General features: G+C 44.0%; 3 protein-coding genes across 5 annotated transcripts; 1 reads left to right on the top strand and 2 right to left on the bottom strand.

Moving 5' to 3' along the window:
* Window positions 1-2685: 2685 nt before the first annotated feature.
* Window positions 2686-38193, top strand: bmp6 (bone morphogenetic protein 6). 2 transcript variants are annotated; one of them, XM_068747711.1, is made up of 9 exons: window positions 2686-3094; window positions 26466-26658; window positions 29262-29410; window positions 29511-29676; window positions 35171-35194; window positions 36272-36307; window positions 36796-36859; window positions 37684-37794; window positions 38044-38193. In XM_068747711.1, exons 1-9 carry the CDS (start codon window positions 2686-2688, stop codon window positions 38191-38193), a joined length of 1302 nt encoding a protein of 433 aa, XP_068603812.1. The 2 variants fall into 2 exon arrangements, with proteins under 2 accessions (XP_068603812.1, XP_068603813.1); XM_068747712.1 differs by lacking the exons at window positions 35171-35194; window positions 36272-36307 and having other exon boundaries at window positions 29511-29708; window positions 36783-36859.
* Window positions 38194-40675: 2482 nt separating this feature from the next.
* On the bottom strand, window positions 40676-44553 carry txndc5 (thioredoxin domain containing 5). Its single transcript, XM_068748220.1, has 7 exons — window positions 44375-44553; window positions 42766-42918; window positions 42494-42599; window positions 42293-42389; window positions 41457-41572; window positions 41091-41177; window positions 40676-40804 (listed from the first exon to the last, which is right to left on the bottom strand). The coding sequence occupies exons 1-7, from the start codon at window positions 44551-44553 to the stop codon at window positions 40676-40678; spliced, it is 867 nt and encodes a 288-aa protein (XP_068604321.1).
* A 12842-nt stretch (window positions 44554-57395) lies between these two features.
* On the bottom strand, window positions 57396-60533 carry bloc1s5 (biogenesis of lysosomal organelles complex-1, subunit 5, muted). Of its 2 annotated transcripts, XM_068747985.1 has the most exons (6): window positions 60481-60527; window positions 60275-60319; window positions 59958-60040; window positions 59748-59877; window positions 59217-59275; window positions 57396-58858 (listed from the first exon to the last, which is right to left on the bottom strand). In XM_068747985.1, exons 2-6 carry the CDS (start codon window positions 60291-60293, stop codon window positions 58685-58687), a joined length of 465 nt encoding a protein of 154 aa, XP_068604086.1. In that variant the 5' UTR covers window positions 60294-60319; window positions 60481-60527; the 3' UTR covers window positions 57396-58684. The 2 variants fall into 2 exon arrangements, with proteins under 2 accessions (XP_068604086.1, XP_068604085.1); XM_068747984.1 differs by having other exon boundaries at window positions 60275-60533.
* Window positions 60534-71306: the final 10773 nt, after the last annotated feature.

Here is a 71306-nt window from a genome sequence, read left to right on the forward strand (position 1 = left end):
AGAGCTTTAAGGAAGGGATGCCACCACAAAACCTGCCGCGGCTCGCTATTGTTCCTTTGACTCGATGACGAGGCCAGGACCGGCGCTTGTGCGACCTAGTCACCATGGAACTGTAATTATTCCAGAAGATTCAGAGCTCCTCGTCCGGTCCGTGCCAGGTGGAAGCCGCCCTCTGGTTTAGGAGCACGCTTTCCCTTCATTTTTGCTTTGGAGCATCTGCGTGAACTCTCTCCTGACCTTTTAATGCTCTTTAATAAAAAAAAAAAAAGTCTCATAGGAAAACTAAAGAGAACTAAAACCGAGATGTATTGTGCCGTTTGAGTGACTAGAAGAGGTAGGTAGAGACGCACAAAGACCTCATTAGGCCGAGGAGGTGTCCTGTCTAGACAGTGTGATGACAGGACACAGAACCTCTGTTTAATGTTTCCTCCCTCCTCTGCTTCCAGTTCACCCGGCAGACACACACATCACCTGCTCTGCCTCTGGACACACACACACTACACACACACAGGATTGCTTAATGTCAAGTGAAATTGTTATGGACATATAAAATAATTTAAGTGTGTTACAGCCCGGAGTGTGCAGGTTTTTTATTTAATTTTATTTTTTTTAATCACTGAATAGTTTTATGATGAGAAAGCACCATAAAGGAGCTGCAAAGGTTTTTTTTTTTTCCCGCAGGCTTGCGTTTCTTTAAAATGACACGTCTAAGATTAATCACCTATGCAAGGTATAAACATGGATCCCATGAGCTGGCTCGCAGGATTATCGATAAAAGGACCCGTCTTCCGTCCTCGACACCAGAGCCAACGGAGAAGCCAGAGGAAACTCGCCATCCACTGAATTATTGCAGCAAAAGGAGTCTTTTTTTTATTTGATGTCGACACAGACTATGCTGAATCTGTATTATAAATCAGGACTAAATGGGACTTTTTGTCCAAGAACAACTCAAAACAGCTGAAGAATGACATCCTTGAGACGCCTGGCTGTCTGTCAGCCCTCGTTCTGTACCTGCAGAGTTTGTTCCCATTGGTTTCCCCTCAAATACACACATAGAAATAGAAATAATATCTCCAAAATGTTATGTCTTCCCATCATTTTTCATATTGGACTGACAGGACTTCTGGTTAGTAGACTGTGGTATGTCCTAATAAATGGAGGCCAGTAATCTTAATCATAAATCTACAAAAGCTGAAGCGAATGTGGAATAACCGGCACCAGCAAGATCCCTAAAATCACCGCAAAAGGGATTCCAAAAAGTCATAAAAAAATTTGACGAGACGTTTTTGTGGTATTTGAAAGAGATTTTAGTACTTAGTCTTCAAACTACTCGACAGGGAAGTGTGTGTCGGTGGTATGTGTAGCTTTGATGCTGCTGCTCACTCCTCACATCCCAGATAAGACCGGCTCTGGCAGCAGTAGCGGAGACACAGAGATACGGACACCTTTATGTCTTATCGGCAGGACCATCAGTCTGAAGGGGGGCCGTGAAGACATAACACAGGTTAGGGAGACAGAAGGGGGGGGGGGGGGGGCAGGAAATGAGTTGAGAGGCATGCATCCATGCCCGGTTAGTGATATATAAATACATCAGACAGGTTTCTACTCACTTTAAGTTACAGCCACATGAAAGGTGAACATTACAGTCAAATGTATTGATGAGAGGTTTGTGTGTGTGTGTGTGTGTGTGTGTGTGTGTGCGACGGCGCGTCATCACATGCTGTTTCCCTCTCCATCGTCAGGGGTCGTGCTTCAACTGGGCATCGTTTATTGAAGAGGAGAAGACGCGTCTAACGATGGACGCGTGAGGATGGATCACAGGTGAACAGAAGAATTCAGAGCGCAATGATCCAAACCTCATGAAACAACCAGAACTAATGATAGAAACAACAACTGCATGAACTCTGCTGCGGGAAACCCGCGCGCGCGCGCGCGCGCAGGTGAGGCCGTGACGCATTTCTAGTAATAATAATTGGAAACACGAAGAATTCAGAGCGCGGTTTATTTTGCGGAAAGACGAGCTCTGTTGTGCACTGAGCAAAAAAAATAATCTGGAAATCTGAAGAGCTCCACCTCTGGTTCAGTGCGCATCCGTGGAGTGGGCGGTTTCTGAGCACGCGCGCACACACGGAGACGCACACGCCAATACGCGCCCGCGCACGCATATTATGGACTGCAACCTGTGGATCGCCGTTGGACTCTCGCACGCAGCCTGCAGCGGTGCGTACTTGTCACCGGGGCTGCTTGAGCTGTTGAAGGGACGCGCGTCGTTGCGCAACGCCGGGAAAGCGCTTTCTTTTCCTTTTCTCGTGAAATGGCTTCTCTCACAGGACTTCTCTCTCTCCTTTCGCGGTGACGCTCGTATCAAACGGTGGCGCCGCTTGACTGTCTTTCAGAATATGGTTCCACATGGTGCGCTTTATCCCGAGGCAGCACAGCGCGCTACGCGGGATCCGGGAATGGACGCAGGTCCGACGCTGTTTTCCTGATTTCTCTTGGGGAAGTATTCCAAATGGCTTGACGCACGAGGAAACTCTCGTTGTTTGATCTGCGGCTGTGACAGATAACAGCGCGCTCGGGACGGGACTTGTTAACTTTACGCACGATTAGAGTTTGGAATAGGCGACTGGAAGCTCCAAGCCACACGCACGCTTGGGACTCCGGAGGGCACAGCGGGGCAACACCATGACCAGCCGCTGGCTCGCCTTGGTCGGGTTGTGGTGGAGCGCGTATTACTCCGTGCTCCTGGTCGCCGGGAGTAACTATTCACTGGATGGGAACGACGACGTCCACCCGAGCTTCATCCACCGGCGGCTGCGGACGCACGAGAGGAGGGAGATGCAAAAGGAGATCCTCTCCATCCTCGGGCTGCCGCACAGACCGAGGCCGCATCTGTCCCGCGGAAAGTACAACTCCGCTCCGCTCTTCATGCTGGACTTGTACAACACCATGTCGGGCGAGGAGAAGAGCCCGGCGGGGGGCGCGCAGGACGGACTCCAGACCCCGCGGACGACGCAGAGTCCTCATCTGGCAACGCACCAAGAAGCCGCCTTCCTGAATGACGCAGACATGGTGATGAGCTTCTTAAATCTCGGTAAGTTACCAGAATAACTGCGCTTTCGTGACGTGATCAGGAGAAACCCGCAGGTGAGCCTGATTCTAAAGGGTGAACAGGTGCGAGAACCGGCGAGGTGGCGGATGGCGACGAGGGAACTCATTTAAACTTCAACGAGGCATTTTGCGCAGGTTTAAAATACTCTCTCTGGTCTGCGCGTTACAAACACTGACCGAGTACAAATCTGGAGTACTTTCTTGCTGCTCGTCCTCCCCGGTTAAATCGACCCTCCTTCCTTCCCTCCACTCGCAGGACCGGAATTCTGCGGCCGCTCAGGCTCGCTGTTCAATCTGCGCCATGATTTATGTTCCCGCAGGAAAAATAGAGCCAGTATTCTCAGCAAACCATCCATCCACCACCACCACCACCGCCGGTGTTTATAAATACAGGGGTTATTCCCGTCGTTGACCTCCAGCGCAGCACGTTGCGCGTTCTGTGCGTAAATTGCGCCGGATTGTTAGAACTAGTCACTCGAGCAAATTAGTTAGTGACGACAAAAAAAAGGAGACTCTTGAACCCGGCGTTTGCTGGAAGACTCCAGAGTCTGAAGATGAACGGAGGAGCTGCCGGAGTCAGACGTTAGGCTTTAAAGGATTGCCATCTTCTTTTGGATCTGAACTTCATTGTAGTGATGCCGCCATGGCAACAGTGGAATTCTCCTCAAACACAAAGTCCATCAAATGCTTGTTGTATTTTTAGTCCTCACCTGTTAATCCACGTAAAGTGGAAACGTAGGATTGGTCTGTGAGGAAGCAAATGTTTCTCCACTTATTGGCCCTGTGTGTGTGTGTGTGTGTGGGGGGGGGGGGGGGGGTACTGGTGTTGCAACACGGAGGCCGTCTCGTTGGTATCAAATATCGTTGGCTGGTGTCGGGGTGCGATGGAGGTGATGTGGAGTTCGTGCGTCTGCGGCTTCGCTATTCTTGCGTCGTTTGACTTTGGCTTTGTGCTGCTGTTGCACATCTGGCTCTCCGCTTGATTAATCGCGTCCCGTGCATCTTTTGACGATTCCCTCGGATTTCTGCGGCGACCGGGGGGATTCGGTTGCCGTCTCCTCCAGCCGTATACACGGAGGCCTAACTGCTCCGGAGGAGGGGACGGCTTCCTCCCCGAATGCGATTGTAATTAATGCCGGACGGGCCAAGGATTTCCATCTGCTTTGCGAATAAGGCCTCGCACGACTACTGTGTGTCGTCGCCCTCCGATTGGTTTTTAATGCGTCGCTCGTTCATTTGGAGCAGCGCATGTGGAGCAGCTTTGAAAGAGAAAGAGAGGCTGAAACTCTTCTGGGTGGTCCTCCCTTGTTTTTTCGAAATCGGCCTAAAAAGGTGGCTTTCACATGTGGCCAAAGCGAGATTACAAATTGGAATCAAGATTAATGGGGGGGGGGGGGGGGGGGGGAGAATAAGGGATGCGGCGCCAGACAATTATGTTTGAAAGTGTTTGAAAAATGTGGCGCAGGATGAACGGACCGAGCCCGAGTCAGACGTGCAGCGAGAGGAGCCTGTTTGTGAAACCGAATCAGATCAGGATAATGACAGAGGCTCTGTTCCTGCTCACAATCTGGTTTCAAACCAGATTCACCTTCGCACATTAGTGAATCCTATCTTCGTCATAGCAAATGAAACGGAGGCGGTGATTTAAGATGGGGCCTGAACTGATGTCTTTCACAGCCAGCTGCAGTCGCACAGATAGAGAGCTCTCGTTCGGAGGCTCCTCTCTCGGGGTGCGGGTAGATTTAAGAGCTCCTTCATTACTTCCAGGCTCAAGTGCAATCTCCGTGAACTACATGCCCCCCCTTCCTTCCCACTTCTGCATGATTCATATAGACGTTTCATTCAGTCATCCATTCTCCTCGTTCGGAATGACCCATTCAAAAAATAAATAAAAAGAATAACCCACACATCTGAGCAAGAGGTGGAAAACTTCAAATTGGGGTACCAGAAGTATATTTTCCAGCTTCCTTTTCATCTTCATTCCTAGAATAGCACGTTCTTCACTGTTTGCCTTGTGGACATCCTGCTTTCCACTGAGGTCGAGTGGAGTGGAGTGAGTGGAGTGAGTGGAGTGAGTGGAGTGAGTGGAGTGAGTGGAGTGAGTGGAGTGAGTGGAGTGAGTGGAGTGAGTGGAGTGAGTGGAGTGAGTGGAGTGAGTGGAGTGAGTGGAGTGAGTGGCGCTGCATGCTGAATGACTCATGCTGCAGCTCTGGACATGTCCCAGTAGCCAGCGGCGCCCTGGGGGAATGGTCACTGTTAAAGGTCCTCTGAGTTCCAGGCCTGTGATGGCTTCAGGTGGTCGGGGTCCAGACTTTGTCTGTCCTTCTGCTCACACGCGGGGGGGGGGGGGGGAATGACGGCTTTAATTATTTATGCATTAAGCCAACAAAACTACTGAATGTGAAATTCGTTCGCCTTCATCTTCAGCCGCTTATCCGAAATACGCGTCGGGGGGGGGGGGTGTTACGCTGGAAACTATTGCAGCTGAGACTACGGGCGAGAGGCGGGGTGCACCCTGGACAAGTCGCCAGTTTACAGCCAGCTGTGCTCAAATTTACACCTAAGGACAATTGTTTTGTTTTTGGCGCAGACGCGGGAAGAACATACAAACTCGGCACAGAAAGGAATCGAACCTAAGACATTCTTGACGCAAGGCAACAGCGCTACCCACTGCGCCTCCGCGTTTCCCCCGAATATGAAATTGTTTAAACTTTTTTAATAAAGGAGGAATCTCATAATCTCGTATTAAGTAGACAAAGAAATGCACTTTGTAGAATTTGATTTCGCAGAAAATCCTGACGTGAGCAGAGCACGCGTGTCCGTGGCGGGATCTGTAAACCCGAGGTGAAAACGAAGCGGCCTGAAGGCTTCCTGAAGGATGAAGTGATTGCTTCTTCGTTGATTCTCGCTCGATCAATCCTTTGATGGTTCTGATCGCACTTTCTCGCTTCCCTCCTTATCAGCTCTGAGACAATAGAACTATCGTTCTATCCCAGACAGTCCTGCAGGTGAAATACCGGGAGAATGAGAATCTTGTTTTGAGCAGCTGATCGTAAAACTATATGAAAACAAATATACGGCATCATGGATCAATAAGCAACAAGCGATTAATGACAACCATTTTAATTGAGCAGACTTATTGTTTACTGGATTTTAAGGCATTTTCGGGAAGTAAGAGGGAGCAGCCTGGAAAAACCCGGGCTCTTTATGAGCCGTAGAATACAGTTGCATCTTTTTCACGTTTATGTTTTCTGAGAACTCCTGCTGGGACACGTTTAGTGGAAAAAGGACAGCCTTCTCTTTTGAGATGCTGGCCGTCGGCCACTAACCTCCTGTAACATGTGGTGGAATGAGTGGGGGGGGGGGGGGGCGGGGGCGGGACTGACCACGGTTGGTAAGGTGCATCCCGTTGGAAAGCAAATTCAAGGTCGACGCGTAATTAATGAGTGCTGACGCGTTGTTAAACAAATATCTGCGGCCGCCGTGAGAGCTATTCTCGCCGGCAGGGGAGGCGTCGCTATTCCTATCGGGTCTGGTTTCGGTGGTCGAGCTGGATCCTCGTGGTTACGGCGAGTCGAGGATGCACAGAAATGGCTTTTGGTTTGACGGGTCACCGAGCAGGAGCTCCAAATGTTGTTCTGTGTCATCTGCATTTAACTGTGATGAGTTTACTTCGTTTTTATGCCCCCTCCGTTCCAGCCAGACGGGCAGGTGTGTGTGTGGGGGGGGGGGGGGCATTTCTAAGCTTGGCTTGGCTTGGCTCGGAACACAAATCAAAGCTCCCCTTGTTTTCTCTCCCATCCGTTGCTGTCCCAGAAGAGAAGGTCGTATTATGATTCAGGGAAAATCCACCCACGCATAGTCGTCTGTCACTTTCAAAAGCGGTGATCAATAAGTTCTCTCCATGGGAAATGTATCCTGAAGCAGATTAGATGTATTTGATTGATTTTGTTCCGCACTTGGCCACACAGGCCGTACGCAACGGTGCGGGGTTTGTGCGACGACACGCTAACACTGCAAGTCATCAGAAATATCTTTTAGATAAGATCTCAATTGATGAATTTTTCAGGGAATGTTGGGAATCTCACCAGCAACAGTTCAATTTTGGTGATGATCGACAAGAGATCCTGGATTCTGGATTGTTTTGAAATTTTCGGCGACATTTTCGGAGCTTCAAAATGTGTTCAATAGCTTGGTCGATTATTGACTGGTGTTTATGGCATTTGAGACAGTCATTGGGGGGGGGGGCTCTGTCTCACCACCGGAGGTCTGCGCTCTCCGAGTGCTTTTCCAGTTGTCCTATGATTTTCTGCTTTCCTGCCTGCATTGTCGCCTCCCTTGTCTTGTTCTCTCCATCTCAACTCACCCTGGCTCCAGCCGAGCCGTCACTCGACCTCGTACCCAAGTCAACAGCTGAGATTTCTGCCGGCCTCCCCAAAACCTCCCGCACATGAAAGGCAAACAAGCCTTAAGAAGTGGGTTTTCAAGAGATTAGCCGGTTCCTAACAGACCTGGGCTTATTCTAAACCCAAGTCCCCGTATTAAACTGATGTTTTCCTTGTCTTGCGATGCCTGGCAGCGTTTCTCGGTGCCTAAGCCCGGGTAAGCCATTTCCTTTGCAGTGAAACATGTCCCAAAAGCCCCAGCACGATCAAATAATTAGTTGGCTTCAATCAAAGAGTCAATTGTGCGATGCATAAGGGAGCTTTGGACATTTTTTTTCTCTCTAAACCGTCTTGAAGCACTTCCTGCAGAGTCTCTGAGTCCTGACCGGAACGGCCACCCGTCACTTCCCCTCAGCGTTGACCGTATTGTAAACGGTATTCGATGCACGTCAGGAGAGGAATTCAAGATATGCTGCGGCAGAATAAAGGTTATTTTCTGAGATATAAACTTGGCGGATGAAACCTTCCTGCGGCGGCGAGAAAAATCCAATTAACAAACTCTGGACCTCCATTTGTTTACAGTATCCAAAAACACAAATAATCCTGTTTATTGAGGTTTCGGTGCTTCCTTTCATGGGCTTCGTCCTCATGAAACCAACCGGGTTGATGGGGGGGGGGGGGGGGTTAACCACGTTATGTCTTTTCCAGAGCAGCTTTATGCCTGTCATAAAGGCCGAGGTGTCACAGGACGGCTCTATAGTCCGCTGAGGGTTCGCTTCGGCCCGTGCGTGTCTTACGAGTCTTCTCCTGACGCCATCGGCCTCAGCCGGTGGAAGACGTGACGCGGTTGTCCGTTAGCCGCTGGTGCTAGCGTGGAGGCGTGCGCACATCCAGCTCAGCAGCAGATGACCGTTTGTAAGAGAGCATTCCATTTACACTTGAAGTCATCTCTGTCACACACCCTGCACTTAACACCCCCCCCCCCCCCCCACACGCCCACCCACCCTGATGATATCACTCCCTCTCACGCCATAACTCTCCGACTTGACGAGACGGCTGCAGAGCTCGAGACGAGGCCCAGAGATTAGAGCGCGTTTCTTCCTTGTCCCCCCCCCCCCCCTTCTGTCTCATTTTCATCTCCTGTCTTCGTTGGACATTCCAGTTTGGAGAGATAGCGGTGCGAGACGGAGGAGTGTGACGAGATAAGGAGGTGAAGTGAGGCACGCTTGCGGCTGGTAACGATCTATGGAACACAGCTGATAACCCTGGTGGAACATCTGATTCCAGCCCATTTATCACCTCCGGGTGCCGGCATGGAGGAATTTTCTCTGTTTGCTCTGCTGTGCTTCCCCGTCCTCTCGCACATCTGTTGTTTTCCTCATAGCTCTTCTTCTTCTTGTTTTGTTTCTCAGATAATTTTGGAACAAACATCATAATGTTGACGGCAGCAGCTAATCAGAAACGGCTTGATGTGATGGATTCTTGCAGGAGCTCATGTCACTCACAAGATGTGAAACATCAGGCTCGACCCCATAAAACATGGATCAACGTATTGGTTTTAATCTGCAGTCTGGGTTTCCAAAATGATCTTTTTCCCAAGCTCGGAAGGAAAAGATTCTTGCTTTGAAATACAAAATGTAAATATATTTTGGGAAAACTATGTAGAACGTGCATAAATATTCATGCACAGTAACTTGTCCCAGAGTTACTTTCATTTGTATTCAGAAAACTTCATGCAAACCTGCGGTTGCTTCGTGCACGTTGTCTGCTTGTTGCAATCCTTCGGTTGTTCTGAGTGTGTGTGTGTGTGTGTGTGTGTGTGTTTGTCTTTAACACAAGGAGGGAGTGTGTAGTTTTACTTGTGTTCTGCTAAAAGCACCGTAAAGCTGTCAGCCTTTGTCTTGTGTGTTTGACTGTCTGAGGAGGCCATGCAAAGGAGATCATTAACCTGGATTTAGTGTGTGTGTGTGTGTGTGTGTGTGTGTGTGCGCGCGCGCAACATTCGTATATGTGAAAGAATGATGGGAATGTCTTTGTTTTGATCCAAGCAATTTTCCCTGATTTCTCACTGCAGCTAAAACCAAGGAAACCAATTCTGTTGAATGTTGAAAACATCCGCTGCCTGCACGAGGTTACGTTTGGGGTTTGGAGTGACTGCAAGAATAAAACGGGGGGTGGGGGGGGGGGGAGCTTATGAGAGGATGCTACAGGATGGGAATGCTGCAGGTTATGATTTCTGCATCAGAGTCAATTAAATAGTCTGTAGATGTTTCTTAAAATATTAGATCTAGAAACAAGAATGTTTTCTTTTGACAGTTATGTACTTTTTTATTGTAGTCATCTTAGATCCTGAGCGAGCTTATTTGAACATTTCTTCCAAAGTAAAATCATCTTGCTAGAAATATTTTACGTTGCATTAAAACTATCGTCTCCTCAGACTTGGCAATTGTTTCTTGCAGTTGAGCTTACCCTTCTTTGCAGACGTCTGAACGGACTCGTTCCTTCACTTTGGCGTTTGTCTGGTGACGCAATCAACGTCGCATTACACAGTACAGGCCTCAAGCTTTTTCTGTAAACACTGGTTGGTATGTCTGTGGAATTTGCAGTCCACCCTAGCTGTTAAAAAAGGTTATGAACCCGTGAGCTGTTGAACTCTGCATCAGCAGCCCCCCCCCCCCCCCCCTCCATTATCATAACGATCAGGTCATTTGCTCTGTCAGAGTTTCACTCCCTTGTAACGGTGACGATTGCGGTTGGCAGGAACGGAGTAAATGCCACAGCAGCCGTTCCTGCTGTCGCATTCTTCTGCGGCGCCACCAGGAGACCTGCAGGGATGTACTGCTGTTAAATAATATAAAAAAAAAAAAGGCAGAGGGGAAAGGGAGAAAGGAGGGGGACAAGAGAAAAGGGAGGCACACCCAGAGGATGCTGGAGGGCCGAGAGACGGCGACCCTGAAGGAGCAGAGGAAGGATGGTGTGTGTGTGTGTGTTCTGAATACACACATTAATCTGTACACGAATGTCATTGTGTTTCTATGAATGCGACTTGAAGTTCTTTTATAGATGGGACAAGCAGGGCCATCACGGAAATCCCTTTTTAGATACTCGTCTGTTGTTCTGTTGAACGGTTGTGGGTCAGACCAAAAAAAGTTTCAACTATTGACATTATTGATTCCCAATGGATAAATGTCTCTGGATTTATGTCAGCATTGTAATTGTGAGGACATTAGCATTTAGCTTGTCTCATAGTGTTGATGCCGTGAAGTTGGTTGTGTGTCATTTGCTGCTAGCTTTGTGACGTTGACGGTGATTCTCAAATAGATGAAATGCCGGTAGGGTGCTTGTGTCTCTGGGGAACATGCACAGTGAAATTACCATTTGCTTTTTCATTGTCTTTCCATAATAAAGTGCAATTACACATCCACTACAGTAGGTGGCAGTGGCGGTTTCACATCGACAAGTAGCGTGCCATTAACTCTACTGAGCATGCGCAGGACATGTACTGTAGCTCCTCTGCTCTGTTCAGCAATCAGAACAATTTGTTTTATTTTGTAGGTTAACATATTATACATGTGTGCTCCTGAGGTAATTGTTCTGATCAATTATCGGTTATTAATTTTATTTGAGTCTATTTTTCAGTATTAAATGACTCAATTGGCTGGTTGAAAAATGTTTATAATTTACATAAGGATTTAATTTTTCTTGAATTGAAGTCAAATTGATTCACTTTAAATCTTGTTGTTTTGGGGTTCAGACTAAAAACAAGGTTAAAGTGATTTGTTTTTGTAAATTGTTCCATATTCTTTTACTTACTTACTTAGTTTTCCCTAATGTTATTAAGGATACAATGTTATCAGAGGTGTACTTTTAACAATTTTATAGACAAATCCTACACTGTTTACATTCGGGGCGTGGGCTGCCAAAGGTTTTCTTCTCTCTAGGTGGTCTTAACAGAAAAGAATTGAAGCACTACTTTAAGGTTAATATTAGAGACGGAATGTTGCGTTTAAAATCTAACCCGTGCATTCTGCTACATATCTTAATCTTATGTTGGACTTGAGTAATTTAATTTAGATGCTGGGCTACGTCCCATTTAGCTTCTCACGCATATCTGTGTTGGTGATGGCTGTAGAAAGAAATGTTTCTTTTTTTTTTTTAAATGTGGGTCAGTCCATCCATCCGTCTGTCCCATTATTTTGAAGGCGATATCTCATGGAAGGAATTTCATTACCTCTGGCACAAACGTCCACTTGGACTCTGAACTTATTAGAATTTGTTGGTCAAAGCTCAGGGTCATCGTGACCTCATAAAACCCTTTCTTGGCCATTGTTCAACACCATACCTCAGGAAAGGAAAGGGAGGTTTGTGGCTGTATTTCACTGCTGGTCTGATAATTAATTTCTGGTGGTAATGTTGTGTGCCCACCTTTTTAAAAAAGGTGAGGAACATCCATGTTTTAGACATTGTAGGCTTTTTTCTTCTTTCTTCAGGAAGAACAGCATCCCTATTTGCTCCTGCTAATTCCTTATTTTCCCAACAGTTATTTATCAAATGAATTAATTCTGTCTTTAAGACATGGTAATATTTTGGACATGCAGGGATGAAACACTGCAATTTGCACGGAGGCATGCAATTCCAATTTCTGCATTTGGTCATAGTCATTACCTCCATTTCCCAAAATGCCTTGCAGCAACATTCCGCTCAGGTGTTACTGTATCACAGAGTGAGATGTTGGGATGCTTGGTAGAAGAGAGCAGAAACAATCTAATGTGAGATTCCTTGCAGCTGCGCTCAATTGTGATCCAATATTTATTTAAAAGCTATACCAAACTCAAACTCTCCTGTGCTGGAAACACATTTGCATTGACCATTTACTCCACTAAATGCACCACAGTAAACAGAACAGACTCAGAAACCATCATAGATTACAGCAGCTCTTTATTTTATAGTGATAAGTGTAGTGGAGGCTTATGCAAAGGTCAAAGTCAAAGTCACCCTCTCGTGCACAAAGAGATATATACGCTTGGTTTGTGTGTCCACACTGATAACTGAAGTGTGTTTGTTCGATAGTAACAACTCCCACATAGAAACAGGAGTCTTCTACCAAATCCTTGCGTCACATAGAAATCTATATCCCTCTGGTCACATGTTCCCAGGGTGGTTGTCTCTCCAAAGAGGACATGCCTGAAACAACAACCGCGGGCCCACGGTGAGAAGAAATACCCCATGTGAGCGCAGATGCTCCTTACCCTCCCGACCAAGAAGCCTCACTTTCAACTGTGCTGTCGCTGACAAATTTATGAGCCCTAGGCTGACCTGCAGGCTGACTTTCTAAACACGATACTGACAGGAAAACAGTCGGAGATGGGAGGGATGGAGGGAGGGAGGAAGGGACGACGAAAGATGAGAAAATGAACACAGGGGGTGGAAAGACCATTGAGAGATCTGTGTTGTTGTTTTATTAGGGAATACGTCCACGGTTGAGCAGAAAATGTACTTTATTAATACTTTTCTTGCAAAACATCTATCCATCCATTTTCTTCTAACGCCGCTTTTCTGCTTTGTGGGTCACGGGTGTTGCTGGAGCTTAAGACAGCTTGTTATAGGCGAGAACGATAATCGGGCGACAGGTTAGGGGCTTGACTTCCATCCAATAAGGCCGCCCAGAAGAAGAATGTATCCACACCCAGTGATGTGAGGCTCCAAAGCCTCTTATCAGTAAGGATGTACGGGGGGGAAACTCGGCCCAGTCCTTCCTCCAGAAAGGACGACTTCCAATCCTCTGGGCGTCTGTGGAGAAGTCGTCTCAATCCCAACACAAGAAGTTTCTGTTTTAATCATGGAGGTTTTAGCCTCTTCCTCATTCTGCACCCTAACCCTCACACACACACACACACACACACACACACACACAACGTACACACAGATGAGCTGCTGGGTAAGCCCAGCTGGTCTGACGGAAGTGTGAGGGAAACGTAGAGCTGATGAGCTCTAATATTTAAGGTAGAAATCCTTTTGAGTTATATAGACGTAACGGAAGTATCGATTTGTACCGGATCCAGAAAAACGACTCAATGTCAGGAATTCTTGTTAGAATGTATTTGCTTGAACTTTTGTTTTTTTGGTGCTTTTGTCAATTACAGATAAAGTACTTCCATGAAAGTGCTGGGAAGGGTGGGAGAAGTCATGGATAATAGATCCACCAGGAAACCACCATTATTTGAACTATTGTCGATATATATGTGATAGTAAATCTTTTTTAATGTCGATCAAACTATTCATGTTACTACTGTGATTTTAGCTTTAGGTTTTCGTGGTCAACGTGTTGCATTTTGACGGGCAAGCTACCACAGCGCTGCTGCTTTTGGGTGTAATGACAGAACGGGAACCCGAGCTGCCTTGGAAGAGGTTTGAGTGCTTTCTTTGGGTTTTAATAACATCTCCCCTTCATGATTTTTGCTGTGGTCTTTTTTTTATAATATTGTGTTGTACTTATAAACTCTTATTTTGTAGTGGTTAATTCTTCCAATCTGGAATAATAATCCATTCACTGGATTTTCTGAGGTGATTTTTAATTTTTTGAGATGAGGAAAGAAATGGAAATGGTCAGATGATCGAAACGGTTTCAGATAAACTTCCACAACTGACAAACGCCTTGAAAACAAAGCGTAGCCAAATCGTTAAATAATGGCTGCACTATCACAACGCGGCCCATTTAAAGACGTCCTCGCTTCTACTGTGACACTTTACTGGGCAATCGTCAACACTGATTCTGTAGCATCTGGCTGAACCTTTGGTCGTTAACTTCTCATCGAGATTAGAGTTGTGTTGTAATAAACTGGGATTATCTTCTCACATGATCTTCAGTCTCAGTTTATGACATAATTATCTTAAAATGAGACGCAAAGGGGGAGTGCAGCTCTCATTGACTATAAAGACGCACAAAATGTTCAAAGCAGCAATGATTGGTGTTATTTCTACATACTTTTTTTTTTGGTGCACGTTTAGGGAACATTTCCCACTGGAGACCTTCAGATGGGAATACTTTTATTTTGTAAAGCATTTTGGGTGCTCTTCTTTGGGTTTGAGGATACATTCTCCGCTTTCATCTCACTTGTGTTGACGTCTTTGACAGATCTATTATTAGAAACACTGATTGTTTTCCTCGAGGTCCACCTGCTTTTTGAGTATTGAGGTGCCTGGTTGCCGTCGCTGTTTTTGGCGCCGTGCCGGCGTGTAAAACAAGCAGTAGGCCTTTACATAGAAGTCAGCCCAGGGGGAGGAGGGGGGGGGGGGGCTGAAGCCTGCCCAGTGGATCATATGCTCCGTCTCTCAGCTGCTGAAATGCGCTGTGGTCGCAGCTCGACTGTGTCGGAGAGCGGCGAGTGGAGGACGGGGAGATGTGGAGGAAGAGGGAGGGGAAACGGAGCGCCAAACGGCGTCACGGAGCGATCCTGCCTTCTACCTCGAGGAATGCACAGTCACCAATATCTTGACTTCTCCTTTGGAAACAGCTGTGTTTCCCTTTTTCAAAGATATTTTTTCCTTATTTATCAGATCCCTCAGGAGAGATCCATCTCCTGGACCTGACACTGGCTTCCTCCTCTACATCTGGGACCAGAATGCCCCCCCCCCCCCCCCCCCGTGTACACACACACACACACACACCTGCTGCATTAAAGCAGACATGCACCACAGATCACTATAGCAGGCGTCTGTGCTGCTGCACGTTGAGGCATGTGGATGAATATAAGTCACACAGAGATGCACACCTTCAGACAAATGAAGGCAATAAAGGAATGATGTAAGAGACTCGCGTACCTTACCTCCTATAAATGTGAAAAAGATGCTGCTCTTTCGTTCTTCATGATCAGTCTTCAGGGTTTTTTTTCTTTTACAAAGCTCGACAGGCAGGTCAAAGGGCATTCTTTACATCTTTCACCCTTGTACTGACGCAGCATAAATACATTTAAGGTCATACCCACAAATGTTGTTTTGCTCATCATGGGAGTGCAGCCCCTCTTTACAGAATATTCACTTAAGGCTGAATAGAGCCGAACCCCCAAAGCTGCAGAGGGATTTCTGAATTCTGGTCATGGCCTGAGAGGAAAGCAATAAGTTGCCGTTCTCTGTCACATAAATCGGAGACGAAATGGAGCGGAACATCAAGGACGGAGAACCTTGACGGAATGAGATCAGAGATTCCTCATTTCAAATAATCAGACCTCCGGTCTGTCAAGGCCACTGATTTAGCCAATAAATTCTGACTCTAATGACATCTTAGAGGATTATTATCGTCCACCTGTTATACTACATGTGGAGATTTCATTTTGTCAAGGCAACAGCAAAAAAATATATAATCTTTTTTCTTTCCAAATATCATGGATATATTTGCAGCAGCATCTGTTCTCCAGCAGAGAACCATAGATTTTGACAAACCCTCCTCTGCTGGCTACCCAAATGTTGATGCACGGTATCCCATGGTAACCAGAGGATGGCCAATACCCAAAAATCTGACCGACTCTAAACAAAGCATCTTTGAGCACGCTGTGTATTTTAAGAGTAATGATTCTGGTTTAGTATTGTTGTTCTTACTCGCCTACATTAACGGCGAAGTGTTTGGTGTTGCTGGGTTTGTTTACGGCCGCGGTGCTCGGTTGCGTTTATTTTCTTGTCCATGTTTTGTGCCAAATCGGCCTCCAAAGAGAACAAGATGTCGAGGAAGGTCGAGGAGGACGGCAGCAGAAGTCTTGCGTTTTCAGACGGCATGAGTCCGAACTTGAAGTCTCGCTGAGCCTGGATGTTTTTCTTGTTAACTGAGGAAATGCAAAGAATAGAAACAACTCATCACGTGTGCAGATATCTCGTAAATCGAGTGCGTAGCGCTGCCGATTTGTGCAGAGGTCCTTCCACTTAGAAATGGTCTAGGCCGGGCCTGGTGTGTGAAGACCTCTGCTCTGAGTTGAAGTGAGATACAAGCCACCGTTCGTCGGACAAGCGCCTGTTGTGACAGCTGCTCTGCTGTAGTTCCATTTTCATCAGCAATCCCATAAAGTGGGAAGAACTATTTACTGGGTTGTTTCTCTTCCAGCTCATTTTTATTCCCTGATTTTTGTGGCATTTCCTTATGAATGGGGGGAAAAAGATTGTTGCTCTTTCATTCGCCGACAGCTCGTTGGCTCAAATCGATCTTCAACGAAACCAGCATTTGTTTTTACAGGGACTGTTGGGGGAAATTGCAAACTGGCCATTAATGTCAATGAGCTATTTTCTGTGGCCACTTTGACCTTTAAGTGATCAAACAGACACAACTACTGTATAGAGATTAGGTGCAAAGGTTGAATGGGTGCATGCACTTTACAAGACCTTGCACGAGCATTCATCTTGGAAAATCCTGCGAGGTCTCTCATCCTTATATCCAAACTTCAAATTAACAAAATATATCTGCAATTGCAGCGAGACCTTTTATCGTTTGCTGAAAAAAATGCAAAAACAACCAGAAAATATGCAGCCAAAGTATCAGTTTGCAAGAGTCCTGCGAGCAACGGTCTTCCGAGACTATCCCAAAACTGAACTCATGACAGAGATGTAATTTGAAATTGAATCTTCATTTAAAATCCCAAAGCCTAAATAACTTCCATTGCAGAAATTTAATGTCCTCATTTGCTGACATGTAATGGTTCATGACCTGAGACTTTGCGTAACCTGAACTGAAGTCTGGTCATTTGCTGCTTTTTGCATTTCCTTTGTTTCCCACAAACCGGAAAAGTTTTAAAATACAAGCTGACCGCAATTACAAAAATTGCATCAAATCACGTTTCTTAGTGGTTTTCCTCTTCGGTGCGTTTCGGGGACATTGATGTTTGTATAATCGTAGTCCATTTTGAAGTATTTTCCATCTGCTCTTTCGTTATGCGGTTCTTTCCTGATCCTCTCTAATGCTTCAATATCCTTTGGTACAACGTTTCATGTTCTTACAGCGGATCCAGACATTCGTATCCCTTTAGATGCATCTCGTGGCTTTAAATGCCATTGTTTGTCTAACATGCACAATTCACCGGGTTTGGCACTTATGTTATTATAGAAGAGATTATTTTTTTTAATCTGGTGTGTGTGTCATACTGAATATTTTTGCCAGTAATATAGATTCTTAGCGGGAACCTAAATGTTGTCTCATCAACTTCTAGCCATATTCTGCAGGTTAAAATTGCATCATGTTTCTGCTACCGTATGCGAAATGTTGGTATGCATACTGTATGTTATTTTATCTTATGTTAAAGATCCCATATTATACTCTTTTTCCACAAGTTAACGCAGTTCCCAGACACTTATGTGAAATATCTGTGACAGTCTTTGGTCAAAATAGCAAACAGATACTGCAGGACAGCGTCCCTCTTTTCTGTCTCAAAGAGCTCCGTGAGAAAAGCCTCTGAAACCGAAACTAAGCTGCGCGTGTGCATGCAATGAATGTGCACGTTCTAACAATGTCACGTAACATAATTCAGGATTTCTGTGAGACGCATTTCAGTAGGTGATTACAGAACTACGCAGGATCGACTGGATGGTTTATTTAACTGTTTTTGGGTTGATAATGACCCAAACCCACCATAATTATCGTGTAGAAACATGGGAAAAGTGAGTTTTTCATCATATGAGACCTTTAATGTGTAGTATAATAAAGTTCTGTGGTGAAAAAAAAAAAAAGTGAAATAAGAAAAGCAAATATTAACATTCCTTCATTTTTTAAATGGTCCTCGCAGTTAGAAGTTCCAACATCTTAATGTGAGTTAATAGCGCTTGGTGGAACAAAATCTCCCACTGACATACAGGTATGACGCATCAAGATGCACGGCGGCCAAATGGAGGCTCAACACAGAGCCGATGACGGCCACCAGTCAGCCGTCGGGCCATCGATGGAGAAGGCTGATACCGCACAGTCCAACAGTCATACCTCAGATATCTATCTGTTAGCAAAGGCCCAGCAGGGGAGCAATTACAGCCAATTATCCACACACACACACACACACACATGCATGTTGAACACTCACCCCAAAAAAATCTCAAAATGACAAAGACGGATGTGAATCCAGACAAATGTTATCATGTTTGGAATGCAGCACAGTGGTGATGGAGTACAAAAATCAGATCCTCTTCCTTTGTGGATTTGTGACTGTGTGTGTGTGTTTTGAAACTGTGTGTGCGTGCGTGTGTGTGTGTGTGTGTGTGTGTGTGAGACACATGTCATGATTAGTAAGAGACGGGCAAACCCAAGTGGTTTTCAGGAATTACACGGAGGATGATTGAGGTCGAAAAATGTGATTGTATGTTCCAGTCGGGGGCCTTTGCTCCTGGGGGGGGGGGGGGGGGGGGGGTCTGTTCAGTGAGATCGTTATATATCCTCTTGTATAACTTCTCAAGTAATACTTCATAGGATATAAAATGTTATGTAGATGTGGTATCAATCATTTTCAGGAGTGTAAAGTAAAATGAAACGGTTGAGCAGGTTAAGTGATTATTGGTTTGTCTGCAAACGCACCTTAAATATTCAGTGAAATCAAAATGCATTTCTTAAAATTCTATGCATGCTGAAGAGGATCATCTGTTCCTGGTAATCATCACAACATTCCCTGAAAATGTTATCAAGATCCTTCCAGAACTGAACGGACGGACGGACGGACAAACGGCGGCGATTTAATTTAGATGGTGAAACAAACAATCTCTAATACTGAGATTGTTTGTTTATCCATCTTCTTAACATTTATTTTTTTCTTGTTATATTAGCTGTGGAAATAAAAAGGCCAAATTAGAAACAAAATGTGAATTTCGGTGTTTTTCGCATTGAATCATTGATTTCCTCACAAGAAACACCTTATCCCAAATCCTTTTTATTTCAGTCTTGATATATTAATAATTTGACAACCGCATGGCCCGCTGAGCATTAAACACATTTTATCTCAGCTGTTCGTCCATCGATGATGGTAAAACTAATTGTTAATGTGCTTAAATCACTCTCCTGACACTGTAAAACACTAATGGATGCTGAAAATGAAGCTGGCTGCAGCTGCTCGGCGTTCGCTAATGAGGCTTGACCTCGGGATGCACTGATGCTGCTGCCTGGCTGCGAGCCGCTGACCTCTGGGATGTCCGTTTGCGTGGTGGCGTTAAAGTTGAACCCTAGCCTCTTTCTCTCTACTTGTAACTATTGCAAGTGTGTGTGTGTGTGTGTGTGTGTGTTTTCCTGTGGCGCTTATTATGTCGGCTTTGATGCCGGATCAGGGGAGAAGATCAGAGCACCGGACGTGTGTCTAAAGACTCATATACACTAGCTCCAAGTTAATGATGACTCCCAGCAGACTCCTGGCCCCTTCCATCTGTACCTCCACCCCAGGAGTTGCCCTGCCAACTGCCTGACTATAAAGAGCCAAAACACAGCGGGAGGAAACGGCTCCGGGTGGCGGCCACACATGGTGGCGACACCTTACGCACCTCACACCACCGTAGTGTGTGTGTCGCTGCCGAAGCCCAACAGCTGTCTCCACGTTTTATCTCTCCACGCAGTCTCCATGCCAAAGGCTTATGAGTTTCAATGATAATATCTGTCTCGAACCTTTTTCACAACGACTCGTGTTTACATCGCGAAGAATTCCATTTAATGAGACGTCTCGTTTTTTAAGGGAATATTGACGATGACGCCGTTCCGATAGCGTAAACTGCTGCGGAGGCCAAACTTCTCATTAGATGAGGTTTTAGAGGAATGAATGGAATGATCAATGGAGGACGCGGACATAGTTGACCTATCCCCAGAAACCATCAAACAACCGGGCAGATTATGGGCTGTCATTGCATAAATACAGATGGATTTATCTCGCGCCTCGGACATCCAGAACATTTCTCACTGGTTTAGCAATCTGCAAAGTCTTTAACTATGTCGACAGGTTCTTCGGTGTGGAAAAAAAAGTCCTCTCTTCACTTTTGCTTCAGTCTCACAGTGAAACTGCCACAAAGCCTGGCTATGAAGAAGATGCCGGAATGTTTGCTGTGCTGCAGAGAGAAGCTCTGCTCAGCTACACTAACGTCTTGTTCCCTCGCTAGTTCAACAGGGTCAAGCGGCTCTGACTCCAATCACGCCGTTTCTTCCAGGAGACACCGAGTGGAAACCTTGAGTCCGAACATCGGCTGCTACGAGGACAGTAACCCGGAACGTGAAGATGTCTTAAGCGCACCAGTCACACAAGCTAAATGTCAACACATGCTTTTTCCTCTTGGAGTGAAGAGGCTCGTGCGGAATAAACTGTGTGGTGCATTATGGGATACAGCTGTGAGGAAGGTCACTGAGGGATCACATCAATCCATGATGATGATTATACACATGCTTTCCAGGGGTTCTGCACCGAAACATAAATGAGCAGGTTCCTCTATATAAGGTTATGAAGGATATTGAAGTTTTCTCATCTTCATAAACCTGCAATTAACCTTCAAAGTGGAAGAGAGATTTAACAATTACATATTTACCTTCGGTCTCATGTCTGTTGTTCTCATTCTTTATGATCTCATCCTTTTAGGTAGAGGAAGAGCTCCTCGCCGTTACTATTGAGCCAATTTGAAGACATTTTCAGTATTTCTCATCATGGCTTTTAACGGCCGTGGGTTGCTCACACAAGTGTCATCCAAACGTCACGCCCCCATCCGGTCCTGCTGCATCAAATTAATCTGACCTTTCACATTGCTGCAAAAGAGAAACGCAAGGATTTTGTGAAAAAGTTTGATCCTGATTTTTTTACACACTACCAGTGTGTAAAAAACGCATCTCTCAATGTTTTTTCTTTATTTTCTACATTGCAGATTCTCACTGACGACATCAAAACTATGAAGCAACATGTGTAGAATTACGTAGAAAACCAAAAATTGTGAAAGAACTCTGTTATATATTTTACATTCCGCCTCACAACAAGAAGGTTCTAGATCGGATTCCTTTCTGTACAGTGTTTGTATGTTTTTCCCATATCTGAGGCAAAAATGTGTGCTCTTTGGTTCTACCTGCCGTGTCTTTGTGCAACAGATGGTTTCCTCATGCAGGGTTCCCACTTTGGTGTGTGTGTGTGTGTGTAGGTAGGTGTCTGGGGGAGCTTTGTTAACGAACTGCCAGGGCTTTATTCAAAATTGAAGGCACACTGAACCATGGCAACCACAGCATCCTGCAGTGACATGCCATCCCATCCGGTTTGTGTTCGGTCATCATTTATATTTGAACAAGACGATGACCCAAAACACGCCCCCAAGCTGTGTGAGTGCTATTTGACAAAGGATAGTGAAGGAGTCCAGTGTCAGATGACCTGGCCTCCTCAGCTAAACCCAATCAAAATGGTTTGGGATGAGATGGGCCGCAGAGAGAAGGCAAAACTCCAGCTCCTCTGGGAACTCCAAGACTGTCGGAAAACCATTCCAGATGACGACCTCATGTTGCTCATCAAGAGAAAACCGAGAGTGTGCAAAGCTTCCATCAAAGTAAAGGGTGGCTATTTTGAAGGAACACGTTTGGATTTCACGTCATTTTCTTTACTACATAATCCCATACGTGTTCATTCATAGTTTTGATGCCTTCCGTGAGAATCTGCAATGGAAGTAGTCCCGAACATAAAGAGGCATTAACTGAGAAGGTGTGTTTGAACTTTTGACTCGTAGTGTATACGGTATATTTATTTGTGTATCATGAACTATTCACTGTCATTTTCTTTTTCATGCAACATCTCAATGCATGAAACAAATTTGAAATTTGACTACAGCTGCATGTCTGCAGCTGTAGGAGTGTAGAGAGTAACCCCCCCCGCCCCCCCCACACACACCCTGTTTAAATTGGTTGCATGAACTTCATCTCTGTCATCAGACTGATATGTGGTAACACATACCGGCTCAAAGTCTTCTGCAGAAACTCTGCTCTCCAGATACTTGATATTCAATACGAGGAAGCAGCAGCCAGTTTGTAAAGCTGCTGCACCATAACTGTGTCGCGTGCATCCGCTGGCGTTCGTTTGTTTAAAGCGGATTGAAATCTTTACAACATTACCTGATTGAGAAGGCTGTAATGCTTTCTAAAGTAAATTTTACCCTCTGAGTGTTGATGGCTGGTTGCCGGTTGCTTTGCTCTGTGGTTGTGGGATGTGCAGGAGGGATGCAGGCGGCTGTTTGCCAGCTGTGTCTGAGGGAATAGTTGGATGGTGTGAGGACGGGGAGCCAACGCGCTGACCCCAGACCAGTCGGCCTGTCGACCACCCTGGGGGCCTCCCCTGCACAGACTGCTTTTTCTGCTCCTCTAAACTATTTTTGTAGTTTTATGCATTTGTCTATCTTCCTTCCTTCCTTCCTACTTGTACATTTCATCCCTACGCGCTGGTAAAATCTGCTAATTTCTTCCTCAAACTCCCTGTAAGCTTTAAAATGTTACCTGTAGTAATTCTTTATTTTTACTCCCATCACGCCATCTTGTTTTCCTGTTTGCATACTCATCCACTACCCCCCCCCTCCCCCCGTTGCTGGCTCAAAGCGCCACTCACTCGTCTTTCTTTCAGCACCTTTTCCTTTTTTCCTTCCTTTGCTCCAGTTTATAAAAAGCCGACCTGTGACACTGGACCTCCTGTCTGTGGGATTTCAGGTCACAGAGAAGTCCAACTCTAGAACAGAAGAGCAGGCGTTTTGTATTGGAGCTCATTTATGCATTCTTTTTAAGAGTCCTTTATCGTACGAGGACAGCAGCAACAGATGTGCAGGTGGAAACGAGAGAACAAATTCTACCAAAGCTTCCAAGTGAATCTGCAAATTGTCCATCCCACTCCCTTTCTGTTACTGTCTCCTTTCCCTCTTTTTTTTCTGCCTTTGGTTTCTCAATCTTCCGTTCTTTGTCTGGCCTTGTCATCTCATCCTCCCACAATCACCCGTGTTATTTTAAAGGATGATCTAATGACCTATAAATGATTCTTTTTTGTGGTGTTACTTTCCATTCAGGTAATTCAATTTGATATATTATGGTCAAACTATCTTGCCTATAAAAAATGCTTAATCCATTTCCCTCAAGCTAATCATTTCTCTCCCCCTTTTTTTGTTTGTCTGTTTAACTTGCATTATCCAAGTTTTCTTTGCCCTCTGGACTCAGTCATTGTCTCTTATTTCTTGACCTTGGCTGTCGATTTATGTTAAGTATAGAAGTCAACATTATTTATGCATGTATTTGCTCATGAACCACTGAGCAATGGTGGAAATGTGTAAATAAAATCAAAACCGTAAAATACACAGATTTGTATTTCTACATGTGATGCATTAAGACTGCTTTCTTGAACACTAATATCTTTCATCTTTAAAGAATTTCTCCCTTTTCCCCTTCTGTGTGTTCCATCTCAACGCTCGTGTCATGGAGGATGAGCACGGCGGTGTCTACATGTGCCTTGTGAAAGCCTGCCTTTTGATTTTGGATGCAAACCCTCAGTGGATTTCAATTGAATTTCAAGCTGAGAAGCAGCTGGAATGCTGCTCAGCTGCTAACGCGGCGGCTCTCAGGCATCTAACGGAAAGAGCTGAGGCGATGAAGCGTACGATCATGTGAGATGTCCCTTGGCATTTAAATAGTTTGTCTTTATCTGGATTCAGTTCAAAAGGATTTACGTACTTAAAAAAAAAAAAGTAAATCAATTTGAACTTGGAGGGAAGTCAGCAAATTTCAATAAAGGAAAATGGAATCAGTTCGTACAATTTTATTTCTTTCTAAAGATTTGACAAACCTTAACGTGCACAAGACGATGCTAATGAATTCACTCTGAAGCTTTAGTTGAGAGTCAAAGTCCCTCTGTGTTTATGCACAAGAAGAGCTCTGGTGACTACAAACCTGTCGGTAAGACTTTTCAGCCATCTCTTTTTATAAATGGTTAGATTGCTATGCACATGAATAATTCCATATAGACACGTTAAAAAGGTTAAAAAAATGGTATTTGGTTGCAGGGGGTCTTTACACGAAGAACATTAAAGCAGCTGTGATGAATAATTGCTTCTCTTCCTGACCTTCTCACAGCCTACAGACAGTTTATCAGTGAATGTTCTTGCCAAAATGTCTGTTGGTTCCTAAACGGTGGGGGAATATAAACTTTCCAGCTGTCTTTGGGCCCAGAGCTGTTGAAAGGAGTGTTGTGAAGTCATTTTGACGACCGTGACCTTTTGCTCAAATCCTCCACACACAGGCACACAAGCGGCGCTGATCTATCTACCTTTCTAGAAAAGAGCAGACCCATTATCACACACATCTACTGTGACATCTGTGTGTGTGGGCAGCTTTGGTGTGCAATGATGAAATGGTCAGAGTCGCGTCTGATCAAATTCAAAGTGACGCTGATGCGAATAACATCTCATTCTCTGGAGGTGGGTTCCCTTGGAAGGGATTTGCACCAAAGAGACCGAGTCACAGCACTGCGTTTCACAATTGGACTTATTTTCCTCAGAAATGTAACGAAGCTGGACGAGTGCACCTTCCTCATCCAGCGTTTCTGCCCGGTTATTTGGTTTCAGGATGTCTGTGATGTGAGAATTATGTGAATCGGGGTGGCTTTGACCTTCTTGGGTGTGGGTACGAGGTGGGGCTGCCACTTTTGGGAGTTTCTGATTGGTTCCAGTATTCTCACATCAACAGAGTTTTTTCTTTGGGGAACAAAATGTGTCATCGGCCCATCTTGGCTGGGTCCCCTCCTCATAAAATTGTCACATTTTAACAAGTTTGGCTCAGGTGGGGATTTCTAAAAGCGTCCAAAATAACTCTAAAACTAAAGTGAAATATTTAAGTGAATTCTGGCTTAAAAAAATCAAACTAAAGGAGAGAACTTTGCTTTTACTACCACATGTGTTTAATTGAACTATTTCTACTGGACGCGCTCATGTCCTGCTGTCTTTCATCAAGTCCAAATGCATTTTTACATTTCCCCACCATCAGTGTCCGTGGCTTGTCTTTTCCACGTTTTCAGTCTCCATCGTAAGCTACGTTATCCCACTCCTGCCTCTAGCTTCACGTTTGCATACAGACATAAATGAGCTATCAGTTTTCTTGGCTAACTAGGCCAAAATGGCAAATAAATGCATGTCCTTCAAATGTCCTCCAGGCCGGTGTGGCAGCGCCGGTTGGACTAACGCACCGTGCTGGGTCATGTTCGGCTCCAGGTGAAAGACTCTAGTGAAACACTCTGCTGCTCCGTCTGTGGCAGTGGCACCGCAGCCTGCAAGGAGTGGAAACGAGAGTGGAGATGATAACATGGTGCTGTGTGCGTGTGTGTGTGTGGGTGTGTGTGTGTGTGCGCACATAGCACACAAGTATTTTAAGCAATAGCAGGGTGATGGCTTAAGAATAGCAAAGACTGCGTTTGTGTATTTTGGGTTTTCAAGCAATTATGTCACCCTTTTTTTGTGTGCTTTGCAGAATATAGCACATATTTGTGGCCTGGCATTCACAGTTGGTGTCTGTGGATATTTCTGAACTCGGGCATCTAATTTCAATCGAGATGCCACTCTCAATTCATTCTCCTCTTCTCATCGACAAATCGACCCGAGCAAACATTGTCATTATGGCGCATATTACACTCAAGGGGGTTGGAGGCAGCACATCGGTCGGCTCATTCATCGGAAGTGGTTGCAGAACGTCTCTAAGTTTGCTGCTGCCGAACGAATCAAGGGCTTTTACTCTGGACCGATGATAAGGGGGAAACCTGAGGTTGAGGAACAGACTAGACTTTAAGACCAAAAGACGTTAGAGGCTTCTCCATTCAACTCCTCTGGCTGTGAAAGACTAGCCACTCAATACTTAACACTGAAACTCTGTAAATTATATTCTATTGGTAGAACATGTCCGTATACCAGCAATCATCTCCATGTTTATCTCTTTGTATTAACGTTCCTCTTTCTCTTTGAGCCTAATGTTCCTGATCGTGTGCTTCCATCCCACAGTGGAGTACGACAGGGCGCTCTCTCCACAGCGGCGTCACCACAAAGAGTTCAAGTTCAACCTCTCACAGATCCCGGAAGGCGAGGCCGTCACGGCAGCAGAATTCCGCCTTTACAAGGAGTGTGCGATCCGTGCCTTTCGAAATGCCACTTTCCTGCTGAAAGTCTACCAGGTGGTCAAAGAACACCCTGACAGGTAATGCTAGTCTCGCGTCCTACTAGTTCATGTCGTGTTTGAACATTAGTTAGTCGTGCAACGTGTGAGAATCAATCCACCCTTGGTACAAGCTGTAACAACAGATGTTGCTTTTTCGACCTTGTCTTGATATGTGAAGCTCAAGATTCTAATTTTGAAATCAGTCCCCCCCCCCCCCCCCTCCCCCGTGCGTGTCTTTCTACCGGTCCCTCCGTGTTAAGTCTCCGTGTTTATATTGTAGAATCAAGCAAAACCACGTCTTTCAGAAATAGCACGTCTTCAATCGTTCCTCCGCCCAAAATGTGTGCAACTAATACATGGCAAACATTTACATTATGCCTGCAGGGGCAGATAAACATCCAATAGGACTTCTGGATGATATTTGTGTTTTATCAAGCCTGCCTAGAGACGAGAACGAGAAGAATTTCACACATGCATACATTGTTGAGCTAACTCCTTGTGCAGAAGCATATATTTATTTTATCAGGGAATTAAAATTAATTTTTTTGTTGCATATCAGCCACAAAGCCCCCTTAGTGGGGGGCACCAAATCTTCTTCTTATGCTAAAGCCATATGGAGTTCTGTGGATTGGGAGCATCAGCCATAGATGTTGGTTAAGTATATTTGTCTGCCTGTCAAAACGTTCTGAGGGTATCAAGAGCTACTTATTTGCTGCATTCCTTCACCCCTACAATGGCTGGTTTGTGCTCTCCAGCCTGGTAGTAAAGCCTTTTGTTTTTGGAGATATGTGGAGATTAAAGGCCCCATATAGGGCATCTCCAATTTCTGTGTTTTTGTAGGACAGGTTTCGTACCTTGAAGAAAATTACAGTTTGCATGGCAGGTTGCGCAGCATATTTGGTCGGGCTGTCTTTGCGCTTTGTGGAATTGAATTTAGGCTGGGAAATCAGGATCATTTTTAAGTCCCAAACTAATTGGAAATAATTCCACCTGGGGCTTTGCAGTTAAATGAGGAAACCTTTGTTTTTGTCGTCTCTCTCTCTCTCATGTCTCGTGTTTTTGCAAACCTGCACCTTTTTAAATGTCCGATCAGTAGGGGCCCTAGTAACTTTCTCACGCCTCGCCCTCCCGTGAAAAACCTGACTCCTGTTTTAACTCTAAGCTGTAATGAGAGGGGACTTTAATTACCGTGACACCCTTAGTACTTTTCATGTGATTGGGGTGGTTTTGCTAACAGCAGGTGAGGAATGTGGGAGAATGCACTGACAAAAACCGGGACCGGCCGCTGCAAAGGATGTTTTTACCCAGCGAATCCCATTCAGACAACTTTATCAATAAGCCTTTCAAAGATGAAAGAGCGAGCACTAAATGTCCAGACCGGCTGCAGTTAGTTATTGTAGCGAAAAAACACAAAACTCACCGTTTGACCTTATTATTCCAGTTCATTTAAGCAGTCAGTCAATAAGGGGTTTTACAGTAGCCTCTCAGTTGCCTCGGCCCTGCAGGCGACTCTGATACCCCCCCCCCCACCCAACACCTGGATGATCGTGGGGCTTTTGATCGCCGCTCTGCAGGAGTATCCGACAGACACTGACACTGTGGGGAGGACAGACGCTCGCACGCTGCCTCTTTGCTCTCTTTTCATTCATTAGTCCACCATCAAATTACCCTGGGTCTTTCCCCGACATGACACCTTCTTCCATCCTGCAGCTTCACGTCTAACTGTAAATGATATTAACATACCTGCAGCCCGATGCGGAAGTTTGAATCCCTTCCTTTCCGCCGGTCCCTCAGAGAGGTAGACTGGATGGTCAGCGCTACGCTGGAGTACAGTACAGCGTGTCCTTGCGTTTTGGGTTTAGTGTGGCTATCCGTCTTTCTGTCAGCCTGTTACGAAGACAAACCGGCAGTTCTTGAGTTTCCATTTGTGTGTTTTTCTTTATTTGCTTGCCTCTCAAAGTGAGTTGTGTACTTATACCTGCAATTCTAAACATTGTTCTTGAATTTTAATGCCACCAAATACGCATTTGGTACAAACACAATAACAAGATATTAAATTGTGCCATCAAAGATTTGTCTAGTATTTATGCGGTTTAATAAAGTCTTTAGGATGAAGTTGGGATATAATCTGTTCATTTTTGTTCTAGGCAAAGTCAGCATTTTTTTTGCTCCACTTTGCAAATTCTGTTCAAAATCTGATCACCTGATTCCTTTCTTTGATTTATAGATTTACACAATTCTATCCATTCTGTAGCATTTTGATTTAAATGCCTTCACTCTGGGTTTATGCAGGGCTAGAGAACCTAAAGAATCGCAAGTCTTGGGTCCGCTCCTTCATCTGGCTCCATTCATTGGTTCCTTCTTTGGGGAGAATGGCCTGTGTTCTACCAAGCCTCATGTAGTTAAATGAAATTAACAACAACAAAAATGTCCTGCACTGTCAAAATGGTAGAAAAATAATCCTAAAATTGTAAGGTTAAAGAAAGTAATAAAACAAACTGTTAAGAAAATAAGACAGTCACACAACTGTTGGAGGTAAAAACGACTTCAGAACCTTTAAACCGGATCTTGAATGGCCTTCAATTACATTAGTTAGTGGCGAGTTCTAATCTTTGTCTTTTGTGCCATCTCCCATGTTCTAGAGAGGCAGACCTGTTTCTGCTGGGCTCTCGCAGGCTGTGGGCGGCTGAGGAAGGCTGGCTGGAGTTCGACATCACCGCTACCAGTAACCTGTGGGTGATGAGCCCAGTGCACAACCTGGGCCTGCAGATCGCCGTGGAAACCAGCAGTGGTGAGAGAGCGCAGCTAAAATAACCACGACCCCGAACTGCCAAACGGAATGCGATTGCAGGGAGTTTGTGGACATCACTTTAAATGCTGTTTTTAAACAGGGCAGAGTATCAGTTCCAAGGAGGCGGGGCTAATGGGACGCGACGGGGCGCTGGAAAAGCAGCCGTTCATGGTGGCGTTCTTTAAAGTTGGTGAAGTGCACATCCGAAGCCCCCGCTCCACTGGCGGGAAGCGGCGCCAGCAGAACCGCAACCGATCCAACCAGCCGCAGGACGGATCCAGAGGCCTTGGCCCAGCAGGTCAGTCCGTGTGTCCACAACCGTCTCCTCGGGTAGTTTCTCTGCGTCCATTCGGGGGACAAAAGGCTCTCTTGAGAACGGGCATCATGGACAGGGAATGTCATGTTTTCAAAGGAATTTCTGAGAAAAGAGGGAAAAGATTCAACCGTAGATCAAAGGCTAGAAAGATGGAGGCAGGAAGGAAGTGTGACGCAGAGCAAAGATTTGAGAGGATGCTACGAAGGCCGTAATAATTCTCATTCGAGGTTCAAACAGCTCTCCATAATAAGCTGCGCTAATATTAAACTAAGCAGGACACTGACGGCAAGTCTTTCCTCACCGGTGACCTAATCCTCGGCCTCTTCATCACATCATTGTGATTCGGCAGGTGATGTAATGAGCAAATGTCAGCCTGACGCTACGAGCTCTTTACTCATCACGTTAAGCCCTCGTCCTCCCACCTTTCACCTGCGCTGCGAGGCTGGCCAGCCTTCGCTGTGCTTTAGAGCTGAGCTGCTCCGAGACTTCGTTGAGTTACGAGCGCGGCTCATAAGTGTAGCATCGAGCGTTGCGATCACCGACTGTTAATCATGTTAATCGTGTTAATATGAAACGTTGACTTCTGCTTTATGTTTCAGGAGAACGGGCGGCATTATTGCTCCTTTTATCTACGGTATCAGTGCAGATTTAGTTACTATAAAAGGTCACTTTACGCAATGTAATATGAATATAATTATTCAAATGACGGCTTTCACAAGTCCCTCAAGTATAAGACTAAATCCCATCCGTGCAGGGCGACCACACCTCGACATATACAGTTTAAAGTATTTTCTGTTATAGTAGGTATTTGTGGTATTTCCAATAATTGAGCTCCAACTTACTTGAGCCCAATCATTTAGAATTATTTTCTGTGATATCCTTGAATTTCAAGTACAGTTAATAGAAAGTGTGTCAAATCAAGAGTAAAGATAAGCACTTTTTACTGGAGGTCCACCTGATTGAAGGACGGGCATCAAACGGAACCATCCAGCATGACTTCAGTAGCGTTAGCCAGTCAGGAGACACAGCTGTGTGTCTGACCTCTGACCTCAGTTGGATAAATGGCCTCGAATCGGCACACCTACTTTGTAGATTAACGTCAGACACTAATGACTTGAGGATTAGCCATAAGTGGGCGTGGCCTGGGACGGATTCTCAGCTCCAAACGACGCAAGTCTTTGCCCAAGTCTGGTCCGGAGTCGGCCCGCTTCTGTCTCTCCGGCGGCGGCGCTCTGACACACGGCTGCTGACAGCCTTCCTCCACAGGAAGCGCCTTTACCTCTGCTTTGCTTCTCCCGCTGCCCCGTTTAATGGCTCCACCATCTGCCTGGCACGCAGGAGTTGTCGTGGGACAAGTCGGGTTTGTTCTCGCTGCTTCTCTGAAAAACATTTTGGTATTTCTTGGCTCCGGCTGTTGTTTGTTCGCCGCATCTCCCTCCGTCTCTCAGTAGGTTGCGGTGCGCTGCTGCTAGCACAACAGGTTGTAAGTTAAATTCCTGCAGGGATTTTTTTTTTTTTTGGTCTGTAATTGCATTAGATGAAAGCTTTGGCTGACATAACAGAGAACAAAGACTTGTCATTTGTTATGCTGCAGGAGAGTTGGAGTGGAGCACATGTTCGGTTTTGGCTCCCGACCTGTGTTCTCTTGTATCCTGCTGGCTCCAGCTTGAAATATCCAAAGATGTCTTAAGACTTGATGTCAAGATGTCCGAATAAACTGTGGTCCTGGGGCATGTTAGTGAAACAGAAGGGGTAAGGTGCACAACACATGCTTGCAATGTGGGTGAGCGCTATTTCAAGGGAATATTATAATCTTAGCGTGTGAACACGGAAGATTGTCTGCTTTAATTGTTTCTGGGTTGGGGATGTGAAAAGATTATTCTGCTGAAAACTCTGTTCTAACGAGGACAATCTGTTAAAAATGCATCCTCGAGGATTGGACTTTACATAACCCAAAACATCAAGAGCTCTCCGCCTCGCCACTCGGGACAGTGGGGAGTGTAAATATTTAGATCCTACACAGGAAGCGGCAGAGCCCCCCCCCCCCCCCCCCCCCTGCGACACCAGAGTGTCCGTAGCCAGCAAAGGACTGCTGGGATTGGATGGGAAAGGAGGATCCGTGAGGAATTCAGGGGGGCATATGGTTTCAATACGGCATCGCTCACTCAAGAGACGGAGGAGGATGGATGGATGGGAGAGGATCTGTCCTCTGAAGGGTTCGTGGAGGGAAAACGGTTTCTATTTGGGCCTGAGCGACAGCCTCGGTCCAGGCGACTGCTGCCCCCCCCCCCCCCCCCCCCAAACATCTCACGCAGCCATGCACCCACATAGAGCTTCTTCTAAGTTTCTTTGTGTTTTTCTAAAAATACCTTCTTCCCTACTGCCAAAATGGCGCTCCTGACCTGTGTGGTCGACCGCTGCATCGATTAGATTGCTTCATTTTTTTATTAATCTCTTTTTTGTGCCCATTTTTTTCATTACTTTAAGTATAAGTACATAAATATAACGCAGTTAGATGGGAGCTATTTTTATAAAATGTTATTCAGATTAATACAATTCACTGTGCGTCTTTGCTTTCTTTAAATGCCTCTGCCTCCTAAACATATAAGAAAAAAACCCCTTTAACTGTGAAGCTTTATTTTCCAGAGTGCTTTCCCTGTGAGGCCTTGATATTTTATTTTTATTTTTAGAAGGCTTAATTTAAATTTGTACGTGACATTAAATGACTTCCAGATGACAAAAAGCGATCGAATTCAACCAAATTTCTGCAGCATTCATTTTGAGACGATTGATTGATTTGAGTCGTAATGATTCGTCTTCCTTTTTTAAAAGCTGCTTTTTTTTTTTTTTGCTCACTGGACAGACAAATGTCGGGGACCCGAATAACTTTTAAGGTGATGCTTCCGTGCCTCGTGTGAGCGCCGTGGAAACTGGCGGTGTACCTCGCTAAAAAGAACAATACAACACCTTTAAAGATAATTTGAGGCTCTGTGGGCGAACAAGGCTTGGGACGTAATGAGAGTCGGGCTGAGCTCCTGTGAAAGAAGTTAACAACTACCCGAGGAAGGAGTATCACGTCTCGGCCCAGCGCAGGCGGCCTGTAATTAGGCCTAACCAGTCATTAGCTGTGCTGCTAAAAGACTGACCACTTTAACGGCATTGCAGAACGATAAGAACACGCCGCTGTTTTTTCATCCGTCTGTCCTCTCCTCCCTCCAGCTCCTTGTTCTCTTTGCTCCTTCCCCGCCCGAACTCCTCCTGTTTACTGTTGGAGTAATTAGATGGGTCGCAGGGTCTAATAACCTCCGTGATGAAAGACGGGAAGAAGGATAAACGTCGGGAATAGTACTTTGTGGGCGGGAAAAGAGAAGAGCCGAAGGGACAACACTGACGCTCTTCTTTCATGTCTTCGTGCCAATAGGGACTCTCTCCTATCCTCTCTTCTTCCGGGTGAGGTTTTCCGTCACCACCACCTCTATGGAGTTCACATGATTGCGTCTGTAAAGTCTTTTTAATGTCTCACACAGGGTCACACACACACACACACACACTTCCTACGCCCTGACATGACATCGGAATAGGAGCCATTTATGTCTTATAGCTTTAGAACAACATGCAATAAATATAATTTATTTCCCTTTCCTTTCACTGGTGAATGTGTTTCAGGGGCTTAATGGCTAGCAGGTAGTGTAATGAAGGGTTAATATCAGTCGTAAGCCCATTCATTACAGAACTAAGGTCGGTGAAGTCCACAGCGAGGTGAAGCGCTGCTGCTGCTCCAACTCGCTCGCTGGAGTCGATGTGGATGGGGTGAAGTGGAGAGTTTATCATCGCGCGGTCAAACGTTGGCTCATGTAAACGCGTTCAGGGTATAAGCGTGTACACTGTTAGGACCGGCGTACAACAACGCAATTTGGTGTGACATCACGTACAAATCCGGATCCATCCAGTCTGAACGTGTCCGTAGACGAGTAGCTGGCCTGTAAATTCTGGTTCAAGCGCTCTGCGTTTGTTTTATAGGCCTTGATTTAATGAAAGGTCACTGTTGCTGGAGATCTGTGCTCCAGGAAGATGTCCTGTAACCCCCTGGACGGTACATAGCAAGTTATTTCGGTGCCGGTTAATAGATTTGACTGTTTTTTTTTATGTAAAGCTGTGCCATCCCTCTGGTAGAGGCAGCTTCCTCTCTAATGCACAGAGCGGGGATGTGTAATTAGAGGTGCGTTGGAGGCTCCGTTCATTTCGACTGGCTGAGACGGCTGAATTTCAGTTGATCCCTCTGCTTTCTTGAATTGGGATTATTTAATTATTCGTGCAGCTCTTCCAGATTAGTGCATGTCACAGGACAAAATGGATGCTGTCACTTTGTGGTGGTTGTCAAGCCCCTTTAAAGTTCCGCAGCTGACATTCTTGCTGTGAGGCAACAGCGCTTACCACTGCGCCACCGTGCTGAGGAATGTCTTGCTCCTTTCGTTTTATGAATTATTATTATTTTTTATTTAGAATATACTGCTATTGGAGAAAATCACAACAGAAATACCCAGCCGTTATCAGCCCATACCTGTAAGTAGGATAGTGAGTTGTAGTATATAAATTAACGGTAGTATATGTGTAATTTTTGCCTGTTCTCCTTCTCACCTCTTCTCTGTCAAGAAAAGGAAAAAAGAACTGATTGGAAGCCTCCTGGGAGCTCCAGCTCAGCGGTAGCACGGTGGCATTAAACTTTTACAGGCAGGAAGGGGAGACGTGGTTTATGGGTGCCACAAATCTCGGCCTTTACACTCAATGAAACCCCACAGTAACTATCAGCCTTATTCCTCTTAAAGAGGAATGCAAGGGGGAAAAAAACTGTGTGTGTGTGTGTGTGGATTCAATAGTGTGAAAATGCGAGGAAAAGGGAACATGGTCAAAAGTTATTTATAATTTATATCGATAATCACCATTTTATTCATACTTAGGAGTTTAAGAAGGTTGTGAAAGTACCTCACTGTTATTCCCGAATACATTAGTTAGACCCCGCCCGACAGTTACCGCCGATGGAAACGGTGCTGCCCTCCATTGTTCCAACAAATTAAACTGTATCCCATTCATTTATTGGCGTGTTTAGTTTTCGTAGTGCATAAAAGTAATGAAGCAGTTACAGCGATGCTTATCTGGAATTAGTAGAATCCTGCCAAACAGCTGATCTGGGACCAGCCTGGTTATTTCCATGTAGACGGCGCCTGAGTGTACAGAAAATGCACACACACACATAAACACTGTATTTTCACATTGGCAGACACCTTGTGACCTGGCCTTCCTGCTGGAAAGGAAGGAACCCTGAACTGGGGAAGCACCTGACTGTTACGGATGGTTACAGACGAACATTTGACCTCGCCCCGCGGCCGCCTCCTGCGAGCGGGCTCACCTTTCTCTCCCTCTCCCTCGCAGAATGAACCTTTCAGTGGGCTGGCTCACGCATGCACCGCTGCAGTGAATATAAATGCAGAAATCTGGATCGGCTCCGGATTCGTTGGATGACATGCGAGAGAATATGGAAACATTTCATGTACTGGACAGATGGAAGTAAAGTCCATTAACCTTTTCCAAATTTAGATAAAGAGGTTAACTTGGATCTTAAACTTATTGCATTACAGTGACTCATGAGTCACACTCACGAATCTAACCAATCACAGACCTTTTTTTTTGCCTTCTAGTACGAGAAACTCCGGCCCCTGCTCCACTTTGCCCCCCTCTCTTTTCTCGCTCCGTCTAAGTCCTCTCTGCTTCCTATTTCCTTCTCTCCTCGTTTACTTCAAGCTGAGATGAAAATCCAAACGACAAATCCGACTTGCTCCCCCTCCCCCTGTCTGCCCTCCCTTTCTTGTTTTTGACAGGACTCCAGCTAAAACACACGGGTCTGCTCAAAAATCAAAAATTTTATTTGATGATGAAATCTTAACGCAACTATAGCGCCTGTGAATTTCAAACGACAGCTTTCCCTTTCAGTGAGTGGCTAAACGGATTTGGCTGCTCAGCAGAAACAACATCAGGTCATCGGTGTGTGTTTTTCTGTTTCTGCTTGTGCACGTAATGAATGATAGACGTAGCGATGCAAGGACACGAGTGGAAGCTTACATAACTGTTTGTGCATACTGTGCGTGTGTGTGTGTGTGTCTGACACTGCAGCTGACTAACCATAGCTGCTGTCGGTCAGTGTTTGGGTGGTGGCTGTAACCGAGTGACAAATATCTGTCTGCAGTCTTTTTTTGTATTTTTATTTTGAATGTTTTATGCTAAACATATTAAACACTGACTCAATGAGGCTAAACAACCGGATAAATGAGGAGAATGAGGATAAATGCGGGGGAAAAAAAAATAAAAATCAGACTCTCTTGCATGATGATCTGCAAAATCAAACTCAGTTTGGGGCTCAAGGCTGATGTATTTCTCCGCTTGAGGTGGCCGTTGAGGGACAAGGTCTGCACCAGGTGGCTCATTCCTGGATGAGGCTCTTTTGGTTGAGGCTTTCCCAGCCTTGTTGTTTGTGATGGAAAAATAATAATGATCCCAACAATAAAATCGACGGAGAAAGCGAGCATGTAAGAGCCGTTAATACGTCAGTGGAAAGTCGGTGTCGCCGTCTTGACCGATGCCAGTAATGACCTCCTCGACTGTGAAAAACAAACTCCTACCTGGGACTGTCTGCAGCCGTCCGCCCTGCTGCGGAGTGGAACAGAGATAATTAAGTACAAGCTGCAGGCCTGGAGAGCTCGTAAAGACAGTTGTCACTATGTCACCGCTTGCACTCGAGCCAAGCGATGTTTGAATGCTGATGAATTCAATTCGGCGTGCGTTCAGGCGCGTTAGACGGCAGATGAATGTGAGGCACGTACCGCGCGACGACCGCCGTCACGAACACTTGCGCCTGTGCTCCGGCCGACGCCCTCTCTCGCGTCTCCACCCGGTGCATTACACGAGGCAGATTGTTGCTATTCATCTAACTTGGATGTTGTTGTTTTTTTTTAAAGGGTTTCTGATGACTTTGTTGCCATTGCCTTTGTTGGACTTTTGCAGATCATAACGGCAGCGATCAGAAGACTGCCTGCAGAAGACACGAGCTTTACGTCAGCTTTAGAGAGCTCAACTGGCAGGTAGTGAACGCTTTCGTATTCAAGCGCTCTTAGTCAGATGCGTGTTTGTGCGCAGTTGGTTTTGGAGGACAGCAAACTCAAAATGGACCTTAAAAGATGGCGTTTGATTCTCTGAGGATCTACGGCACACGCCGTTGGATGTATGAGGATTTAAAAGTAGATGCATACACACACCGAGTTTAATCTGCCCGTAATCCGACCTCATATATATATATGGGGTCGGATCATGGCGACGGCAGGCCAATAAAGATATTCCAAACGTCTCCCTCGCCAGCAACACTTTCCAGCTCCTCCTGGGGGATTCCAGAGGGGTTCCCAGGCCAGACGAGACATGTAATCCTTCCAGGGAGTTCTGCTCCGTTTGTGAATTGTTCTGCGTTTCTGTTTGCTAGAACTACAAGGACGGTAAAGATAAGTGGTCGAGACTATTCTTAAATACGAACGCCTCTTCGTAAACGTCTCTGACTGCCAGACTGATATAAAACCAGGAATGAATGAGAGAGGTGCTGATGGAGTCGTCTGCAGCCTCGGCTTGCGTCTCTGAGTGTATGGAAGGGAAACAGCCTGACGGTGTAAGGCAGATGTAACGCAGGCTTCCAGCTGTGAGCTGCCAACACAGCACTGACATCTAGAGGGAGACTGCCAGCACGCTCGCTGCGACAGAGATCATTGAAACAAACGGGATGGAAAGCATCACAGCAGGAGAGAAAGAGGTGAAAAACATGCAGTTTGTCGGGACAAACTGTTCAGGTGAGGCAGGAAAAGTGTCGACTCCGCTGATGTCGGCTCTGACTGGTTTATGTTTGCTGTCGTGTGTCTCCAAGGACTGGATCATTGCTCCTGAAGGCTACGCAGCCAACTACTGTGATGGAGAGTGCTCCTTCCCCCTGAACGCCCACATGAACGCCACAAACCACGCCATTGTGCAGACACTGGTAAGCCCAGCCCGCAGGCCCATTACGTTCTTGACACAACAGTGGATGAGGAGATGTTAAACTTTTAAATCGGGGGGGGGGGGTGGGGGTTTTGTCAACGTGTCTCCTGTGAGATTCAGCAACATCGGCGTAATGTTGTAAATCTGGGGAAGCCTTTATCGGAAAGAAAACTCAGGACGGTCTGGGAATCGGTTCTATATGACGACTTCAGATACTTAAAGCCTTAAAAACACTTTCTTTGTTTTCCAGGTGCATCTGATGAACCCTGAGAACGTGCCCAAACCGTGCTGCGCCCCCACCAAGCTCCACGCCATCTCCGTGCTCTACTTTGATGACAACTCCAACGTCATACTGAAGAAATACAAGAACATGGTGGTGCGGGCCTGTGGCTGCCACTGACACAGCCGTCCAGCTCCGCCGATGCTCCATTGAAAGCTGGGTTGGCAAAGGGCTGCAACTTGCACCACTAACTCCTGGGTGATGGTGACCTCATTTTGGGAGGGAATACCCAAATCCTGTGCCTGCAAGGAATGTGCACCGTGAACGATTGTCTCCACCACGCTAATCCAGGACAGATAAAGTATACAAATGTTCATCTGCATCAAACAATGAGGGAGACCATTGCAAAAATGACACCATACGGGGCGCCGGCCAGTGTCGAGCCACCGGGATGTCCGTCATCTTCTCTGTCTGCTGTGGAGTCTTCACCTCACCTTTACGTGTGTGTGTGAACATCAAAGAGGCTGCTGCCCCGTCTCCCTCACTGGGAGAGCGAGGGCAAAACTGAACCGTGATGGGACCGATCCAAGCGCTGCTTTCCTTGCCTCATCCTCATCCTCATCCTCGCCGACGCAAACGCATAACGGGTCTGTTCTCGGATGAACGGCCTTCCTGCAGCGCATCGCCCATCGGAGTTGACTCGACGTCAGCACAGCACTGACAGCCAGCGGTGAAAATAGAAAATAAATATAAGCCTAGTTTCCTTTTCAATACCAATGTTGACTCCAGCTACTGCTGAATGACATGTTGGAGTCGGTACATTCATATTTCCTTCATCTTTCCCAAAGTGTTTTCTTCAAGCCATATTTGCCTTCCTAAAATATAATATGGACTGAACCAAAGCGACCGCGTGCTATTCCAGCAGTGCGCTGCTCCAAATATCTCCCGAGTCAATATTTGCCAGCCTCATGCTGAGCTGAGATGCGCCAGGCTGGTTCATCATGTGATGCACGTTGTGGCTGAACTGATGGTTTTCTCCAAAGAACTGAAGTATTACAGCTTTGAATGACTTGGACTTGCATATTTTAATGAAAAACTAATAAGAGTCAAAAATACCTTTTGTGCCTAACCAATCATAAATTACAAAATATACCTCTGGTAAGCTGCTGTTTACATTTGTGATCATGTTTAGACTGTTAATGTAAATACTTGTACATTCTTGGCTTATTTATTGCACCTTTTATTAAAGAGAAATCACATACCTTATTAACAGAGATGGACACAAGAAAATGAAAAAGACAAACTTATTTTTGACTTTTTTTATTATGAAATCTCATGTTACAACTTTCCATTATTCATTCTTTTGTGTACAAAATCCACAGGTAGTCACAACCCCATGGCTCAAGGAAAAACAAAAATACTTCTGTCACTGGAGTTCTTTTGACCATGCGCTATCCATAAAAGCTTTTACTGACAAAGTCTGTGTGTGGCTGTACCTTTAATAAACTGTACCATACATCATGCAGCACATACTTTCACATAACCCGGGTCAAAGAGCATTTTCAGGGTAATAAGTATGGTGAAACGGGTGAGCGGAGTTATAAACTGATTGGCAAATGCTATTAGAACTAAGTCTGTGTTGGTTTGTGACTGTTGGGTTTGTAAACTGATGTTCTTATACAGCAAACTAAACATTTGTTTGAATTATTCCCATCAGTCTTTGCCAGGAGAGTTGATTAAAACCGACCAAATTGTAACTGATTTTGGTTGCATTCCTACTGATCCCGCTGCAGGTGGTGATTCCCACGTTTTTGTGGGTTGGACTTGAGTGAAAACAAGATCTGAAACATCACTAAAGTCTAACCGATCACGATGAAAGTGAAGTGATATGATGCTAACACACCTGAGCTGTAATGGTCAAACGCACACTTACACAATCAGGTCTTTTACAACATTGGAGGGCCTGAGAGATAAAGCACAAACGGTGTCGTTAAATCTTGTACTGCAATTCAGGATTAAATGAAGACAACATTTTGTAGAAATTGAATCTGCGGCATTTTTCTAAAAAAAGAATTGTGAAGCAGCAATCAGTCCGAAGTTAGTCAGCGGTTGGGAGTCAGGCAACATGGTCCAGGCCTGAGGCCGTGACTGCTAGGACTAGAGAGAAACACCTGATATGTGTAGTTATAAACTCCATCACTCTCAGACTCCTGTATCAGCGCCTCACACTGCTTTTAATCTGCATGGCCATTTCCCTGAGAGTTAAGTCAGCTAGGCGGTCACTGGCAAGGAAGAAAGAACCCTCAACTTAACACTCACCCACATGTGTAGAACATCTAAAAGCTACTAGAAACAGTACAGTAACTGGAATGGCTTAGGACTTAACAGATCCCATGTATAAAAAGTATCACTCAGGAAAAAGTCAAAAGGAAAAAAAAAAAACGATCGTTTTTCAAATGACCAGAAACACTCAACCCTTTTAAAACCAGCTTCACATCAAGAACACTGGATCAGTCGACCCTGGAACGCCGGAGTCACTGACAGGCTGCTTTCTGAGCAGAGAGAGAGAGAGAGAGAGAGAGAGAGAGAGAGAGAGAGAGAGCGAGAGACGTGTCCCCACTGCAATAGCTGCAAGGAGCGGTGAGTGCCGACTGGACTCTTTCTACAGCTCAGTTCTTGAACGCTCCCGCTCCTCTTCTGGCTCCTGCTCAGGTGCCATGGCAACCGTCAGCTGGTTGTCCACAAAGTCTTTCAAAGAGTCCAGGACTCTTTTTCCTTTATACTGCTCCACCTAACAAAAACACATAAATGGAATAGACAATACCTCGTTATTATTGCCACAGTAGAAAAATAATAGCACAGCGTGTCGCTGATTCAGCTGAAGTCAGCTCTTCAGTGTCGTTATCGTTTATATCATTATCATTTCTATCATGTGATGGCCGTGCTTTTACATAGAACGCATTTAACCAAGTCATGATGATGTGTTGCGCAGCAGGTTGTTAAGAGTCTGCAGTAGAATGTAGAAGCTGATGAGAAACCATAAGGCGGTCCAAATCCATCCGAAGCTTCTTCCGTACCTTCTGTCCATCGCTGAAGAAGAGCAGTGTGGGATATCCTCTCACGCCATTCTCAGAGCACACCTCTTTGTGCTGCGTACAGTCCACCTGGGCCAAAGATATATGGACACGTGTTATTAAACTAGCATGAAATGTCACTGCAGACACTGATCCTCCAAAGCGGCATGACAGGTGGGCAGAGTGCAAACAGGTAGCTTGTCATGTGACCAGCATCCTGTTCTGTCCAGCAGCCAGGTAACAGGATGACCATGCAGGGAGCGTAAGCTCAACAGAGGGCAGATGGAGCGCTACCATGTTGACCTAAACATCCTTCGCCCAAAGGATGTAGTAATTTATTGTTTTAATACCCTTCTTAACAATGCTTACCTTTCCAATCTTGACGTCATCAGAGTGCTCGAAGCTGGCGGCCAGCTGCTCCCAGGCTGGGGCCATGGCTTTGCAATGGCCGCACCACGGAGCAAAGAACTTTACAAAATGGGCACCTGGAGCAAGAGTGAAAAAACAGATGAGTTATATGAAAGGAAACTAAAAATAATGTAAAACAACACACGTAACTAATTTAATAAGTGAATTTGCTGTTACTAAGTGAGTCTGGGGGTTTTTGTGTTGCCATTTTTAATTTGATGAAGCCATATAAAGACTTGATTCTACGAGTACTAACTCAACAGAGCCTGCCGTCAGTGAAAATACCTCTTACTCAGAGGTTACATGCAGTTACACATTTATTGCAGCTGGATTGCCAAGATGCAAAGGTGGAACCTATAAACACGGTTTCTAAAAAAAATGCTGATGTCATATCCTGTATTTTCTAGTCCCCAAACAAGAAATCATTTATTTTTCTTCAAAACCAAAACATTTCAACTTCAGCGGAGAAACAGCCACAATTTCAACGAGACAATTATCCCGAGCGCTGTTTATTTTTACTGTCGTTGTCTGAAAATCCAGAAAGGCTGCGGTGACAGGAGACAAGCGTTGGATTGTGGCTCAGGTACTCGTGCTGAAACGTCAATCAGGGCAATGAGGTGTTTCCATTCTATTCAGAGGGTCTAGAAACGGTAAGTGTGTGACTGAACTTAACAATTTAACCGCTGCTGTCGGGATGCAGCTGCATAAACACAATTACTTATTATTATTTTTTACATTAATTGCTTGTGTTAAGTGGTAAAAGCAAGGCCTTCATTAAGGTTCTGATCGATCGCTACCTGTGGCTACGTGGTCCTTAAAGCTGGACGAAGTGAGCTCATACATGCCCTGCTTGGGCTCTGGGGCTTTTGGAGGCTCCTGGTCAGTTTCTGGTTCCTGGACGACATAAAAGAACGAGCATCTATGAACGTCACCATTCCGACACTGTACAGGTCCCTGGTTTATAAATGCGAGGCACTAACTGGATGAGCATGACTCACCGCAGGCTCCTCCTGGGCTTTCTGCAGCATCCAGGTCTCCAGAGACGCCAGATCTCTTTCCCCCTGGTACTCAACTGCTTCCTGCTCTGGCTTAAACAATTTCAACCTAAACAGAACACATTTATTTAATTCAAAGAACACAATGTGTGACAGCAGTTGTTCTCATTCTACACACACATTACTTTTTGTATTCAATAATCTGCTGATCCGAACTCTTTAGAGGCCATTTTAAAACATGACACTGAGCGGATGCATTCTCGATGGCTACTTACGTGGGGTAACCCCTAACTTCGTGGACATTGGAGCAGAACTTGGTGTTCTTGACGCAGTCCACTTTGACCACATATGCTGGGGGGTCATCCATGCTGTTGTATTTATCTGCCAGTTCATTCCATATTGGCTGTAACATCTTACAATGGCCACACCTGGACAAAACAGAGATGCAAATACCATTAGTGTTATTCTTGAAATCCCTCCACGTTTGGTCTGGATAAATACGTCTTTTTATTAAAACATAACAGCGGAGGAAAGCACAAACTAGTCACATTTAAATAATGTAGACAAAGGAAGATAATGCACTTAAATGACTGAATCGAAACCAGTTCAACCTGTTGTCTTACTGGCATGCACACATTCTCCAGCTTGAGCCGTCTATTGTTCCGCCTATTCTATTTATACTTCAGTGGCCGATTATCAATACGAAGTGTTATTTTTACCGAGGATACCTGAGCCTCTCCTCAAGGGCCTGTTGGGGAGTGACCTACGAAGCACGGTGCACGTAACCACATTCTTTTGCCTGAGCCGGCTCCACAAAAACAAAAACTTCCCCGGAGATGATAAGCATCATCGCAGTAGAGATCAATTTGATCTGTTAAACCCAAGCGTTCTACTCTCAGCTCTCTCAGGGTCCCACAAAAACAGGGCTTTTACGTTTCTTCTACACGAGCCGATCGATTGCTGCTTAATAATACTTAATAAAAACGATAAAGGATGAATCAAACAAATATTACTGCTAAAAGCAATCCCATTATATGGAGATAGATGCAGCGGTGGAATGAATTCCTGCATTCCGGCGTGACACAGGGTGAGGCAGAAGGAGAAATGTACGTCATCAGAAGTTACCACTACTCACTGAAGTTCATAATCAATGCTCTTTTCTGATTGGTTGTGCCTAAAATGTTTTAACTCACTAAACTGCTGAAAGACTCTTCAAGCTGAGGAGATAGATCAAAGTGAATGTTAGTGATTTAACAACACATGATAAGTACTTCACAATTACGGTTTCTGTTTATTTATTTATTAGGTATGAGGTGTGCATCATAAATCACCATGGTGACCTGGCCAGATAAAAGAGAGCCCTCGAGCCATTGACCGACGTCACGCGCTCTCCGCTTTGTGAACCCGGATCTCGGCGTTCACACATCTGGGGGTGACGCGCCCCATTCTTAGAGCTGCTGACACGCCATTGGTCAATCAGTGCGTGCCACGTAAGCGGAGCCGCCTTAAACACAACTTTGAGCTGCCCGTGAACAAGCGTAGCACCAAAAACAGAGTTTCATTGTCCAAAGCCTCAATTCGGCGTTCACTTGTTGGTGTTTTTATTTATTTCACGAGACCCCCGTAAAAAGCATCACAATCATTACACAAACTGATCTGTAAAGCTAGCTAGCCGCTAAGCTAACCACGCCGCTCGATTTAAGGAAAGTGGCTAAGTACCAACTAGCTTCTTTGCTAACTAGCTTGTTAGCCAACATGCCGGCTCACTCTAATCTTGCGCTAACAACCATGTTTTTTTGTTTTACGTGTGGGTATTAAAGAACAACAGCAGCGTTAGTACATGTTCTCAACGGTGTCAGGAATAAATAAAATAAAACTACTCACCACGGGGCGTAAAACATCACGAAGTGGGGCGCCGTGGGCACCGCCGCCGTGAACATTTCCTCCGTGTACGTGTGCTCCGCGTGGGCATCCTCTGCATTATCGTCGCAAAGCACACTTGCGAGCAGCATAAAAACATACAAACACAACTTAAAGGGTGAGCAGCTCGGTGCAGAGGCCATGGTGAACGTCTTTAGGGGCGAACAATCCCAGCTGGTACCGAGGGAGTGACTCTCCTCGTGGGCCCGCCCCCTCAGAGCTCGGGCTCAATGAATATAGACTGTGGATGGGACGCAACGGATGCCGGGCGCTACGCAGATGTTGTGTAGATCTATTATCTATCTCTCTCTATCTATAAATAAAATGTTTAAAGGAACTGACCTGATGGGAGAAAGTTACCAATCACCTAATCAAAGGCGTTACCAACAACAACACAAAGATTCTGTTACATTCAAGGCAAACAGAGTGCAAACATGTTTAACAAATAGTGTTAGCAGATCAAATGGCATTGTGTAAGTGTATTGTTAGTGTATACCAAACGACAGGCTTACTTAAGGTAATCATCTAAAACCTGAACTGTCACAACATTTCTTATTGGCACGGGAAAATATATTGATTGGGACACCAATAAGAGGAAATAAAGTTTTATTTTCTTGTGCATTAATTTTCTCCATATTTTCTCTGCTTCTGTAATTAACAGTACTTTTACAAAATCTAACAAACCTTCAGGTTATAGCTGTGCTACATCCCTACATATGTTATATCAACATTTATGTTGTGGGTCATCCTTAAGATGATAAATTCCTTTTGTGAAATATCACTTTACACTTTGAAAGACATCCAGTGAAGTCATACTGGTAGGCCCAGTGAGTACGCTGTCAGAATATAATTTAAGAGACTTTTGGATTAAGCGTAAGGATAAGGTAAAGCCAAATTGGTTGAATATAAATGGTCCAGTAAGTTCCAGTCGACTGCACCTCTTTGGCAGGCAGTCTAGGTTTCCCCTCACACTTGAAGATGTCTTTCGAGAACAAATTGGCTGCTCCTAGATTAAGATATCCATAATATATATATTTTCACCGTCATTAAAAAGAACCCTGTTAAACATCCATATATATATATGCTATTGGTGAGATATGAGTCAGAATTGCCCTCTCAAAGATGAAAATGATGCATGGGAGTGAAAACATTTAGGCACACATAATTAATCAAATTTATTACTATGGATAAATATTCCTCTTATGGGTGCTGTAGCTTTGCGAAATGAAAACAGTGAATATAAATTGTGCATCTATTCCCACGAAGAATTGTGTCTGTTCCCAGGGTAGCGAGTATCCGCTGGCCTCATGGAATGACACCTCTGGAAAGTCTCTCCATTTCCTATCCTCTTCAATTTAATGAAGCTGTGAATTTCTGAAACCAAATGGAGAAAGTATTCATTTGAACAGTATTTCTCCTTAACTCCCCCCCCCCCCCCCCCCCGTTCATCTGGTCAACAGGAAGAGTGGGAAGAGGAAAGGAAGAGGTTACAGCATGGAAACAGAGAGAGGTGGCGCCCGGAGCGCCATTATGGTACCGTATATAACACTATTCCAGATTGTCATGAATCCAGATTGTCTTGATTCTCGATCTCCAAACAGCTGGGTGAAAATGATTCTACCATGTACAGTCAGTGTCTGAAGTTCCATGTCACAGACAGAGGTGTTTATGAAGTCCTGGCCGTGTGTGTCAGGAGATTATCCTTCTGTTCACTTGACAACCACACACACACACACACACACACACACACACCTACACACACACACGATCTGTTCATAAATGTTTTGAGTTGTTCTGCCACAATAGAGACAAACAAACATAAATAAACATAGGAGTGGCATATATCTAACCTTAATGAGAGAATAAACTCTCTAGATGATTTTAGCTTTATTTTTTCAGCGTCATTAAAAAGAACCCTGTTAAACATCCATATGTCAGAGCTGCCTTGATGAAGGTTTTCCATTTCCCATCACATTTTTTGTTTGTCTAGGATTTGTCTGACCCTGCTGCTGCTCTCATTTAGCCTACTGTGCTGACATACAGTGTTGACAACACAATAACTCACACCCATCACAGTTTATTTGACTTCCATCAAAAATGACCCTAAACATCACAACCTCGCGTTCTCGCTGTGCACGCTCTCACACTCCAGCAGCTGCTCACTCCATGGAACACAAAGAGCTTTACAGTTAAGGGCTGAAAAATTATACTTGAGATCATTTTGCTAAACTACAAATAATATCTACACCCAAAGGTACCCAAAGACCTTTTGTTTATTTTTTAAATTGCCCTGAAGTTAGAAGCCCAGAGCTCAATAGTCGGTAAGTGGCAATGGGGCAAAAGTGAGAACTGAACTGAGAGAGAGAGAGAGAGAGAGAGAGAGAGAGAGGTCTTAAACTTTAAGTGTGACTTAAAGCACTCAGAAATTGGCCATTGCTGTTGCTGTTCATCATGCGAAAATCATAAAAATGATTTTCTGTAATGGTGTTGGCCTCTGATGGACATTATTATTTTGATTGGACTGTTGGTGCCCCGTAAAGTAAACAAATTAATTGAGCTCCAATGAGAACTTTTCAAGATATCTTATGGAAAAATGGGGAAAAAGAACAACAACCAACAGAGGTGTTCTTTATGACCTTTATATAAGATGAATTTCCTGAATTGCAAAATGTTCAAATCAGAAAAACATACAGTCAGACATTTAGTTTAGTTTGCACCTGACCTTTGAAGTGAGCGTGAACACAAAGGTGTCTGGGGCCTTCAGAAAAGAAAGGATCTGAACGGAGGTGTGCAGGGGGAAACCCTTGCTCTATAAGAGAACCATGAAGGCCAGACTGACTGCCAGAGTGAATCTAGACTAGGACTTCTGTAATAAAGTTCTTTGGACAGATGAGTCTAAAACGGGATTATTTGAACGCCAGAATAGAGGACATGTTTGGCGTAAACCCAGGAATGGAATATCATACCCGCTCTGAGTGGAGGTGGAGGTGCCATGGTTTGGGCCTGGCCAGCTCACCATCATAGAATCCACCATGAATTCTACTGCGTGTCAGAGGTTGCTCAGGGAACACGTGAGACCGTTTTTAAAAACATTAAATCTGAAGCGGAACCGGATCCAGCAACATGATAGTGACCCAAAGCATGCCAGTAAATCCACCAAAGACTGCTAGAAAATGAAATGGGGAGTCAAATCCCAGAGAGATGAAGAAAAACAAGTTCAGGACACTGATATGTGAACATTTCTTTATAAAGAATATTTAACTGGGTATCCTAATTTTCTCCACATGACGGTATGTTGTCTTTCATGCTGGTATGTGATAAACACTTCCTGAAGAAATAGCTGCACACAACATGCCTTAAAGCCACAAATTGATGCTTCTACATGTCTTTTTCTTTCTTGAATAATTGACACAAACAAAATTTCCCAAAATGTCTCACTATTCCTTTAAATCTAACCTTGCCAGATAATCTAACATCACCTAATTCCCCCCGCTTGATTAATAAACTTGAAAAACGTTCCAAAGTAACACTGACCCTGCTCTCTAACAGCTGTTCACGACCTCTTAAAAGCAGTATTTGAGGTTCGCCTTTCAGAACTGCCAAGAAAAACAGAGAAAACCTTTTAGAGAACTTTGGAGGTTATTTCTGACTAAATCTAATTCTGTCATGTAAACATATGGGAATCACCCTGATGGACACTCGCAGTCTTTCTGCAGAAATGCTTTCAGCGCTGACTTCCGTCATGCAATCCAAATCCAGACATGTTTCCATGAGACTCATGACAGTATCATATCCGGGATTCAGGATGTGACCAACAGAGGAGAACCAATGTCATTTGCAGACCGTTTACCAAAAACGATGGCGGCAGGCACCTGCACTGGGAAAAGACAGCCGAGAGAGGGCTCTCCCACATTAATGGAACATTACCAACGGCAAATGTCAAGGGATGGAATGGGAAAACACCTTGTGCTTTCATCTGGGTGGATAAAAGAGGGAGCGAGGAAGTCAAGGAGACTTTGAGAAAGACATATAATGAGGGAGGTGAGAAGGAAAGGGATAGTTAAAAGGGAATTGCACAGAATATTTAAGAATGGAAAGAACGGCGTGACACTGGCGTGAGAGAATTCAGATAAAAGAGGGGTATAAGAAGTGGTTGTGCATTACCATGACAACCCCTGCTGTTTCCCCAAGTGTTTTAATGTTCTGCTGCTCTCTGCTGGATCCAGGCGGATGACTAAAACCACGCCAAGTCTCCTGAAGTATCTACAGTGTTGGAATTACCATCATTTTCCACAAGGCATGTGTACTAAGAGGATCCCGCTGGTTCCCCCCCACTGCAGGAAACGTCACACAGAGGCCGTAAACAGGCTGGATATTGACAGGTGTGAGTGGAAATTGTTGTTGTTTGAGGAAAAACATGGCACTATAAATATGAGCTCCATTAATGTATGCCTTGAACCATCATGAAAATTAATTAACACATAAATGTCACATCTTTATTTGTCCAGCCCCATACGAGGATCCAAATCGTAATACGTTTGACTAAAACATGTCGTAGTGACATTGTGAACATATAACGGTGCTGTAGTTAGCATTTATCTTACAGCAACCTCAGCACAGACACTGTTAGCCTTTTTAATGTACTTTTCTTTTTCTGTAATTAAAAAAATTTGTTCTGGAAATTTAAAAATCTGGGCATCCCTCGAGCGAAATGTGATTTTCTGCAGCATCCCTTAAAGTTTCTGAGCGCATTAACGGACTGTCACTGATCACCGTAAAGCTGAGAGCAGCCGTGTCATGAGACTCTGGCTACCGAGGCACTTATTTATTTTGTGCTTATCCCTGAAAGCGCTACAAAAATAAAAGTGGCTGAACAGAATTACAATTTGTCGAACATTCAAATGTGTCAACCAGGGTGAGACATCACACGGTGATGACAGGCCCAACCCTGACTTGGACTGTGTCTCCTTGGTACAGTGGCTTTCCTGTAAAAGCCTCGCTTCCTGCTGGTAAAGCCATCAGGGTGCACTGGGCACGCTGTGAGGGCACTGAGGTGGGGCAGAGAGAGAGAGAGAGAGAGAGAGAGAGGAGACGGTGAAGCGTATGGAGTCTGAGAGAAGAGAATAAAAGACATCCTGGAGTGACCACTGGTGCCTCCATGGGAATGTTTTTAGATAAATATCATGAACGAGGCCTTGGAAATGAGTCATTCTAGTTTAGGGCCTTTGGGACCCTGACATGTTGGATTCCTGATATATTTTTATGATGGGTTCTCTCTGGGTTCGCCGGCTTCCTCCCACCTCCAAAAACATGCAACGTAGGTGATTGGGTTACGCTATGTAGGTGTGAGTGTGCGCGTGAATTATTGTCTGTGGCCCTGCGATGAACTGGCGGCTTGTCCAGGGTGTACCCCTCTTCTCGCCTGTATAGACAGATGGACTGGATAGGCTCCAGTAAGACCGGCGACCCGGTCACGGATAAAGCGGTCAAGAAAATAGATGGATTACGCAACAGTCAACGGAATAACGCTCAGGAAACAGTTTGAAATTTTGTGAACTATTCAGCCGCCCTTCGCATATTCAAATGGTACATACTATGCAAATTCCGAGCACGCTTTGGGACTCATCCCCTCTTCGTCCTTTGAAATGGAAGTAAATGCTACCCTTTCCATATCTGCTGCCGTGTAGCCGAGCCCAGCCGCTGAACGAGAAACGGTATTGTCCTGCACAGATCAATAGAGGATGACTTACTGCTTGCATCCAAGAAGAGAACGTGGGAGCTTGCTTTTATACGAGGGGTTAATCCTGATATCATTGGCAACCTGCAAATCTAACCTGCCACAAAGGCTTGAAGGGAGAAGCAAAGGCAGGCTCCAAAGTAATATTACAGCAGACACTATTTCATACGAGGCAGGCCGTAAATGTACTCGGTAGCCGATGAGGCTTCACTTTTCCTGAGCAAAAGCCCGATATAAAGACCATCCACGGTTTTATTCTTTTTGGACATGCTAGGAGTGCGGCCACCGTTTAGTCAAGGTTTGTTTTTATTTTCTTCCACTATAAAAAAAAAAAAAAAAGGAAAGAAAGAAAGAAATTACAGATGCTGTCACCCTCTTAGTTGTACTCTCGTTTTCATGTCTTCATGGAAAATGTAGAAGGGGCCCAGCCTCGTTGAGGTCAGGCTGACATTACCAGTGAGAGGTGGCCAAGTCACAAAACAGATGTTGACTGTTTTTCTTAGCATGATTTGTTCTCTGCTCAATAATGACCTGCGTCCAACCATAACTGAGGATGCTTCAACAACAACAGCATCAGAGTGGGCATGCAGGGATGCGATGCTTAAGTCATTTGCTCATTTCTTTTTTTTTTGTATTACTGTATGTACATGTTTCATCAGTTTGTGGGCATGCTGGTTCCGTAGAAAGGGGCCTGGATTTAGCCGTCTCAAGCAGATGCGTCATAAAATGATCTGATGGCTCACGTATAGAAACGCGATTCTGTATAACTGAGTTATAGGAAGCCTTTGCATGTTTCTGTGTCTGTCCCAGCCTTCAAGCGGAGCATCTGCAGAGGCAGTCACAGGCCCGGTAACGGCCTCTCCACAGAAGCCATTAAGCAGAGCGTCTGTTGGAATAATGTGTTTGACTTGGCTGTAGGGCAGCAGCAGCAGGTGCTGGGAGGGCCGGCCTGGAGCTGCTGCTCGCCGTCTGCTTTGATCTGCAGGCAAGGGATCCGTCTTCCCTCTGTCTTTACCTCCTACCTCTGCCTTTCTTCTTCCATGTCTTTGTTCCTCTCCTCCTCCCTCAGGTTTTACACCTTTGTCATTACCTTCATTTGCTCTATGTTCCGCTTTATCCCTTTTATCTTGACTATCATTTTTACCACCATTCCCCAATTGGAGGCTTTCCTTCGTTTCCCCCCCCCCTTCCGTTCTCTTTTTGTCCCCCCCTCCTCACTTTTTCCTCTCCCCCATATGATAGCTGTCAAAGAGCTCAGTTGTTCCCCAGCCACACATCTGCAAGACCGCAACGACACTACAGGGCGCAGTGCAAGGAGTGCAAGTTAAAATTTATGCATTCAATGGATCATTAAAAGAGCAGTACAAAGGCACGGAAGTTGTTTCCAGAGAACATTTCCTGCAATTTCTTCATACTGAAAAAGAGAATATGTGCAGGAATTGGTCAAGACTCCGGGACACTGGTTCACAGATTTTCTATCTGAGGGTTAGATGAGAAGATCAGTTCTGTTCTTAGGTCTACCGCCACACAGTTTATTAGTATTCAGGGTAATCAGGTGAAAAACGATAGCTCACGGTCACAAGACAATTTACCTAAGAGCACCTCAAGTTCACTAATTAACATCAAAACTAACAAGCTGCAGGTTGCGGCATTAATATTTCTCTTACAGACATGGCAGTGATTTTTCTTTTAGCCTCTATAAGAAAGCAAAACACAAATATTTCAATAAAATTTACAACTATATGCCTTTTAGATAAAGATCTGTGTTTGGGAATGTTTGCTTAGAGATGTGATTTGCTGTCATCTGACTCAAAGGCAGACAGAATTCCCGACACCTGATGCTTAACATTGGCATGCAAGTAGGTGAGTCGTAATTTTAGGGCTCCTCCCTTCTGATGTGTAGTTCTCCCTCGGCCTCAAGGTAAAGCCATTACACTTGAAACAAAGCAGGAGTAGCAAAACCAGCAGCCTAACTTGAGCTCAGAAAGACAGGGGTAAAAAAAAAGAAAAGAAAGTAAAACCCAGAGCCATCCCAAGGCCTTGAAAGAAATGAAGGAGCCGACTCCCATGCATTCCTTTGCCAAGAACCCGGGCTTCCATGGAGAAAGCTGCTATGAGAGACTGACTCACATTCAGAGGGGGTTAGTGGTGCTACCAACACACACATTCATAAAAAACACACACACACCACCACACAAAAAGGCATTCAGTCACACACATTCATGTACGCGTGTTGCTCCTGTCCACCTCATTGTTCTGTCAGTCAGGATGTTTTTCAGGAGCGATTCACAGCAGGGAGTCTCCGTTTCATGAATGGGCACCTCCTGCATCCTTGTAAAGCACAACTGATTGATTTATTGGCTTTCAGGCTCTGAGGCCGGTGGGATAGTCGACGCTCCTCGGAGATCTCATCGTGAGATCCGTCAGCGGGAGCAGAGGGCTGTCCTGGGAACGACGGGGCAGAAATGTGACTCTCTGGGCTCCAACTGACAACGTCTTTTTTTTAAAGGCATGGTTTGCATTGTTAAGCTTCATGAATTGCTTTTCTGTGTCTCCCATCACACTTTTGGTTTGAAAATCCTGTGTTGAAGGTGCAAATCTCTTCGCATGCCAGAGAGGCATCTAAGGAAACGACTGGAAGATACTTGAATTCTATTATTGTTGTTATTTAACCAAATCAAGATGTTCTATACCTAATCAATATAATCCTCAAATAGTTTACAATATATAATGGTAATTAGATTTTGATATCACTTCAATGAGTTAGACTTTTTGGGTTATTGTCAGTAAAGACCGATTGTTCTGCCGGACAGACATCAGTTTTATTTTGATAGTATTCCCAACAAAATCTCTGGGAATATTCCTCTGGAAAAGCCCATGGAGTATGAGCTCATAACATTCCGGAGTACATTGAACACTGAACGGATGAATGACAAACTGAAACATTTCTGTACTTTATACTGACTGTTTCTCCATTTTCTTCCTTTCTCTTCTGTTCCTTCTTGTCTCTTCTTAAACCAATAGCCAGACCTTGAGGAACTTGAAGTCTATTCTAAATGCTGGAGAAATTAGTATTCTAATGGTCAATGTGATTGTTCTTAAAATTACACTGCAATTATATTCAAACATTTATTTATTTTTTGCTAATAAAGTGCTGTATTTTATATACATATCTTCAGTTTATATTAATTCATATGTTGTGTATATGAAAGGTGTTTAGTTTTGTCTATTTTATTGTTGTGCCTATTTTTTTATGCTGCATTGTTGGAAAATAGATTTTTAATCTGAATGAGAATCTCACCTGGTTTAATTAAAGGACATTAATACAATGAATTATGAACCTTTTAATTCATAATTTCAAAAACAGGTGCATTTTAAATGAAAAGAAAAAAACAACAGATTCCTATGATTATAATTATTGTCCATCTTGTCCTTGACCTCCACAATGCTCTCGAGCACAACCGAATCTGTTTTGCAGGACACAATTTCACTGTTTTATTTCACTCTCACTGCGTTTGCAGCCGCAACAGGGATCTATTATCCAGCGGTCCAAATATCCTGCACCAACATTAGCAGCTAGCTTGTGAATAAAGTGCAGCATGAAGCTGTTAAATAGATATTTCCCTCAGGGGTTGGTTGAGACCATAAACAGAGCCAAAGGAGACTTAATAAAGTTTCATGGGGACCAGAAACTCTTCCACATGCATGTTGTTTTGCCATCAGCTGGCTGCACCCGGTCTAAAATCAATTATTACCACAATTTGAGAAAATGAGCTTTTATATAAGAGCAAATGATCTGTTTACATGCCATAAATGTATATAGCGTCAGTGAAAGTAGCATCAGGAGAGAACCTGGTACACACTGTGGCTGGCAGTGAAGCCAGACATTCCACTCTGGGTCAGGCATCGAGACGACAACACGCTTTGTTGCTTCTGCTGGTCGTTGGCCGGTGACGGCCCGGTTCCCTGCGTCCTCCATTGTTTGGCCTGTGATTGACTGAGGAAGGTGTTTGTTGTTGCTGGAGTCTTATCTGTGTTTCTTGGACCTGGCAGCTCCTCTCTAGGCAGTTTCACCAGCAAAGCTGCAAAACGTAAGGTAGAATCCCAGAAAAAAAAGAAAAAAGAAGAAGACATTTTTTGTTGTTGTAGTCCTTCTATGGCAACAGAAAATGTCAACGGAGGGTTTGTCTGTCAAACAGAGGATGTCTTATCGAGACATCTGGAAAAGAAGCCGACGTGCTGCAGTGTCAGCCTGCACCAGGGAGCCGATCAGTCCTGGCTAATAAGGGAGTGTTGACGTTTATTGTGCAGCACAATAGTTTAATTTCTTTCCAATGATCGCTTTTATATGCCACCTAACTCTCCTATTCTAAGCTGCCAGGGTCTGATAATATCCACCATGCCTTCACCTCCCCAAAAATATCAATTTCTTAATTTGTTTTACGGCAGCTTTGAGGGCTCTCCCGCGCTTATTTAGCGATCCACTGGGTGAATGTTTGCTATTGCCAAAGAATTCATATTACCGCCTGCGTTTTAATCTCCCCAGGAACCATCGCCGACTCCCCGAGGTGGCTTTATGCTGGATTATTAACTGGCAACTGCGCTTTTGTTCATTGGCATTTTCATTTTGAACCTCTTAGCAATTGGGTAACGGGGGCCCATCATGTAGCACAAAAGAGAGGGAACATGCAGAGGCTGACATTTCTCACAAGCCGTCTGGAAAGCAAGTGTGAATGAAAACCTCATCATTCTCTATTGTTCCCCACACAGAATTGTGAAATTGCGCTCATGTTAGGTCTGCGTTTTCTCATCAGTCGACTGAAAAGGAAGCTGATCAGCCCAGAGAGAAAACGCCAAGACTGCTGTCAGCTGGGTGGAAACTCGCTGTCCTCCGGGTTCACGTGCGTTTTATTTGTTTCTTCAAGGAGGTTCAGGCTTTACAGGAATTTTATTAGCTAGTTAAAAAAAAAAGTGCAGCAGTAAAGAACCGTGAATGGACATTTAACTACTGACTACAATGGGGGAACTGGATTTGACCTCTCTGACTCTAATAAAAGTGTACATTGTACCTTGATAGAGCGGCTAAAGATAAGAACCCATGCGTGAGCTTGCAGAAACACAATGGTAGGAGGTTTGCAATGTGGACAAAGTTGGCAGCACATAAACACTTAATGCTCTACCGTTACGGTGTGCTGCACTGACAGTTACCTGACTGAAGTGTTCATCTCTAGCTCCTGCAGAAAGATGTGGATTCCACACAAGTCTTCAAATCTCTGTCTTCCTCTTGCGTTTGTGTCTTAAATAATGAATCTGGTGATCTTTAAAACATGCATCCTCCACATGGATTAGTATACTTGGTGGTACTGTATCCTCAATCACACTTCATTTATATGCATGCAGTGAGTGTAAAATATTTTATTGATTTTATTTCAGATTTATATAACCAGAAGCTGTTGCAGGTCTGTGTTGCAAAAGCCCAGAGGCATTACTGATGGGGAGAAGATGACGTCAGCTACAGGTTACATTCATTTCAGCTTCCTGTTTTGGTTTCTATAAAGGGAACAGAAGTGATAAATGTGACCTGCAGGTACAAATTATCATCAAAATTAGTAATTTTAACAAATGACTAGCAAAATCCAGAGGAAAGGAAGAAGGAAAAACCATAATGAAAGCACTTAAGGAAGCTGGTGTAAAGACCTGAGGCTAGTAGACATGGACAGAAGACACGCATGTGTTAAGATAATATTCAACAGCGAAGCTCTGAGTCCAGCATGAGTGACTAAAAGCCGATGTTGTTCCAGTCTCTTCCTGTAAGCTACACCTTTCCATACTTTTTTTTTTTTCCAGCTGAAGCTCTTTTTCAGACGTAGCATTAGCTTGCATTGACCAACACACCTCTTATCTCTGTTCCTTGCCCAGTGGTGCTCCAGCTGGGTGCTGCTGTTTCCTTCAGCGTTTATGTTGGCGTGAGGAATGGCAGCTCCGTGGCCTGGGAGCGCTGCCCTCTCCCTCAAAACAGGAAGAACACATTGATCTGAGATGCACTCTGGAGACGAAAAACAGACCAAACTGGGCCCAGAGGCATTAGGCAAGAGCTCAGGGGGGGGGGGGGGGAGGCAATAACAGGAGGCTTCACTCTTTTCTGTCCAAGGAGTTGTCTTACTGTATATATTTCTTTTTTTGCTTGGCATACTTCACGGTTTCTTTTTATTAGACGGATATATCTATTCAGAGTTAATGCCGTAAATGCCAACATGCAGCCCCTAATATTATGGGGTTTCTAGTTGTACACCAGTAAACGAGTCACTAATGAGGATAAGAAGCAGTAAGTCAACAAATATTTGAGCAGATTTACAGCTTTTCTTGTTGGTCTGAACTTCTATGAGTGACCAACCTGTTGTTGTTGGTCACAAACAGATTATCCTAATCCTATAATTCCTGTCAGTTTACAGGGGTTGACAATTTGATGGTTTCTCACACTTCTTCTGCCCGGCCAATAGGGTTTTTATTTGTTGATTTTGTGGCTCTGAACCATGGTTAAACTCATATCTGCATCTATGTAGTTTTGTTTTTTTACATCCTTTTCCTTTCGCTCCTCGGTTAGGATTTACTTACAAACCACCATAAAATCTTGAGCATTTCTGACTCTTAACATCTTAGCACAGCCGGAATTCTTTCTATAAAATGTGAATCCTTCTCTTATCAGAGCCATCGGTAACAGTAAGCTCAAGCCTCTCTGATGGCGGATAGCTAAACACTCATAAGACGATGACCTTCAGCTTCTCTTTTCTTTCCAATGAAAACTAATTTAACATAAACAAGAGCAGATGAAACGGCGCCCTGCTGGCAGAGGCGGGACATGTTTCCTTATTGTCGCTCCTCATTAGCCGATGATGGCCTGTCTCCACGCCGGACGGCTGCAGTCGCCCAAGTGAAGTTGAGGCGTGCGCACAGACACACACACACACACACACGCACACACACACACACACACACACACATACATCTGCTGTCATGAGACTGCCCTCTCTCATGACTCGCCAAACGCCATGTCCCGCTACGATGCCAGCCATTACTGGCTCCTTCTCACACACACAGACAGCACACGCACAAACACACACACACACACACAGACAGAGGCTGGTTTAGCATGAGAGCAGAGGGGGCAGATTTGCATCTGCCAAAATGGAAAAAGGCCGCAGCTTCTTGAAAAGGGATACAGAATTGAGTCGTCACATGGAACAGGGATTGCATCATGGGTTTGTCCTTTATTCTCATTTTCTTACAAGAACTTTATTTTTCTTATTTTGACGTGTGAGGTCCAAACCTTATTCTTCAGGAGGGACATTGAGAGATGAGGTCCTCGTGCATTTTAGGGCATTTATCTTAAATGTTTGTTCTATTACACTGCTGAGATAAACTCTGTTCACAGTTATGTTAGGAATGCGCCCACCCACTCATTAACCTGCCCAACAACAACCCACTATTGCCTGGAGCGGAGACGAATCACTGCATTAAAAAACGGAAACACCTCAGACGTGGTCACTTCAGGTTCGAGGCTCACTTCTTTTCTAGTTAAAAATCATAAAATGGAAACATTTTGGTGTTCGGAAACACTCCATTAATATTGTGCAGAAAAGGTTAAATAGAAAGGAGCACTTTAAAGACAATTTATTTTATGTCATCATTCTGTATATTTTAGCACTCTAAGCTCCAAAGCATGACAAGCATCCAAAACCCAGAAGGATCCAGAGTGAAATTCAAGCCAGGAGACCAGAATCTGACTTATGTTCCTTCTGTTTAAATACCAATGAAAAGAATTGGATTTGTGAGTCATTAAAATCAGATTTGAAGTGGCAAAGCAAACAAAAAGCAGCTGCAGCTGATCACTCAAACCGATGTCAGCAAAGCGCTTTCATAACCCAACTTTCTTCACAGACGTTTGGTTTATACTTGAAGTTAACGTCAGAGGTCAAATGTTCCAAACACTGGGAGAGCAGTCGAGGGATGATTTGTTCTGGAAACTGTTCTGTTTGAGCTCGTTTCTACCACACTTCGGCCTGCGCTTTAAACACACCTGCTCGGAGGGCTTTCTCGAACACTTAACAATCTCGCCTTCTCTGCTTACAATATCTCGCATTGGTGCCAAACATCGTGTTTCTTTTAACTTAAGGCAGATACATATTACATACATACCCTTTAGGCAGGCATTCATTAAAAAACGTTGAAATCTTCACAGCTAAAGAACAATCCGATGATTGCTTGTTTAAATGTCATGTTCCAGACCCTTTAGGTGCTGCAAAGATTCCACACACTCAGAACCTCGTTAGTTTGATGGCCTGTGAAGCACATCTTTATTTTAATAATTTGGAAAATGTGAAGCTTGTGTCGCAGTAAAACTTTTTTAATTCGACCACTAAGCATTTCATGCGAAGCCCACAGCATTATTTAACAGACCTTGCCCACAATAAACACGAATGCTCACATAATGAGCGAGGGAGTGTTTGCACGTCACACCCACGCAAACGTAATCTTGTTTATAAGGGTTTAAACTTGGTCAAGTCATGCTCTGATTCAGTGTACTTAGTGCGGAGCTGTTCTGCAGCCTCGGCATATTCTTCATCGACTTCCTCCTTTAATCTCTGCTGCTTCTTCAGAAACTCTGCCCACTCATCCTTCAAACACTCCATGTTTGCCTGCAGCTGGGCGGACTGCAAGGACAACGAGAAATGAGAACATAACTAATATAACAAAAGGTTTTGGCAAACATCTCACAGCAATGTCGACTTGAATCGGAGAGAAACATGGATACACAGAGACTGGACGTTTTATGGTACAATTACAGTTAAGAGATTAGGACAGCTATTTGTTTGATTGCATCCATGGCTTGATATGATGACGCTGATGGCGTAAGGCTGCGCATGAGGACACTGACATTCAGCCCTAAATATGCTGTATGCACACAGACATGCCACAGTATCATAAATACATGATATCTTATCTGGATTTTCAAGGCTATGATATTTCTTCCACCTGCGCTGAAAGATTTTTCCAGGACTTTGCTTTTACCTGCTGTGACTCTAGCTCCCTCTGCTGGACTCTGTCGGCCATGTGATTAGCAGCCTCCACTGAAAATGGAAGATAAGCTCTTAAATATGCTTGACCTTTCTCACAACAGATGCGCAACATGCATTCATTTTAAATACTTAATTAAAAAAATTAACTGAACATTAAAAACATCAAATAATCCAAGAATCATTTATACAATGTCTAAAATTGACCCAAATTAAATCTGCATTCAGCAAGCAAAACTTAACAATCCCTCGGACCATTCGGACCAAATAACTGGTCCCGGTCAATGCTTTAACTATTTCTGATTCCTTTTCAAAATGAAAAGCCTGATCCCTCATCTTCAATGATCTTCTAGTAGCAAAAAATAAATAGAATCATCCACATGCAATGTCAGTATTGGTAAAATAATCCATTAGAATATAATGTTTGATAACCAAATGTTCCCTGAAAATTGTGTTATGTAATGTTTGCTATTGAATGTAAACCAGGCCATGTGTTAAGCATTATGGCAAAAAAAAGGTTACGTACACGTTTTAGTGATAATAGCCAGCTTCCTGTTGACGTCCTCAAAATGCGTGGGCTGCATGTGTTCGTTTGTTTCCAGAACATTTTTACTGAGGTTCTCCAGCAGTCTGCCCTCTCTGTGGCCACGCTTTTCCTAAACGGCAGCAGGGGAAACCTTAGTTTCATGCACACATGTGAGTTTCATCCCAAGTGCCAACTCATAAAGTTTAGTACTTCAAACTCTGTCACAAAGTAGCGGATCTCTGCACTGACAACTGGTCTGTGGTCCAACAGTCTGGTCTGGATTTCACCCACATCTGCAGGAAGCAACAATAATCACATTAAATTCAGCCTGTTCAAGAACGTACGAGAGAAAAAAAGCACATATTTCAGCCATAAGTTAACATGTTTTGACATCGTATTCAAACAGACCCTAACATACAGCACATAAAATATAGGCACACATCATTCTGTGCTAATCAGATGGGATCAGTGGTAACACGACGCAGAAAATGCCTCTGTTTCTTCTTTCCGGGGTAGATTTCACTCACCTTGAGCTATTTTGTCCATTTTTACAGGTCATGCAGACACGTTGGCTTTAATGGTGAGAAAAGAGTTTTGTCTCCAGTGAAGAAGCTAGCTCAACCAGATGCTAACTTGATAATCAGTATCTGAATGTTCCTAACAGGAAGCGAATTGTGAAAAAGAAAGACATACTTAACATAACAAAACCGCGATTAATTAAACAATACTATACCTCAATAACGCCTTTATAAATAACGTAAAAATAAATGAATGTCTCATGCTAAATGTCTGTCAGCTGACTGAAGCGTAAACATTGGTACTACTACTTCCGGGTACGAAGCCATGGACTGAACCAAGTCAATTTTAGAGGGGTGAACGATTTATTTAGCTTAGTAAAAACAGATGTAAAAAGGAACAGCAACAAACAGTCCTGACTCAGGGTTTCCGGTCAGACTCTGGTGCAGTGGAGTTTTAAATGGACGCACATTTTTCAGACTATAGTGCGGACTGACGTGCTTCTCGCTGAGGACAGTAGATGTCAGTCTTGCTCTACGCTGGAATAAAGTGTTCCTTTTTAAAAACTCGTCTAACGCGTCACTTTGTCAAAGTGCGATCAACACATTCCTGATATTTTCTCTCCAAGGGTACTTGTATTAAGTTTTAGTTCTTTGAACATATCACAAAGCCTATTCCTCATTTTTAAAACCCAATATGTATTTAAACAAAATCAATTAAATACATTTTCAACATTTATAGTTCTTTGCTTGATGGCTGATGAATGACATTCCTCCCTCATCATCGTTTGATCTATAACCGCATTATTATCAAATAAAAATGATGAACTCGAGCCAGGGACTTACAATTTTTTTTGACTATGATTAATTCCTTGTAAATTAAAGATTTTTTTTTAATAAACACTTTATGATGGTAACTTATCAAAACCAATCAATGAAATAACAGTGTAATTTTTTGTCAGGCATTGTAATGTTAATGTACATTATGCACAGTGCACGGAGTAACATTCTGTCTAATAATGCATAAATAGGTCTTCATTGTTTCAGAAAAATAGCAAACACTGTAATCTCTGAATGATGAAGGAGGAGAAAATGTGAATTTGTTGACCTCTAAGAATCTACATGAGACAAGGTGACTTCATGTTTCCTTTCTTGGCTGGATACCATGTGATTAATCAATTAACTAGAATTAGGCATTAGATCCAAGCTTCTAAAAATTTGTCTTCAACAAAGTCACCACAAGATGGCCCCAAATACTTCGCATTAATTTTCAAAATTGCAATCCCCCCCCCCCCCCCAAATCCCTCAATGTCTTTGCTGGTGCTCTTATTAAACTTAATTAAATACAAATATTTTTGCATAAATGTATGAATAAATACAGCATTTGTGGCAAAAGCTAAGTACATGCAGAAGGAGCAAGGCCAGGCATTGTTTGGGGCAAACGTCATATACACGAGTTGTCAGAAGTTTGCTTAGTGAGACCTAAATTCATTAAAACTGTCATGATCACTTTAGAGAAAATAATTAAGGCACTACTTAGGACCCCCGCTGTCCACATTGTTTAGTTAAACACGTATTACATGCCTCATTAGTTTTGATTTGGGCCTATTAGAAAGATTAAATGATTGATCAACAGCCGAGGGATAAAAACGAACCCTTGGCAGTAGCGTCATGATCTCTGATAACAGAACATGTCAGATTCAGTAAAGGCCTCCATGACAGGAATGGGCATCTTGTTGTTGTTGTTTTGTTTATTTAGGACTCTGCAGGGTATCATGAAAATTATTAAGATCAACTCTGAGAATGGAAGTTTGACGAGTTTCATGCAGCATTAAAATATCTAAAGGATAGCAACTTGACAAAAATCAGAACATTAGTTTACAGTAATAGAAATAAAAGATATGGAAATCATTCCAAGAATTATTTTAAAAATATATCTGTTAATATAATATATATTTTTGTAGATTAAAAATTATTTCATAACTATAGTTTTATCTTCCATTTAAAATACGTTTATTTGGATTTGGTGTCACTAAAATACTTTTTAAAATATAATTTCTATTTAATAAATCGCATCTCGTAAAAAACTACAATATGAATTGATCTTTTGTTCTAAAAGTTTGCAAAGATTAAAGATGAAAAGAGGTTGGAAATAATACATTTTATATGTCACATTGCAAAGAGGAAGAAAAAAAGAAGTGGAAATGTTCACTACTAAGCTCTATAAAATGTGGAGGGCCAAGCACACATCATAGTAACGAGGGAGAATTTGTCCTCCTGCATCAACATCTGGAAGCGCGCTGATGTTCGGCTGCAGCAGCTGCACAGGAGCAGATCGTGTCTTTATCCGTGTTTCTGTCCCACAGGTCTATTAAGTGAATTCCGCCCTTTGTTTGACACCACTGCACAGAACCCAAAGCCTTTCTGGGACATTCTCCACACTAAAAAAGAATGACGCTGTTCAAAGTAATAAGAGACAATTGAAACTCATTCAAATGTTCGGTTAATTACATTTTAAAGTGGGTTTAACTCTAACCTTAACTTTATCTATATTTATTTCACTTAGTTCAAGATACAAAAAGACAAGGTTAAATTATAATATTTCTAACTGACCTATATTGTCAAGTAGTCTTACTTACTGCATATTCTTATTTTTACTATCATTAAATTGAGACTTTGCATATTGGATTTCTGGTAATATTCTTTGAGTGTTTTGTCTTTGTTGGGAATTGTGAACAATCTAAAAATTACAAAACAGTAAATAATGAATTCTTCCAATTTTTCTTCAAGATCCAAATATTTTTTTCCCAATATCTCAACTAAATATATTTAATCCCATACTTCAAATATATACAGAGTCTTTCTTAATTGTTATTTAAACATAATTGTCCATAATCCATACGATAAGCACGATAAACAGGTGTATTTGTTTCCACGTGTAAGAGATACTGGCTTTCTGCTACTCTACACTGCATATTATCTGTATGCAGAATGCAGGACAAAAGCTGCAGCGCTTCAGCCCGCATGCATGCATGCTTGGCAGTAACCAGTCGATCTCCTGCAGCTCTTCGACTAACGGTGATTCGGTCCAGTGGGAGGTCTGTGTGTGCGGTTTACCGAACATGCCCACTGGCCCTGAGAGCTCGCCCCGGTGGCGCTCTGGCCTCCGCGTCTCCCCCCTCCTTGGTCTGACCACGCTGCCCCTGTAACGACGGTGCTTGCATTACCCACTGGGTATAATTATTCTGCATTTCACTGCTCTCCACCCCCCCCCCCCCCCCCCCAACCTCTATTTCATGTTTCCCTTGTCTCTCTCTCAGCTCAGCTAGGTCTTGACACCAAGGCCCAGACGGAGGGCCGCGGGGCCGCTGCTTCGTACCCACAACGCCACTCACTGCATCGCGTCTCTGCACAGGTGGGGGTGGAGGTGAAGGTGGGGTGATGCAAGAGGGGGAAAGGGAATATGTGGGGGGTTACTCATTGGATGCCAAGGTCTCTGGGCTGGAGGGGACGTGGGATTAGAGGACCTGCTGCTTCTGCCCTTCTCTCCGTGTGTCCTGATCTCGTTCTCTCTCTCTCCCTCTCCTGGCCTGCAAACAGGTTGTTCCTACCTGTCCCATCGACCATTTTCTTGACCCTCTGCTTGCTGTAGGATGTTTTGGACCCCTGCACCATGGAGAGGAGGTGCAGAGGGAGAAAGCAGAATAAAAGGTGGACACGACAAAATGGAACGCATCGTGAAGGCAGAACACAAATAAACACACTGAAGGCCCTCTTGCTGCAGTAGCACTTGAGAAGTCACTTTGTAGCGTGACACTATCCTGCTGTTGCTCCAAGTTGTCCCAAGGCCTGATGGGAAAACAGTGGCGGTACATGGCTTACAGCCTGAAAATCAACATATGTACTCGTCATCCTGCGCTTTTCAGGGAAGAAAATGAATTTTTTTTTTCCCTTTCAAGGCAAAAACAGAACAAAACCTTGTCAAGCGCATCTTGAACTGCCTCTTTTTCCTGGAGCCTGAGATCGACACTGGACTGGAAGTGTGTGTTTGCAGGGGAGACCAGTGTGTCATCCACGATTAGCGTTTGCAGTGGGCTCCTGCCTCCATTTCAGGCCTCGTTCCGGAGATTAACAAGAACCACACTGTCATTTCTGCCATGGGGGGCTTTCCCTTGTCCGTGTCGTGTCCTAGGAAGAGAGTGATTGGCTCTTTCTCCAAAAGGCAATGTCGAGGTTGATTGAGGCACAAAAAAGGCTGCGGAACACTTCAAACCTGTTGATGAAGCGCGTCCTACAAGGTGCCAACAGTACAGCTGACCGATATTGGGGCAAAGGGCGCACTGAGCAAGGAAATCCATTTGTCGGTGGGTAAAATCATTACTTCGTGTGTCTGAATCATTTCAAACAAACACTTGTAATTCAGTTACACACACAGACATGCAAGCACGCCCACATTGGAGATGAATGCGTCGGGTGGAGGTGCAGGCGCTGTCAAAGCTGAACGTGATGCTTCTTGAAGTTTTTCTTCAGTTTGTGTAGCGCATGTTTGGTGATATTCAACATGGAACAGCGCAGAGGAGAAAGGCAAGGAGTAAAAAAAAAAAAGGGGGGTCTGCCTTGGGGTCACACACGCACAGGCACGTGCACGTGCATACGCACAGACACTTTTTGGGCTGCTGTGGCATGTTTGGAGCAGTGCCTCGTCAGATTAGGGCCATGCTGGCTGTGTTTGATGGCCAACCTGGACAGACAAGGCCTGCCAGGCACAAACTGCTCAGGCACATGATGTCAGGGCGGGGACACACACACACACACACACACGCACACACACACACACACACGCTCACGTACACAAAAATTATCCTGCGCCAGACCAAAGAGACAGATGACACCCAGCATGAAGCTAAAGCCAAATCTGTAAGCATCCGCTGCGATCCAGCTGGCTAGCCCTAGGGTACCTGTCTCTGCGAAGTGGAATCAGCGTCACCCCTGTGAGCTGTCAAATTAGCTCACAGGGCTGGAAATGCTGAAGAGATTTGGCCCCTCGTTGTGGAAGAGCAAAGAAGAAGGGAGGGGGGGGGGGGGTTATATTCAAGCTGCTATTAATTCATACTCCTGTTGGGAAAAATGGTTCAACTCCCAACAACATAAAGATGGTGAGAGGTGGACTTAGTGCAAACCTGTGGAGAGGGGCGATGCTGTAATGAAGACTCACATCAACATGAGCGAATGCATGCACGCACATGCTGATATGAGCAGATGCACACGCTCAAACATGGACGAAACTGTCATATGCACACGCACACGCACACGCACACGCACACACACACACACACACACACACACAGAGCCAGGGGCAAGTTTTCAATTACTGCCAGAGCTAAGCAGTCACCTGGGAGAGACGTACAATGTTTGAGACGAAAGGCATTTCAGCAAGGATTTTTTTTTTTTACAACCCTTTTTTGTCCCAGTTATGAGACAGCTGTGAATGTCAGGCACATGATCAAAAATGACATCAAAGAAAACAGCACATGTTTCATCAGCAAACATTTATATCTCAGGAAATGATCAAGAAAAGGCTCGAAACAACTGTTGACTGTGTGAGAAGGTACAGGAAGGAAAGACGGGATTACTGCATCCATGTAGTCAACATTAGCAGCATGAACGGAGCATCATCCACCAAAACGACTTCAGCACAATAAAGACAAAAGTAAATTAGAAAGATATGATCAATGACTAAAAATGCTTTCAGAATGTCAGGACAATAAAAATAATGAATGGCAAATGTATTGATATTGACAATAAAAAAAACACGTCACTCTGTCCTGACACAAAGTTAGTGGACCGTCAGTTGAACATGCAAAATATGAAGCAAATATACAGAGAAAGTAAAATTTTCAGTCGTTTAAAGGTTGGCAAAGTGACAACATAACTTGAAATAAAAAGCTTTTTTTTTAAAATTTTGTGTCTTTAACTCTTTTCCAGCACTTATTCCTATAACAAAAAAATAATAATAAAAAAATATGGATGCAGCTTTCTAGCCAGGATGAAGCCCGTCTGGGCCCGAAGCGTCCCCGCCACGCTGGCGCGGTAATGGCCACAGCAGGTTCTCAGAGTGTACGATGACATGAACGTAGCGAGGAGGTAGGGACTGCCAACAAAAACACTGCTCCCTGGTGTGTGTGACAACATGTTGACCTCTTTGGAGAGCCTGTCCTGAGACGGACAAGAGAGAGAGAGAGAGAGAGAGAGAGTGTGTGCGTGTGTGTGCGCGTGCACATTGGGGTGCTAGATGGAACCTTACAGGAGTTTAGCGCTGATGACCACCATGGCGCGAGATGGCAGCCTTCCTCCTTGAGGGAGAGATTGTTACTCGTCTGGTTGGATGAACGTGAGACTGCTTTTGCTCGCTGAGCTTCTTTAGGCTATAAAAAATATAAATGAGACAAAATGCTCATTTTTACCCAGTAAAATTTAAAGTTTATTTTTAAGAAAGTGTGTCTCAGTATTTGTTATTTTAATTTTTTTAAAGAATATTGGGTAGAGCTGTCTGGTTGTATGTGGTTGAAGCTTATCACAATCTAAACATGCAGAATAGGTCGCGCAATTCATATAAAATCAACTAAGAGCAAACATCTCTCTCATCATGTCCTGGTAGGATAGCAAAATAGAACTCAACAAAATAAAAAATACATTAATAAATGAAATAATTTCATTAACCGTAAATTAATCAAACACGTCCACTTAAAATAAAAATAAAAAACAGATGAAGCCAAATATGCACAGTGACACTCGAAAAGAGAGACACAATCTGTTTATAAATCTGGTGTTATACACCGGTAATAACCTGAGCCTACTGTGGAGACAAGAATAACCCTGATGCAAAGTAGGAAAGTACATTTACTCAAGTACGGTACCTTCAGTACTACATTTGCGCCTCTTCCTTTATTTGTCTTGTTCATATGTAAATTCTATCATTTAAAATGTAGTCAGCATATGAATGTGAATAATGTATTATTATGGGATGCAGATATTAAGATGTTATTGCTGGATTAAAGGTCCGTGCTTCCTAACTTGGTCATTTCAGTGAACAAAATGTGTGCATTAATTTCAGTACTTTTCATTCACACATTCTCTGTCGTCTTTAAACATGCCTGGAATTCTGGATCGCAGCTTCAAGGCACTTCTGCATTGGCCCTATCATTCAAATCTCCTCTTCCTCTTCTTCCTCTCTTCTCTCCGCTGAAGTTTGTCCCTTGAGGTCCTCTCTTAATGTCTTTGACTAAACTTCAGCCAGCCTTGGCAGTGATGGCGCCCCATCGGAACGCAGTTGAGAGGAGACCGATATGACTGTAATGGAGGGTTTGCGGGCAGGGCCTATCACGCTGTGTCACCTATAAAAAGCACAGAAGCCAAGTGGCGGGGAGCATCGCACCCCTGGCTACAGAGACAAGAGAAGTCACACAAGCTACGCGGCCCTTCCACATTCGGATTAAACCGCTTTCGGAACAGATTGAATGTGCATTTTTTGACATAGCAGAAAGATCATTAATGGAGGAACACGGTCATTGACTTTGATCATTTTTCAGCATACGTGCACCCGTTTGCTCGGTGTCTTAAGCACTACTAAAGTCACTAACATAAGACACCTATTGGATGAAAGCCCATATCATTAGAGTTGCAAGGGAAGTGTGCATCTGCGTATATCATCTATGTTGAGTGTGTGAGGCGTTGTCACATGATTCTGCCCCAGAGGTTAGAGGATCAATGACAGCTATGAAAGTCACAAGGGGAGTCTGCAAGCAGATTTAAGGAGGCAAAGTTTCCCTCCCTCTGGCTGTGACCTAGGTTTGTGTGTGTGTGTGTGTGGACATATCCATAGGATGGTCATACAGTGTGTCTCCATACATCATTTGTGTTTGTTTTCTATGCATGCATTGAAGTTGATCCTGAAGCTAAATGCCACACACTGGAGTCTATTGTACATCCTATCAACACTCTATTAGGGGCCCACATCCTCTCACCCTGCATAAGCAGCATCTTTCATTACCAACTTACCCTCCCACCTTCACCCCGAGGCGGGCAGTGTGTGTGTGTGTGTGTGTGTGACCGCGAGTCTGTATCCTCAGGATTTCATTTCAAAAACCACTTTGACAAGGATAGATAACTGCATGTACATGTAACGCTCAGCAGCACAACATCAGAGGATCAGAAGGTACGGAGATGACTTTGTGTTTTCCTGTCTAAATGTCGATTTCACACCACCCTCTTTTGCGGATGCTTTTCAAAGAGGCTGCTGATCATCTGCGTGTCATGCGCTGTTAAATTTGGTCTTGATAAGGCGTGTTTTGGTGATCCTTCAAGAGCAAATTCTTTTCACGCATTATAAAAACCACACTGTGCATACACAAATCAGCCACTGTCCCTCTGGGTCTCTAACTTAAGTGTTTTTAGGCTCTGCTAGTGAACATGAACATCTTTATCTACCACTGGCCATCTTCTTTTGAGAAGCTGTCAGTCGGGGGCCTAGTTGAGAGTGAATGTAGGACCCTGGCCCTTCACTTTGGCCCACTGGGTATGACATTGTGCAGACAGCCTGTAATTCATTTCACGGGACGGTGAAAATAAAAGCATCCTTCAAGAGGCCACCGCCTGCATGATTAGAGAATTAGCTTGTCTCGAACCTTTCAGAGATCTGTTTGTCTTCTACTTCTCCATGCCTGCTACACACACACTAGCCTGCGTGCTGTAAACAGTCTATCATTATAATGAAGTGTTCTGATGTGCAGTGCAACACGTTTGCATGAGGCAATTTACAATAGATTGTGCTGCTGCTCCTGCTCGAGATCTTGATGAGGAACTGTTTGAATCTCTGTTCATGAAATTTTGAAAAGTGAACGAAGTAAAGGCAACTCATTGTTGGAGCAGAAAGATATTCTTGGGAGATCAGATAGCTTGTCCTCATAGCAACAACAAGATAAATCCCTCAGTGGAGCTCAGACGCCAGTGGTGGCGGCGGCGGCGGCGACGGCGGCTGATGACTCCGCTGGAACATAGAACTGTTCTCTGTTCTCATGTAACTCGGTATAATTGTGTGCCCTTGATCTGGTGGGATTCAGAAACTGCTATTTGAAGACTCAAAAATTGTTACATCTGTAATAAAACATACAAAATAGGAATCTAATTTGTATCTTATTAAAAATAAATAAATTAGCACAATAGAATCATGTGCACTTGTTTGTGATGTGTAACTATTTATTCACTGAAATGCCACTAATGGATTTTAAAGATGCAATAGAAGTTATATTGACCATTATGGACAGAACAACAGAAGGTGTAATGTTTTTTTTCTTTCTGAGAATTTGTTGTATTTTTCCAATTCAGTAATTACAAATTCTTGCACACGTATATTTACCTCTGCCAAGGAGGTTATTTTTTTGACTCCATTTGTTTGTCCATTTGATTGTTGGATGGATGGATGGATCTTGATGAAAAATCTGAAGATGTGTCTTGATCTAACTTAGATCCCATTAAATGTTCAGAGCGATCCAGATACCTGTATGGATACAAAAAAAGGGCCAGATTTTCCCATTTACTTATAATTGAGGCTTAAAAAAATATCAGATCAACTATGCATTCCACTCACTCACCAAATAAATGAATGAATGAATGTTCATCAAATTTTAAATAAACTTTTATGGACAACAGAGATCTCTGAAATTTACACAATTTAATTTGCTGCACTTGATATATCATTACCTCCACCAAGGATGTTATGAATAACTACTGAAATAATGATGTCAATGTGAATTCAATTGCTAAAGGTAGGTTTCATGGTAACTGAATCTAAAAATGTAAAAAAATAAATAAAATAGGCCATTAATTTTAGTGTTACCAGGGGAATTATGTGCTTCTCGGAGGTTTGCGCTCTCTGGGTGCTTTTCGAGTTGTAAATCATATATTCTGCAAGTACAATGTGTGTTTTCTTTGTATTTAAGCTTATATTATGACACAAAGGTAACAAAGTCAAATTGAGCCATCTGAGCAGACTTCAGGTCGGGAGCGCTGTTGGCATGCCGGCCTGATTGTGTGTATCTGTGTGCGACTGCCAGATTGTGGCTTCATGCCCTCAGTCCAGCAGATACCCAGTCAGCAGTGAAGTCCTGCTAACAGACGCACACACAAAGAGGGAAACGTGTGTTTCTGGTTCATCATCACAATGGATCAGTTTAAGTACAGTTGACTGGATGGGCTGTGTGTCCAATCACTCACTCATCTTCACCACCATATCATTCATGTGTATCTCATGTACACAATGTGCATTTCTGTAACAGTTTGAGTAAAAAATACTGTTCTATTCAGCTACCTGGCACCAGAGCCCCTTCCTCATTAAAAAATAACTAGCTGGCGTTCACGGAGGAATAATAAAGTGAATGGAGCCGTTAATTTAACAACTCATATTCAAAGTTAATGATATGAAACCTTGTTTATATTCTATTATGTTGTCATCGGCCGTGTTTTTTAAATCATTAGGGAAATGAGACGTGTTACAAAGAGAAAGTGTTCTGCATTTAACTCCAGGTTTAAATAAATGAGTCATCTCAAATTAAAACGAAACTGCTGTAATGAAAAAAGATGAGAAAAAAAAACATTCCTGGTGACGTATGTAGATTAGAAATATGCTAATTAAGAGACTATTGCTGTTTTTTCCCATGGAGGTCAAATTACAGTAAATGGCTGAGGGCAGTGCTCTCTGCTCTCTACCCACCCAGGGGTCTGTCTATTAGCCCCCCCCACCCACCCACCCAACCCTCCATATATCCTCTATGCTTATTTCAAATGCCATCCTCCCTGTGCTGCACTCCCCATTTTTTCTCTCCTAACGTTCCTGTCACAGGGTTTCAACTGCAATTACTTTTAGTATCACTTCTCAGTAAGAAGTCAACTTCCCTGGAGGCTTCCTATCAGAACCTATTACAGCAGGGGGGCAGGCTGTAGTTAAGTGGCATGACCTGTGGGTTGGATGGAGATGGAGGGAGGGGAG

The sequence above is a fragment of the Brachionichthys hirsutus genome, chromosome 14, assembly GCF_040956055.1.
Source record: "Brachionichthys hirsutus isolate HB-005 chromosome 14, CSIRO-AGI_Bhir_v1, whole genome shotgun sequence".
Taxonomy (NCBI): domain Eukaryota; kingdom Metazoa; phylum Chordata; class Actinopteri; order Lophiiformes; family Brachionichthyidae; genus Brachionichthys; species Brachionichthys hirsutus.

Bases quoted from the DNA above. Each gene is read 5' to 3' on its own strand.
- bmp6 (XM_068747711.1), top strand. From the start codon at position 2,686: ATGACCAGCCGCTGGCTCGCCTTGGTCGGGTTGTGGTGGAGCGCGTAT. The intron at 3,095-26,465 runs GTAAGTTACCAG...TCCATCCCACAG, and splicing joins GATGAGCTTCTTAAATCTCG to TGGAGTACGACAGGGCGCTC. The intron at 29,411-29,510 runs GTGAGAGAGCGC...GTTTTTAAACAG, and splicing joins CGCCGTGGAAACCAGCAGTG to GGCAGAGTATCAGTTCCAAG.
- txndc5 (XM_068748220.1), bottom strand. From the start codon at position 44,553: ATGGCCTCTGCACCGAGCTGCTCACCCTTTAAGTTGTGTTTGTATGTT. The intron at 42,919-44,374 runs GTGAGTAGTTTT...TGTTTTGTCCAG, and splicing joins GTGATGTTTTACGCCCCGTG to GTGTGGCCATTGTAAGATGT. The intron at 41,178-41,456 runs GTAAGCATTGTT...TCTTTGGCCCAG, and splicing joins ATGACGTCAAGATTGGAAAG to GTGGACTGTACGCAGCACAA.
- bloc1s5 (XM_068747984.1), bottom strand. The intron at 59,878-59,957 runs GTACTAAACTTT...GCTGCCGTTTAG, and splicing joins ACTTTGTGACAGAGTTTGAA to GAAAAGCGTGGCCACAGAGA. The intron at 59,276-59,747 runs GTACGTAACCTT...TTCCATTTTCAG, and splicing joins GGCTATTATCACTAAAACGT to TGGAGGCTGCTAATCACATG.